Source organism: Prunus persica, chromosome G1 (genome assembly GCF_000346465.2).
Source record: "Prunus persica cultivar Lovell chromosome G1, Prunus_persica_NCBIv2, whole genome shotgun sequence".
In the NCBI taxonomy this organism is placed as follows: Eukaryota; Viridiplantae; Streptophyta; class Magnoliopsida; order Rosales; family Rosaceae; genus Prunus; species Prunus persica.
In genome coordinates, this window is record NC_034009.1 from 26,759,421 (window position 1) to 26,828,447 (window position 69,027).

The 69,027-nt window shown below is 39.0% G+C and overlaps 7 protein-coding genes and 1 pseudogene across 15 annotated transcripts; 5 read left to right on the top strand and 3 right to left on the bottom strand.

Annotated features, from left to right (window-relative positions):
- LOC18793099 lies at nucleotides 5,275-11,665 on the top strand (annotated as a pseudogene).
- LOC18791505 (WAT1-related protein At5g40240) lies at nucleotides 11,710-15,396 on the top strand. 4 transcript variants are annotated; one of them, XM_020570551.1, is made up of 9 exons: nucleotides 11,710-12,347; nucleotides 12,463-12,525; nucleotides 12,682-12,795; nucleotides 13,210-13,444; nucleotides 13,538-13,696; nucleotides 13,800-13,951; nucleotides 14,091-14,297; nucleotides 14,396-14,612; nucleotides 15,078-15,396. In XM_020570551.1, the coding sequence occupies exons 1-7, from the start codon at nucleotides 12,169-12,171 to the stop codon at nucleotides 14,242-14,244; spliced, it is 1,056 nt and encodes a 351-aa protein (XP_020426140.1). In that variant the 5' UTR covers nucleotides 11,710-12,168; the 3' UTR covers nucleotides 14,245-14,297; nucleotides 14,396-14,612; nucleotides 15,078-15,396. The 4 variants fall into 4 exon arrangements, with proteins under 4 accessions (XP_020426140.1, XP_020426148.1, XP_007222235.1 ...); XM_020570559.1 differs by having other exon boundaries at nucleotides 14,396-14,594; XM_007222173.2 differs by having other exon boundaries at nucleotides 14,396-15,396.
- LOC18788744 (WAT1-related protein At1g70260) lies at nucleotides 16,037-19,293 on the top strand. The gene is made up of 8 exons (XM_020555036.1): nucleotides 16,037-16,293; nucleotides 16,402-16,476; nucleotides 17,364-17,480; nucleotides 17,622-17,889; nucleotides 18,040-18,204; nucleotides 18,300-18,451; nucleotides 18,579-18,804; nucleotides 18,899-19,293. The coding sequence occupies exons 1-7, from the start codon at nucleotides 16,097-16,099 to the stop codon at nucleotides 18,736-18,738; spliced, it is 1,134 nt and encodes a 377-aa protein (XP_020410625.1). The 5' UTR covers nucleotides 16,037-16,096; the 3' UTR covers nucleotides 18,739-18,804; nucleotides 18,899-19,293.
- Nucleotides 32,357-33,314, bottom strand: LOC18793751 (MLP-like protein 423). The gene is made up of 2 exons (XM_007227475.2): nucleotides 33,035-33,314; nucleotides 32,357-32,932 (listed from the first exon to the last, which is right to left on the bottom strand). Exons 1-2 carry the CDS (start codon nucleotides 33,222-33,224, stop codon nucleotides 32,661-32,663), a joined length of 462 nt encoding a protein of 153 aa, XP_007227537.1. The 5' UTR covers nucleotides 33,225-33,314; the 3' UTR covers nucleotides 32,357-32,660.
- Nucleotides 47,126-50,014, top strand: LOC18792828 (probable serine/threonine-protein kinase PBL28). 2 transcript variants are annotated; one of them, XM_020554642.1, is made up of 8 exons: nucleotides 47,126-47,382; nucleotides 47,486-47,702; nucleotides 47,804-47,994; nucleotides 48,088-48,286; nucleotides 48,379-48,542; nucleotides 48,653-48,757; nucleotides 49,253-49,375; nucleotides 49,464-50,014. In XM_020554642.1, the coding sequence occupies exons 2-8, from the start codon at nucleotides 47,633-47,635 to the stop codon at nucleotides 49,701-49,703; spliced, it is 1,092 nt and encodes a 363-aa protein (XP_020410231.1). In that variant the 5' UTR covers nucleotides 47,126-47,382; nucleotides 47,486-47,632; the 3' UTR covers nucleotides 49,704-50,014. The 2 variants fall into 2 exon arrangements, with proteins under 2 accessions (XP_020410231.1, XP_007224822.1); XM_007224760.2 differs by having other exon boundaries at nucleotides 47,126-47,702.
- On the bottom strand, nucleotides 49,680-52,623 carry LOC18791227. 5 transcript variants are annotated; one of them, XR_002269652.1, is made up of 4 exons: nucleotides 51,494-52,621; nucleotides 50,828-51,133; nucleotides 50,511-50,649; nucleotides 49,680-49,789 (listed from the first exon to the last, which is right to left on the bottom strand). XR_002269652.1 is itself a non-coding variant. In XM_007227436.2 (3 exons), the coding sequence occupies exons 1-2, from the start codon at nucleotides 52,279-52,281 to the stop codon at nucleotides 50,863-50,865; spliced, it is 1,059 nt and encodes a 352-aa protein (XP_007227498.2). In that variant the 5' UTR covers nucleotides 52,282-52,623; the 3' UTR covers nucleotides 50,319-50,644; nucleotides 50,828-50,862. The 5 variants fall into 5 exon arrangements, 2 of the variants coding, with proteins under 2 accessions (XP_007227498.2, XP_020410232.1); XR_002269653.1 differs by having other exon boundaries at nucleotides 49,686-49,796; nucleotides 50,511-50,644; nucleotides 51,494-52,623; XR_002269651.1 differs by having other exon boundaries at nucleotides 49,686-49,796.
- On the bottom strand, nucleotides 52,862-55,178 carry LOC18793839 (protein ALTERED XYLOGLUCAN 4). The gene is made up of 2 exons (XM_007222101.2): nucleotides 54,562-55,178; nucleotides 52,862-54,424 (listed from the first exon to the last, which is right to left on the bottom strand). The coding sequence occupies exons 1-2, from the start codon at nucleotides 54,794-54,796 to the stop codon at nucleotides 53,325-53,327; spliced, it is 1,335 nt and encodes a 444-aa protein (XP_007222163.1). The 5' UTR covers nucleotides 54,797-55,178; the 3' UTR covers nucleotides 52,862-53,324.
- LOC18788673 (protein LSM12 homolog) lies at nucleotides 57,929-59,815 on the top strand. Its single transcript, XM_020554644.1, has 5 exons — nucleotides 57,929-58,082; nucleotides 58,214-58,373; nucleotides 58,485-58,565; nucleotides 59,070-59,193; nucleotides 59,357-59,815. Exons 1-5 carry the CDS (start codon nucleotides 57,953-57,955, stop codon nucleotides 59,402-59,404), a joined length of 543 nt encoding a protein of 180 aa, XP_020410233.1. The 5' UTR covers nucleotides 57,929-57,952; the 3' UTR covers nucleotides 59,405-59,815.

Genomic DNA, 69,027 nt, shown 5'->3' on the forward strand with positions numbered 1-69,027 from the left:
AAGTCATGATTGTACCGGGTTTGGATGAAAACTTGCTAAGTGTAGGTCAAATGATAAAACATGGGCATTGGCTTGTATTTGGTGATAATGCAGTTGATATCTATGGAGATAGGCAGCTGGAAGATTGCATTGCAAGAGTGCCAATGAAGGGAAACAGATGTTTTCCTTTAAATCTAGATTATGTCAATCCCCCTATGGCAAATAGAGCAACAGTTGGAGAAACATCCTGGCTGTGGCACAGAAGATTTGGGCACCTAAACTATGTTAGTTTGAAGCTGTTACAAGAGAAATATATGGTTCAGGGACTGCCTAATCTGCAAGAGTATGAGAAGGTTTGCTCGGGTTGTGCTGTAAGCAAGAATCACAGAAGCTCATTTGATAAGGAAAGATCTTGGAGAGCCTCTCAACCTCTAGAACTGATTCACTCATATATATGTGGTCCAATGTAGACCATCACTCTTGGAGGGAATAGATATTTCCTCACCTTCATTGATGATCACACTAGAATGTGTTGGGTGTTCTTCTTGCAGCATAAGTCTCAAGCATTCAACATATTCAAAAGGTTCAAAAGCATGGTTGAGCTACAAAGTGGTTATCAAATTAAGAAGCTAAGAAGTGATAGAGGTGGAGAATATACATTTTTGGATTTCTCAAAGTTTTGTGAAGAGATGGGATTAGAAAGGCAACTGATAGTAGCCTACTCTCCACAACAGAATGGAGTTGCAGAGAGAAAGAATCGTACTGTGATGGAAATGGCAAGAGCCATGATGCATGAGAAGAAAATTCCTTTGAAGTTTTGGGCAGAAGCTGTCAATACAGCTGTATATCCACAAAATAGAAGCCCTACAAGTGCACTGGACAATTCCACTCCATTTGAGAAGTTTAGTGGAAGAAAACCAGGAGTGAAGCATTTGAGAATATTTGGTTCTCTATGCTATATTCACATCCCCACACAGAAAAGGCACAAGCTGGAAGAAACAGGTGAGAAGGGAGTATTTGTAGGATATGGAGTATGTGAAAAGGGGTATAGAGTACTCAACTTGAGAACTCAAAAGATTGAGCTGTCTAGGAGTGTCATTTTTGATGAAGAAGCAATGTGGAATTGGGAAACAAATGAGGCATTGCAAATTCCTATGTCTTGGAGTGATGAAGCAAGTTCAACAGTATCAGATTTGGATTCAGAACCAAATCTGTTACAACAACAGATTGTGCAGTCTCCTATGGAAACACAAACAAGTAGTGACTTGCATGCTACTCAAGATTCAGCTCTACTTGAAACTTATGATAACACCCCAAAGAAATGGAAGAGTTTAAGTGATGTGTATGCTCAATGCAAGATGAGCATCATTGAACCTGAAAATTTTGAAGAAGCAGTCAAAGATGAAGCTTGGAGGAAGGCTATGACTGAGGAGATACTTATGATAGAGAAAAACTCTACTTGGGAATTAATTGATAGGCCAAGTAGTAAACCAATTGTGGGAGTGAAGTGGATATTCAAAACTAAGCTCAATCTTGATGGCTCCATTCAAAAACATAAAGCAAGGCTTGTTGCCAAGGGATACACACAAAAACCAGGGATTGATTTCAATGAAACCTTTGCTCCAGTGGCAAGGTTAGACACCATTAGAACCCACATAGCTCTTGCTGCACAGAAAGGCTGGAAACTATGGCAATTGGATGTCAAATCAGCCTTCTTAAATGGTGTCCTTGAAGAAGAAGTTTATGTTGATCAACCAGATGGTTTTGTGGTTAAAGGTGATGAGGATAAAGTGTATAGGTTAAGAAAAGCTCTCTATGGGTTGAAGCAGGCTCCAAGGGCCTGGTATAGTGAAATCGACACCTACTTGAATCAGTGTGGTTTTCACAAAAGTCCAAGTGAAGCAACTCTCTATGTGAGAACCAAGAAAGGTGTGGGAACACTAATAGTGTCAATCTATGTAGATGACATAGTGTATACAGGAAGTAGTGATGAAATGGTGAAAGAATTCAAAGCTGAAATGATGTGCAAGTATGAGATGTCTGACTTGGGTTTACTCCACCATTTTCTTGGTATGGGAGTAACACAAACTGAAGGGAGCATCTTCATTCACCAAAAGAAGTATGCTCTCACTCTCTTGGATAAGTTTGGACTCAAAGACTGCAAGTCAGTAAGCACTCCATTAGTGGCTACTGATAAATTGAAAAGAGAGGATGGAAGTGAAGCTGCAGATGAAAGCTTGTTCAGAAAAATTGTAGGTAGCCTGCTGTATCTCACTGCAACCAGGCCAGATATCATGTTCTCTGCCAGCCTGCTTGCAAGATTCATGCACAACCCTTCTAAGATGCACTATGGGGCAGCTAAAAGGGTTCTAAGGTACATACAAGGTACGATTGATTATGTGACTGGAAAGTCTGCAATCTTAGTAGGTTACTGTGACAGTGACTGGAGTGGCTCTGAGGAAGATATGAAAAGCACTTCTGGATATGCGTTTTCATTTGGAAGTGGTATTTTTTCGTGGGCATCAGTCAAACAACACAGTGTGGCTCTTTCTACTGCAGAGGCAGAGTATGTGAGTGCAACAGAAGCTACATCACAAGCCATTTGGCTCAGGTTTGTTCTTGAAGATTTTGGGGAAGAACAGACCACTCCAACTACTGTGTTTTGTGACAACACTTCAGCCATAGCAATGGCTAAAAATTCAGTTTTTCATCAACGGAGCAAGCACATTAAAAGGAAGTTTCATTTTATTAGAGATGCAATACAAGAAGAAGTGATTGAACTGCTCTACTGCAAGGGAGAAGAGCAGATTGCTGATATCTTCACCAAAGCACTTCCCAAAGACAGGTTCGACTATTTGAGGAGAATGCTTGGAGTGAAATCAGCTAGCACTGTAGAAGGGAGTGTTAAAATGTAAACTGCCTAGCTAATTTCTGATTAGTTAGTAAGCTCTAAGTCAGCTTATATTTAATCTGTTTTTAAGTCCTGTGTTAGCTGAGCACCTTGGCTTATATGCCAGGTGCAATGCTTGAGTCAGTTTCTATTTCCTAGCTGTCCTAAAAGCTGTGTATTGCCATGTGTCATATTCACATTGGCTTACTCTTACAAACGGTTAGATTTTGAATTGGCTGATGTAAGAGAACATGCTATTGTCATGAGGGAATATAGGCTCTGCTGCAACGGTTATGCAGAGTAAGCATTTTGTTATTACAATCTTTGCTTCTCAGCTCTCTCTCTCTCTCTCTCTCAGTACCTTCTTTGCTCCCTCTGAAATCCAAACATTCAACAATTAGGTCCTCTTTGTTGTTATGTAAGAACAAATATGCTTCAGTTGTTTGAAATGGGTGATTGAGGATGGAAAAGGTGCACTGCAGAAGCTCAAGCAGCCAAGCAAAACTTTCTGGAACCATAGTCTCAATCACAGGAGCATTTGTGGTAACATTCTACAAAGGCCTGCCAATCATACTGCTATCATCATCACTCTCCAATTCACCCAATCAACTCCTTTTTCTCATAACAATCACACTGGATTCTGGGAGGGCTTTTTCTTGCAGCTGAAGCCTTCGCAACTTCTTTATGGTACATTATGCAGGTAACTAGGCCTATTATCAACTCAATTACCCTTTCTAGAGCTGAAAGTAAAGAACAAGCAAATGTTTGCAGGCATTTGTCATTAAGAAGTACCCAGCAGTGGTGTTCATAGTCTTTTACGTAACCATATCTGCAGCATTTACATTAGTTGCAGTTAGAGATGCAAGTGCCTGGGGAGCTAAGGCTGGATGTGGGGCTGATTTCTATTTTATATGCCGTAAGCAAATAGTAACCCTGTCATGTTTTGGAGTTGAAAGATTTTTCATAGTTCATAAAGGATACTTGTAGATGCAATTAAATTCTTTTTGCATGATCACCATATATAGGGTATTGTTTCAAGCGTTCTTCGCTACAGTTTGATCACTTGGTGCGTGTGGAAGGCTGGAGCTTTTTTGTTCTTTGTTCAAGCCTCTTGGAATAATTTTTAGTGTGATCATGGGTGTCATCTTTTTGGGAGATTCCGTCTATCTTGGAAGGTATAAATATTGGTCATCTGGTTTGTTTCAACCTTCTCACTTGTGCTTTTCAAGTGTTTATCATATCTCATCATATAGGCAATTGTTTCAACCGTTCTCCGTTACACTTTAACCACCGGTGGGTGTGGAAGGCTGGAGCTCTTTTTTGTTCTATGTTCAAGCCTCTTGGAATTATTTTTGGTGTGATCATCATCATGAGTGCCATCTTTTTGGGAGATCCATTCTATCTTGGAAGGTACGTACAATTGTAATTCGTGTTATTGAAGCATTTGGTTAAACTTATAAATAATCAGAAACGACGACAAGTACATAATCATGTAAGAGAAATGGGGTACCAGGTACCCTCAATTAGCGAGGGCCCAGTACAAGTCTGCACAAGTCTGCAGATTTATGATTAAGAAAGACTTCTTGTTTGGTTGGTGGGGAAGGTCGTTGGGAATCATTAGGCCAAAATAAGGTCCCTCTACTACAAAACAATGTACAAGAGAAGCACGACTGCACAAGTATCTTATGTAAATAACAAGGCAGGTTCTTTGTTGTTTGTGTCATGCTACTAGTCATGTGATTATTAAAATGGTTCTAAACTTTTAATGTAATGAAATGTAAAATAATGCCCAATTTTTAGTTGTAGAAACTCGGAATTCCATATGAAAACACACTTGAAATATCTCGACTCACTAAGTTTAAAGTTTATAATATCGATTTTTTGAACAATTTTTGGACTAGAACGATGCAGCAGACAACTAATTGAAATGCAAAAGGAGTTTCACCATTCAACTTATCATTTGACCACTAACTAATTTTTAGTATAATGAAACTCATCATTTCATCATTAACTAAGTTTTAGTCCAATAATATTTCCTTCATTTTATAAAGAAGATTTTAAGTCCGAATCTCTCTCACAAATAGTAAAAACAGGACCATGCTTGAAAGAAAATTGAAACAATGTTTTTCTTTTATCTTGGAAAGAAAAGAAAAGGTGAAAACAGTGTATTTAAAAAATAGTAAAAACCAAGTGGCGAGCAAAGTTAGACAAACAAACACACACCTAAGCAACGATGAATGAAAAAGTGAGTTGAAATTCTGAATTATTTGACGAGTTTGATAGAAAGTGGTTGTGTAAATTCTGGTTCTGGGATTGAAGAGAAAAACAGAGTCATGGCGAAAGTTGAAGCACTACCTATAGATATAGTAGGGATGATGATGACTGAGTGTGCTCAAGCTGGGGTCATGATACTAAGCTAATTTAATCCTCATTATGTATAGAACTTCTGCACAGGTAATGGGACTTGTTGGTTTAAATTACGCCTCTGCTCCGCTTAACACAGCCATTCTCAATCTCATTCCAGCCTTTACATTCATACTTGCCTTACTATTCAGGTTTCTAATTTCTCAATTTGTAGTTCCTACTTCTTTCTATCAGTCAGGCGTCGCACCAGAAGAGATGACCGGAGTATTTGCATGGATAAATTTCTGCCATTTATTGGAATGGTGGTGGCGATTATGGCTCAGACTGGGAGTATGATGCTGAACAAAGCAGCCATGTCCAAAGGGACCAACAAATACATCTTCGTCGTCTACACCAATGCCCTCTCCGCCCTCATTCTTCTCCCTTACATCCTCATCTTCCACAGGTTACATATAATTCCTCTCTTTCTTTCATTTATATATTTATTTTACAGTATGGTGAATAAAGTGTGACATTATTGTCTTTTCTTTTCTTGTTACTTTGAATTTCTGGTCTATATGCAGATCAGAGCGTCCTCCCCTTACCCTCTCCATACTTTGCAGAATCTTCATGCTTGCCCTGTTTGGGTTGGTAACAAGCAACTCCACTCTTTTAGAGACCTTTTTTTTTTTTTTTTGTTCTTTTGTTCTTATTGATGCACATATTCTGGAGAAATATAGAGGTCATTTGAATTTGTTTTACTTACTCCATGCAGATGTTCATCTCAGATATTTGGAAATATCGGCATAGCATACAGCTCTCCCACGCTTGCCACGGCCATGCTTAACCTCATCCCAGCATTCACTTTCATACTTGCCATCATTTTCAGGTTCTGCATTTTTCTGATAGTAAGAATGGTTTGAACTTGGGGACCACTACTCTGCGAATATGTGCATGACTATGACTAAAGATATTAAACTTTCTGTTTATAGTTGATTTCGTATGAAACCAAGTAGAATGGGATAATCTAATCACAAGAGTTGGTGAGAAATAGGATAATCAATTCTACAGCTTGAGTGGCTACATTTGAAGAAGTGACAAGGACTTTCATATTCAAAGACAAGTTTTGGAAAATGAGTTATGGCGCTGCAGCTTTTATAACCTTCAAAGGGTCAGCTGTCCTCTAGTTTTCTGTCCTCTGGTTTCCACTAATTGGAACAGAGGATGCCAGTGAAATTAAGGGTGAAACTGCTGCAATTAGGTCATCTTTGTTGTTATGTAAAAAGAAATATGCTTCAATTGTTTGAAATGGGTGGTTTTAGGATGGAAAAGGTGAACTGGAGAAGCTCAAGCAGCCAAGCAAAAGTTTGTGGAACCATAGTATCAATCACAGGAGCATTTGTTGTAACACTCTACAAAGGCCTGCCAATCATACAGCAATCAATATCACTTTCCAATTCACCCAATCAACTCCTTTTCTCATCACAATCAAACTGGATTCTGGGAGGGCTTTTTCTTGCAGCTGAAGCCTTCTCAACTTCTTTATGGTACACTATGCAGGTAACTAGGCCTATTACCAATTCCATTACTCTTTCTAGAGCCGAAAGTAAAGAACAAGCAAATGTTTGCAGGGATTTGTCGTTAAGAAGTACCCAGCAGTGGTGTTCATAGTCTTTTACCAATGCTTAATTGCAACTGTTGGTGTCTTTTTCCGCCCGAGGGAGGAGACCGGTCCAACACCGATGCCCCGAGTGCTCTCATGAATCAGCACTGATGGTTCTTGGCGGTGAGTGAGCTTCCAACTAGACCCAATTGAAAGTTGGATCAGGCTTGAATGAGAGAGACCAGCCCGGTCCTCGCTTGGGGGCTGGAAATCGGGCTGGTCTTCTGAATTCTTTGGATTGCATAGGCGTGCCACTATTGAAATCGAGGGTGACCCAATAGAATTGTAATGATTGTATGCTTGTTTGATCGTATACAGGATTTTGCGCTGATCTTGACATCTAATCAAGCCATTGTGCTCCAAGGGGGGTACTAGCTCAAATTAGTTCTTTTCTATGCCTCGATTAAGAGGACTTCAACATTCTTTCATTTGCATATGGATGGTATGATAGATATACGGTACACCTGATCAGAGAAACATAAAGATCATATTATTCTGGTTAGAAAATCCCTTGGACGGGCTTATCAACCTTAATTTAAACACACAAAGGAAAACTTTAGAACAAACTTATTTTAAAATGGGCTTATCAATATTGAAAAAGCCTTAATCACCCTTTATTGGGCAGTATTTATCATTATCGGGCAGGACGAGGCCTTGTAGGGGATAGGTACTATTTATCGGGTAAGAACAAACCCTTGATTGGGCAAATGCAAATCCTTGTACAGGCCAGGTGTTGTTGATCGGGCTTAGCGAAGGCCCTTAAACGGGCTTTCTCTACGAAATAAGCTTGTATGTCCCTAGTATAAGTTAAGATAAATACTGAAATAAATTACTCTACCAACTGAAAGTGAATAGGTACTGGAAATGAAAAACTTTTTTGTCCGATCTTTATTATGATGGCAAGTGAACAGAGATATGAAATGCTACAGGCTTTGAACGTAATACAAACTTCCTAACGCTGAACACTGCAGACGTTCATATCTGAAATGAACACTTTTAGTATAGTATTTGGAAAGGATTAGCAGTGATGCTAATAAATCATACTAAGTGTTTAGCAGAGCAATAATAAAGATGATCGCAGAAGTTGTTGACTGGATAATCTGAGTAGTGAGTTGGTTGTTTTGAAAGCTTTGAGGGTTGTTGTTTTTTTATAGACATTGAGTCTTGTTTGGAGAGAGAATCCCCGATGCCTGCCGTGATGCTCTCTATTTATAAACTGATGGCTTGAATGCTTTGGTGTTGAGTAGACAAAAGGAACGTTGAGATCCCACAACATCATTACAGTTTTTATCTTCTTGCGAATTAAACCTTAGTATAGAGAAAAATGGAAGATAGTTGGGTGAGCACATATCGAAAGTCTCCAATTTGGCCTTGTGGTTGTCCTGTTTTTGCTCCCTGAGTGAAAGATAAAATATTTTATCTTAATTTCTTCTCCCATATCGCGTGCAGCCTCTGCAAGAAAGGTTGTTTCCTTTTGACTCTTTTGCTGGGTCACAGTCTGACTTCAATAATGGACCATGGGCCTTGTTAACCAAATCAATTTCTTGGTCCATTTAAAGGCGTGAATTTCTGAAATAGTGAATGAGGACCACTTTTGGGCTTTTTCCACTATTGATTCAAATATTGCCCCCTAAATCTGATGAACTTTAGACAAAGTTTATTAGATTTGCCCCCTTTTGAATGAAAAAGCCCTTTCGAAAGAAAAGTTGAGCCTCGAAGCATATGAAATACCAAAATACACTTGTTGGAAAATGATTTAAACGCTTCGCACCCTTTCCCTTCATCATCACCGATTTTTCAGTGAACTTGTGAGACCAGTAAAATTCCCTAAAACAAAAACCCTTCTTTGATTTTCGGTATGCGGCAGCAAAATTTCAGCAATGGCTCCAAGAAAACAGAAGTCGAAGAAACAAGTAGCTCCCATGTTAGGCCGAAGGAGTTGAAGGACAAGTTGCGAAATTTCAATTTGTTCTTTGGGCAAAAGAAAGAGAAGGGTGGTGACTGTTTCTTCACTCCATTTCCTCTCTCGATCACTGAAGAGTCGGGGATGCCCATGTTAGGTCCGAGATATTTTGGTGTTAAACCAGCAAGCCTGAGGGCTTTGGATACCAGTATGGTTAGAGCCTTTCACCCCTATAGTCTTTCGGATATAGAATGGAGTTCGTGGGGAAAAAATTCAAGTGTTCTTGGTTCGAATCCTGAAGTGGTTCCTTCTGGCAAATTCAAAACCTTGAGCGAATGGGTTGAAGACTTATGCTCTAAGTTCGGGGCAAAGTGGAAAAATAATGGCATATATGATGCCATTATGCTTTCGAAGAAAAAAATAGCCCTGAATCTGCTTATGCTGAGCGCCACCGTGTGTTATTTGAACAGTACTTCCAATACCTTCGATTTCGGGCTGGGGCCAGTAACTCCTACAATTCTGGACAAGGCGTCACTGTTCGGGTTTCGTCCTCATGAAGTAATCGCGGATGCTCTTGGGGATTAAGAGGTCAGAGGGCAAAGGGACAGGATTTCTCTTGGCGCAAGCCATTCAGCCCCAGACTCGACCGTGATGAACCAGGATGAGGCGGATCAGGGAATGGGGTCAGGTCTGCCTGATCTTGAACCTACTGCTGGTAAGAACAAACTGTTTTTCCTTGGTCACATCACCCCTTGATGATTTTGAGGTGTATTTATCATTATCAGGCAGGACGAGGCCCTGTAGGGGATAGGTACTATTTATCGGGTAAGAACAAACCCGAGCAAATGCAAAGCCCTGGACAAGCCAGATGCTGTTGATCGGGCTTAGCGAAGGCCCTTAAACGGGCTTTCTCTACGAGATAAGCTATGTATGCCCTTAATAAAGTTAAGATAAATACTGAAATAAATTACTCTACGAACTGAAAGTGAATAGGTACTTGGAAGTTGGAAATGAAAAACGTTTTTGTCCGATCTTTATAATGATGGCAGGTGAACAGAGATACGAAATGCTACAAGCTTTGAACATAATACAAACTTCCTAACGCTGAACACTGCAGACGTTCATATAATAAATGAACACTTTTAGTACAGTATCTAGAAAGGATTAGCAATGTGATGCTAATAAATCATACCAAGTGTTTGGCATAGCAATAAAGAAGATGATCGCAGGAGTTGTTGACTGGATAATTTAAGTAGTGAGTTGGCTGTTTTGAAAAGCTTTGAGGGTTGTTTTTTGTTTATAGACGTTGAGTCTTGTTTGGAGAGAGAGTCCTCGATGCCTGCCGTGAGGCTCTCTATTTATATACTGATGGCTTGAATGCGCTAGTGATGAGTAGACAAAAGGAATGTTGGGATCCCACAACATCATTACAAGTTTTTATCTTCTTGCGAATTAAATTGCCTATATCGAAAGTCTCCAAGTTAGCCTTGTGGTTGTCCTGTTTTTGTTCTCTGAGTGAAAGATAAAATATTTTATCATAATTTCTTCACTCATATCGCGTGCATCCTCTGCAAGAAAGGTTGTTCTCCTTTTACTCTTTTGCTGGGTCACAGTCTGACTTCAATAATGGACCATGGCCTTGTTAACCAAATCAAATTCTTGGTCCATTTAAACCCTCAAAAGAAATTCTGCTCAGTGAGTTGGGCCTGGATTTCTGAAATATTGAATGAGGACCAATTTTGGGTTTTTTCCATTATTGGTTCAAACAGCAACCATTCAGTCTGCAGCAGTTACTTTAGTTGCAGTTAGAGATGCAAGTGCCTGGGAGCCAAGGCTGGATATGGGGCTGATTGCTATTTTATACGCTGTAAGAGAATAGCTACCCTATCATGTTTTGAATTTGAAAGATTTTTCATAATTCATCAAGTATACTGGTGGATGCAATTAAATTCTTTTTGCAAGATCACCATATATAATGTAATGTTTCGAGCGTTCTTCGCTACAGTTTGATCACTTGGTGCGTGTGGAAGGCTGGAGCTCTTTTCTGTTCTGTGTTCAAGCCTCTTGGAATAATGTTTAGCGTGATCATGGGTGTCATCTTTTTGGGAGATTCAGTCTATCTTGGAAGGTATAAATATTGTTCATCTCATTTGTTTCAACCTTGTCACTTGTGCTATTCAAGTGTTTGTTGTAACTTGTTGCTGTCATCTTTAGTCTTTATTAATCAAGTTGCAGGTTGTGGAGGGGCAAAAGAATAGTAAACTTCAGGCTGAAGTGAATTCTCATTTTTGTTTGATTGAATAATTGATTGAAGTTAGTGAAGGCTACAGCTGGTTGACAAAGTCTTTGGCCTGTTAAGAGGTCTGGTTCATGATTAAGACAGAATTCTTATTAGCAAATTGTTGAAAATTTTGGAACAATTTTGCAGTTTGATTGGTGCGCTCATATTTGTTATTGGATTTTATGCGATGATGTGGGGGAAGGCCACAGGAGAAGCTGGTCGAATCATTAGGCCAAAATAAGGTCCCTCTGCTACCAAACAATATACAAGAGCAGTAGTGCAGAAGTCTTCTTTGTAGATATCACATCAAACGTACACCGTACAACGACGATGTAGGGGATACATTGCAAATCCAACGGTGATTATTGCTTTATATTCTCAGGGAAAAAGATCCTCAACGGTGGTTGTCACTTTATATCCTAAGCGAACCCGTCACCTCTAATGGTTAAAGGAGGTGCTGATAGTATACATGGTTGTATTATAGAGTTTTCTCAATGCATATCAAAATGTAAACATGAAGGAAAGAAGTGTGAAATTCTAGTGGAACATTTCAAATTATAGAAAGCTACTGAATCTCACAACTTGGGCTCTTGTCCCTTCCTTCAAGTTTTTCTTTCCTTAGACCAAAAAAAAAAAAAAAAAAAAAAACAACGGAAGATTGTAAATGGTTGTATATTGTTGGGCTCTTATGAACCTAGCCAACATTATGCATCAAAGAATTCTTGCACGTGTTTCCTTCCAGCCTATAGTGGCGGCTGTGACTCACGGCAGACATAAAATGATGCAATACAAACGAACCGTGTATATAAAACAATAGTTTTTAGCCTACCGGCTTGAAGATAACAGCAATTGGGCTACCCAAGTGGTGCCATTCAAATCAAATTTAGTCACTTGGAATATTCATCTTCGTTTGTCTTCACTCTTCTTCACATTATTTGACTCCCTCGAGGCTCTAGGCTTCTACCAACTACATGTCTGCATATGGTGGGGCATCGAAGTTTTAACTTCACGATTTAACACTTTCCAAGAGACGAGTTTGAGTCTCTGAATTCTGGCTCTGAGATTGAAGAACCAAAAACAAGAAAAAGAAGAAGAAGAAAAACAGAGTCATGGGGAAGGTTGCAGCACTACCAATAGTTGGGATGGTGTTGGCTGAGAGTGCACAAGCTGGGCTAATTATAGTGAGCAAATTAGCAATGTCTAATGGCATGAGCAACCTCATCTTTCTCTGCTACTCAAACGCTCTTGCAGCCCTTATCCTCCTCCCAATTTCCTTAGCCTTCCACAGGTGATTGAATCTTACTCTTTGTGAACTACCCAGAAACCAAAGATTTTGTTTTTACTATAATTTCCTACTTTGATCACAAAAGTAATTCCTATCTTTGCCCTTATGTTCTTGGTAGATCCGAGCGTCCTCCTCTCACTTTCTCTACCCTCTGTTGGTTCTTCTTGCTTGGTCTAATTGGGTAAGTTACGATTTTCATCTATAATAAAATCCCACATGGGAAATTAAAGGTTGCATTTTGGGGGTGGTATTGTGTGCACATTTGACGCTTTTAATTCGTTGGAGTGTTGTTAGCGGATTCTGTTTAGTGGGTTTGATTGATATTCGCGTTTTGCAGATTCATGGCGCAGTTTTTTGGGTATGCTGGGATTAATTTGAGCTCTCCTACTCTGAGCACGGCTATGCTCAACCTCATTCCAGCTTTTACCTTTATACTGGCAGTCATCTTTAGGTCATGCCCTCCTCTTATTTACTCACACTGCAAATTGTGACCACCCTCTATGATTACCTATTTCACTTTTGCCTTCAATGGGCTTAAGAATCCTTGTTTTTCCTTTATTCTGAACTATGATCTATCATAATTGTCTTATTTTGTTAATGAATCCTGAACCCTAGGTTTTTTTTTCTTGTGATGTATCCATGAGGACCATGACATTGCTTTACCTGTTCTGTTTCTAGAGGTCTCTGTAGAAGAACCATGTAAATAGTTCAATTATCTTGCTTTCTTGTTTCCAATGAGAATTTCAGCTGATGAGCTTTTCTCTCATTCCAGATAAGAGTTGTACAGTGCAATTTTGAGACACTGGTAGAATGGTAATCTTTGACTGTCACCTGTTTCTAAATTCATTCAACTGGGTGATTTCAGAATGGAAAGAATTGATGGGAGAAGCTCCAGTAGCCTTGCTAAAACTTTGGGAACAATAGTTTCAATTTCAGGGGCTTTCATTGTTACTCTTTACAAGGGTCCCCCACTTCTGATGACATCCTCAACTGATATATTGTCTCATAACCAACTTTTCTTGGAACAGTCAAACTGGGTCCTTGGAGGAATGTGCATTGCTCTTAATTGTGTGTTGGCCTCATCTTGGCTTATAGTACAGGTGAAATCTGTAAAATTTAATTAAAACTGTCGTGAAAGTGTGGAGTTTGGTTAGAAAATTAAGACTAGTTACTATTCCTTGTCTATGTTTCAGGCATCAGTTCTAAAGAAATATCCCGCAGAGCTGATTATGGTATTTTATTATTGCTTCTTTGTGGCTATTCAATCTGTAGTAGTCTCTTTGACTGTAGAAAGAGACCTAAGTGCGTGGGAATTGAAGCCTAAAATCCGGTTGATCGCTGTTCTATACTCGGTAATTAGATAACCAAATCCAAACCATGTCTATACCTATTGCATTGAAATATTTTCTCAAACATCAACCTACGATACTCAAACTTTAAATTCTACTCTTGCAGGGAGTCTTTGGCTCAGCATTCCAGGTTGGTGTATCTACTTGGTGCCTTCACAGGACGGGGCCTGTTTTTGTAGCTATTTTCAAGCCTTTGGGGATTGTCATTACAGTTTTCGTTGGTGCCACCTTCTTAGGAGATACTTTCTACCTTGGAAGGTACGGTTTCTATCATTTTTTTTCCCCATAAATACTATATCAAAATGCCGACTTTGGAGCAGCACCAGTTTTGTTCCTGTTGAAAAATCCTAAAGGGCATTAATTCAACATCTTAGTTTACATTTTCTGAATGGTGCAGTTTGATAGGAGCAATTGTTATTGTCATGGGATTTTATTCTGTGATGTGGGGAAAAGCAAAAGAAGAGAAGATGGATGATGATGCAGGGGCAAGGAGTGTGGCATCAAGTAGACAACGGGTCCCTCTATTGCAGAGCCATATTGAAGAAATATAGAAGTTTCTTTGCAGTACATCGCCCTGTGAGGTCTCTCTTGCCAAAAAACATAGGTACTCTCTGTTGCTTTTGTCTTAGTTCTTTTAAAATGCTACACTTTCCATCATTTTTGAAAACTGGGATTGGTTATTGTGGGAGTTGTTTTGCTCAGGCCATGCTTGTTGGGAATTAGTCACCCTAAGTAATGCAGGACAAGGAACAACCATTTGATATTGTCCAAGTCAAGGCAATCATTTGGCACAAAGATTTCTTCTACTCTTTTTTCTTTTTCCGGGGAGATGGTAATCCTGCATACATCCAAAGGCAGTTTGTTGGTGCAAACTGAGCATAGTTGCAAGTTTGCTGTAAAGGTGCAAATACCATGAGAAGTATGTTGTGCTCATTGTTACTACATGTTATGATGCATCTGTTTCATCTTAAATAATGTCCAAGAGAGAGTAGAAATTTCAAAAGACGATTCAAGTTGGATTGGCTGGCACTATCTGGCTCCTCATTGCTCATTGTTACTACATGTTATGAGGAGGCAGTTTTATTGGCTTGCCATTAATGAACCTTTCGAACTACTAAAGCGTTTGTAATTCATTTGTAGAGTTTCTCTGTATTTTATATTGTCAATGCACTTGTAGTTATACTCTTAATTGATGATTATCTTGTCTACTTTCCGATGAGTATATGGAGACTTATGTTTGATGTTTTCCTGCACATATATATTCTTTTTAAGAAACTTTGTTTGTTAGTTTTGGTAGTTTTCATAATATGCCCCCAGACCTGAGGGAAGAATTTTCTGAAAAGTATTAAATAGAAAATAACAGTTTATTTTCCATGTAATGTAGGGTCATGAACATGTGGAGCATGATCAAAGATATCAGCAGCATGAGTTGAATATTGAGTTTGCAGGGTCAAAGCTGCCTCAAGAGCAACATGTCAGTGAGGAGCAGCTCCTTTGCTTGGAAGTGAAATCTACTCTCTCTTTGGTTTTTAGATGTATGATATCCTTCATTACTCGTGGTAAATAAGGTAATAATGTTGGAATTAGGCATTGGGGGGAGAAAATGATGGCAAAGGCCAAAGTTCTTGAAGAACATATTTTCAACTGTGTAATCAAATACAATATAAGAATCTTATAATCATATATCTAGAGCTTTTCATACATCCAATACTGGGTGAGTTAAAATTGAAATGAAGGGTCATTTGGCCAGATGAACATATTCACTGAAACAGGAATTTCATCCTGGAAATATGCTAATAGTAACAAAAGCTGGCATGAAATTCCATCCAAAGCGGCACAAATACTTGTAGCTATGAAGTAATAATATAAACTGGTAAGGTAGTTGAAGATGTTACTGGAAAATCCCAAGTAAGACACAGCTTTCATTTTCAGCCTGTGGTTCTAAATTATTTAACTGCAAACATAATTTAGAGCTTTGAAAAAAAGTCATAAGCCCACAAACAACATATTAGTAATAGAGTTGCTCAGTTGGGGAGCACTAAAAACAAATATTAGAGTGAGGGACGAACGAATGGCAAACATGTAGCCAAGGTTAGGCCAAAAACGAAAGCAGTATGTCCGAGAAACCTTTGCCCCACAAAGGTCAGCCTCCTTAGCTGCCATTATGAAATGTATAATATATCCGAGTAGCTACTTCTCCTTTTCAAGTAGCTGCTTCATTTCCCCAAGGGTTGCCCTCCCTCTCCCTTTTTTATTGTTGCTCCATAAATATATAGAGAAAGAGAATCAAAACATAGACAGAGTCTGCTTCTGCTGCTGCTGCTGCTTGTTCTTGTTCTTCATTTCTTCTTACATATTATGTACATACATGCAAATTAAGAGAAGCGATCACAAGTGAGGTGGATGAGAAGTGTTCAGCTATGGGAAGCGGTGCCGTTTTCAGTTATGGTGACAATGGAAGGTTGTACCATAATATTAACCATTTGGGCAAAAACTGTCATGACAGTTGATGGCATGAGCCCTTTTGTATTTGTCGTCTACACCCACGCCCTTTCCTCTCTCATCCTCCTCCTCTATTCTTTCATCTTTCACTGCCCCAGGTTCTCTTTCTTTCTACCTCTCTCTCTTTCTCCCTCTCTCTCACAAACACACACAAACACATACTTGGTTTGTAACTTGTTCTTCTTTTTCTCATGAATTTACTGCAGAAACAGAGGCGGAAGAGAACAGTCACTCTTCAGCTTGAATCTGTTCGTGCGATGCTTCTTCTTGGGTTTAACAGGGTCGGTTTGTACTTCTCATTTCATCTCATCTCATAGGCTTTTACGTTACATAAACTTTAAACACCTATGTCTCCTCCCTCTCCCTTTCCCAATGGAAAAGGATACCATTCACCCTGAATCCATCCATGGATTCTCGAGTTGACCCCAACAACAAGCCTCAGAATATTCTGCTACAGTATGGTGGTGGGCCTAGTTTTTCTGTTAGTTGAAGGGCAACATTGTAAATTGTCAATACATTCATTAATTTTTGGGTTATATAATATTAAACAAATATTTCATTTTAAGTATTTTATTTTTTTATAAATTGATATTCTAAACTACTCTAATATAATAAGAGGGGAATCAAGTTTTGGTATAAAATGAAATACACACGCCTTAACTAAGTGGCCTAAACACCCCAATATCATCATTAATACCAATTTTAGCCTAGTTTCAAAATAAATAAATAAATTCTCAAATTTTTGTCTACTCTTCTTTTGTTCTTCTTCTTCTTCTTTTTTTTTTTTTTTTTTTTTTACTCAATCCCCATTTACTCATTTTTTTAAATAAAAATAAATTTCCTCCCCTGAATCTCCTGGCCTAGAAAACAAAGAGGTCAATTAAATTCGAAGTTTCAAACCCACAGTAAATTGCCTATCATACCCATCATTTTGTTTCTCTAACTCTATCCAAGCCCAAAGTACCAAGTCTTTGTTGGGCTTCTTCTTTGATTAGTCCCAGGCATTAAGCTTTTTGGATGCTCCTTCTAATTTAGGAAAATAGTCCTAATGCAAAGATGTTCATCCATATTCTCAACCTCTTCAAGTAATGTTGCAATAAAAATATAAATATTAAAATATTAAAAAAATGTTCTTGTAGCAATACTTACTTTAATTCTCTCTTTGTAGGATAACAATATCTCAGAACCTTGGATTCCTAGGCCTAAGTTACAGTTCTCCAATTCTTGTGTGTGCCATGGGCCTGATGATCCCAACTTTTTCCTTCCTGCTCTCCGTCATTCTCAGGTTAATTCTTCCCTCAACTCAACTTGTTCCTTTCATTTCATGTAATGTTTTAACTTTTTTTACCATTAAAATAAAGTTCAACTGATATCATTAAAAAGAGAGAAATGTGCTGCTTTAAATTAACCCAAATTATCTCTACAGAAGGACAAGGCTAGATTGGAGAAGCTCAAGCTTCCAGGCCAAAGTAAGTGGGACAATAATATCAATCATTGGGGCAGTAGCGGTTGAACTCTACAAGGGTGCATATATAAGAACATCTTCAGTTTCTTCTTCACCTGGGAAGCAACTTCAAGTCTTAGCACAGAAAGCACTTTTGGTCTTCTCCTCAGAACCAACAGAACATTGGGTTGTGGGTGGCATTTTGCTGGCATCTGCTTCTTTATCTGTCTCAGTATGGAACATCATTCAGGTAATTAATTAAGGGCTCATATGGGAGTGATTATGGATAGACAAATAATCACTTTTATAGAGAATCACTTCTCCATATAATCACTTTAATCTCCCATACTTGGTTTTTTGCCTCTTGTTTTACTTGTTCAATCTCTAACTGGTTACTTAGCTGGGAACCATGAAACTATATCCAGAAGTGGAAGCAATGGAAGTGGTAACTTTTTATAGCTTGCTTGGGACAATACAGAGCGCAATATTATCCTTGTTCTTAGAGAGAAACCCAAGTGCTTGGAGATTAAAACTCAACATGGAGCCCCTTCTCATTATTTTAACAGTAAGTAATTAATTAGCACATAACATAGCTATTAATTAAGTTGATCAACTTCGCTGTATGTCATCACAAGACTTTGCATATATGCTGTGTTGTAGGCAATTTTTGGGGGTCTAGTTCGAAGCCGGGTTCACAATTGGTGCATGAGCATAAAGGGTCCATACTATGTACCGCTGTTCAAGCCATTTGGGATTGTTTTTGCTACAATTTTTGGTGTCAGCTTATCTGCAAATAGTCTGCATTATGGAAGGTAATTTATTAGAAATTTGTCTTCCAATCTATTTATTCTAGACATATAAGAACTTAAGGCAGAGCTCAAGGGCTAAAAGCTGACCAAATTAAACACATTGGTTTCCTTTTTATTTTTGTTTTTGCAGTGTGATAGGATCAGTAGTAATTGGAATGGGGTATTTTGTAATATCATGTGGACAAATCAGAGAAGATGAAGGGCAGCAAGACCAACAATGTGTTGATGAGAGGCTGGAATCTAATTCTGAGAGGAAAGTCCCTCTCTTGCAAGAAGAAAATAATGGATAGATTAATCTCAAACAGAAGGGAAAGCTTGAGCCTTGAGAAGAAAGAAGGCTCCTAGCATTCTCACTTGTAAGTCTCAAACTCAAATTGCATATCAGATCATTTTGTACATATTCATTGCCTTTACCTTTCGTCTGATACATTGTAGCATATATATGTGCAGGGTTTCGAGATCATTTCATCAAGCTTTATATCTGATAATTACAAGGGAACATGCATCATTCTTTTTTCTTTTTCTTTTTTTGTGAATATGGTGATGATGGTGGTATGGTCTATATTTTGTACCTGAATGTTGTTAGATAATGTGAGTGTATGGAAACAAAAGCAATGAAATTATTGCAAAGGGTGTCTTAAATTCATCCTTTTTCTGTCTTCTTAGTGTTATGATTTGTTTGAACGTAATTAACTGATGTTAGAGTTTCGACAAAAACCGTTTTACAGAAAGTGATGATTGTCTTGACAAAAATGATTTGTACGATGATGGGTTTCTTATGAGTGATTTTCAGGTTCAACATTTGATCCACATTGGATGTCATGAATCTTGAGCATCATAAATATCATATCATATCATATCAGACCCAGGGTTCTGTTGTGCGGAAACACTCTAAGACATTGTCATTGATAGATTATGTGACAACACACACATAAACCCCTTTTGAGAATAAAACACACGCACAACGAAGAGAAAAAACAAACACACAATAACACAAAGATTTATAGAGATTCAGCCTCGTGCCTATGTTCTCTTAGTGATCCACCTGAGAAATTCACTAGTATGTAAGAACAACTTTGGCTACAACTTAAACCTTCTTAGCTCTCACAAGAACCCTAGCTCTTTTTTCTCTCACCCTTCGTCAAATTCTTGATGCCCTTGAAAACACCCTAGAATTCCCTCTTGAATTCTCTTGTGTCTCTCTCTCTTATAAATTAACCTAGCCCTAAAAGTCATATTTATAATGCATAGGACTTTTGCTACAAGTTAACTAGGAGTAGGAAACTAAAACCCTATTAAATTAGGCTAGAAAACCCCAAAATCATAGGAGAACCCTGTCAAAACAAGCCAAAACATCAAACATACGCTCGACACTATTCACGAGGCGACTGGTCTCCAAGAATGAGCGACCCGTCATTGGAGACAGAGATGCCAACTCCAGCATTGGCCAAAACCAACCGATCACATGGCCAAAGCGACTGGTTGCTTGCTGTGCTGTTGCCTTATTGCGACTTCTTCTCCTTCCTTGCTGCTCCATCCTTGCATCCCTTTGTTTCCTCATCCTCATCTCGCATCTATGGTGAGCCAAAATACAATAATCTCCACCTTGGAGAACCATTAATCACCCATGAAAACCCTAGAACCTCTTCAACCTCTTGGAAACCGTTCTAGTAATTTTCAGGAGCTCCACCATGACAAGAAACCTCTTGTCTCAACGCACCTTAGATGAGAAGGTGCTTTCATGAAACAAGAGTAAAGTTGGTGGCTTCGTGGGGATTTATAAAACAAGGGTTGGTACGCGGTTTGCATATCAAGGCATGTCAAGAATTCAAGGTTCCAAGAAGGTGAGGCGTAAGGAGTTCGGCCTGGGGGATCTCTCTTCTACACAAGAGGTCTGGGTGGCCCAAATTTTTCACACAATTGTTTTTCGGTGGAGGGTGAAGACCTTATTGACCGATTGAATGAAAGAAGAGGAATTGAAATAGGTTCGACCAGCAAGAAAAGAAAGAAGAGTACTATGTCAAACTCCACCCCCTTTGGAGTCCCTTCCATCACCACCTAGGTAAGAAGTAGCTTTTCAGTTGCTACCGGCCCAACAACATTCTTCCCATCATTCCTTGTCCTGACTTCACCTTTATGGACCTTGTCCTCCGACTCTGCCACCGCCACCTTTACTCCTTTGAAATCAAGCACATTTGAGTATAAACTTTTAATCATACAACCTTAATTAACCTTCCTTACTCAACTAGTCTTAAACGAACCCGTAGCTTCATTCTGTTGCACCGGCTCTCTGACAGTAACATCCCTTGCTTGCTTTTCTTTTGTACAAAACACTTCCTTGGTAGAATTTTCTTCTCAACCTGCCATTGTACTCCCTCCCACCAAAAAAAAGCTAATAAACTTTGTTAGATTGAATCTCCCCCTCATCATCACCACCGAACCTTGTGTGATTAAGAGCTTTCCTCCTTTGGCCTTGTAAGAATACCCTTCTCTATCACCAAGGGAAATAAGATTCAATCTTAGTGCCAGTACATGCCTTACCTCACTAAGGCTCCTAACTACACCATCTTGCATCTTGATCTTCATTATTCCCACGCCCAATACATCACAATTTGTTTTGTCTCCCAACGAAATCTTGCTACCCTTTCTTCCTTCATATATATCAAACTCCATCCTATTTCAACACACATGAAATGAACAAGTGGAATCTAGAATCCAAACTGAAGTAGAAAACTTACCAGAAGAATTTGCCATGACTTCCTTGTTACGCTCCTCATCTGTAACTGTCACAACTAGTTGACACATTTGTTGTGCCCGAACTATGAGACCTTGAAAATTCCAGAATATTTTTACGCGTACAGTAAAAATTGCACGGGCCATTTTGAGGTAAGTGGCTTTTCATTTTTTTATTTTTTTATTTTTTTTCCAAGTAAACATTGCCATTATGTTTGAGAATAACTTAATTCCAAAAATATGAAGTTATAATTTTGATGTTCTAACTTAATGGAAAATTAGTAGACGTTGCTACGAGCTTGTGGTATTTTTCAGAAAATTTTGCAAAACTTGGAAGTATTTTTAGTGAATTTTCAAAGTTGGAACGTAGGAAAAGAAAATATATTTGACACATGGAATTTTCTGATTGGTTGGAACACATCACCATGCCACATGTCAATACTTGATTGGTTGGACGAAAAGGAAGACTTTTACTCATACTACTATTCGTAAATTGACTAGGGTGTAGGGTATTATTCCATGAATTTATCTCATCTAAGCCAGTGATCCAATTTTAGATCAGATCTGGACCGTAGATCAAAATCAAAGATTTTTGGCTTGATCCAGCCTTTGGATTGGTTATTGGGAATGCATCTGGGCCATCCATCTTAAAGCTATCATGTACCTTCCTACACTTGATCAAAAACTCATATTTTAATTTGGGCCTTCGAAGTAAATATTCAAATCAATCTGAGCCGTCGAGGAATTCTATAAATTCCCCTCCCATCTCTCATTTTCCTTCATTCCAAAAATTCATATTTTCTGTGCAAAGGACTACTAGTGTAGTGGTTTGGAGTATTCACTCCCTCATGCAAGGTCCTGGGTTCGAGTCCTAGCATCCGTGTTGTGTGTGTGAGTTTAATATGCTATCGCCCCTTTCAATAGGAAAGGTACTCCAAAAATAAAAAAAAATAAATCATATTTTCTTTCTTGCTCTCATTCTCCTCCATTAGAGTTACTATTCCGACATTCTTCGAAGTTACTATTCATCCCAAACACTATTAATCTACTATTCACTTCCCGTACGTAGTATCAGCCGTTTCCCATCCATTCCGGGAATTCACTATTCACATCAGATTTCACTATTCATTGTTACTCCGACCAATTTCAATTTGTCAAATACTCAATTCGTGTTATTAATTGGGTAATTTTCAAGTGATTCCTAAAATTTACTCCATATGTCATTACGGTAAAGTTAAAGTCTAAATACTACTTTGTTGGTCATACACATGGACTAGAGGAATAGGTATAATTTGGTTCAAGAATTTTAGTGAAAGGAAAATGACAAAAAAATTATCCAATTTGATTAGATTTCAAATGTTCCGCCACTGTGGGGAAGTCGCTGTGCCCCCTTCACTCTCAGATCGTCGAGGATAATGCCCACACAAGTATACCCTCAAAAACTTTGGAAATCCAAAGCAAAGTAGGCGAAACTTACCTTAAAAAATCAACGGTACGAGTAAATTTTATTTATAAAAATAAAAAGATACACCTAGTTAGGAGGGACGTAATGAGCCTTACCCTCAAATATGCATATCTATACATAACTAAAAGCTTAACAAAAAAACAAGAAGTAAATGCAATGCAACACAAAACTAAACTATTTTAATCTAAAACTGTACCCTACGGGGCTTAGAAATCTTAAATTCCTCAATTATCTCTTCATTATCGATATTATTAGCAAACTCTCTTTAAATGTGGAGAATCATTAAATCAGCAAGGAATTCATCAGCTATGGTGCTTCGAAGTCTATTCTTAATAATTCTCATACATGAAAAAGCTCGTTCCGTTGTTGCTGTAGATTTAGGAAGAGTCAACACCAACTGAATCAACCTATAAAGAAAATGGTAGTCTTTTGCCAAAGTTGTTTCCACCAATTGTTGACATAACTGAGGAAGAGTGGTGAGGTCCTTAAAGCAGGGAAGGCGATGCATATCATTTTGAAAATACCTCAACTCAATTTCCAAAGCTTTCAAGTCACTTAGACTGAAATCAGCAGGATAGAATTTCTCAGCAAGTTTACATAGATGCCCAATATTGAATGATTTGAAGGAATTATGAGGATCTAATGCTGAGCTAAGAATAAGAAGTTCAACTGTTTGCTCTGGAAATTTGTCATTTAACTCCCTCAACATGCAATCTATCACATCATTAAATACATCAACGCGATAGTAATGTTCAATTGTAATAAATCTTTTTGTTAACAAGAATGACGTATGCCCATCATATAATTAGAACTCATATCATGAACATCAATACCATGTTGTTCACAAAATGATACCACACTCATGAATAAATCATCCTAGCCATGTCCCCTTATATCTTGGAACTATGATTTTGTGTTTTCAACAAAGTTTAAAGCACTTCCAATATCTTGAGTTTTCTCTGAAACACTTGACAAAGAAAGTTGGTCAATCCCATAATTTTATCCATCAAAAGCAATGCAAACACAAACTCAAAAGACATCATAGCAACATACTTACTCTCTGCATCACCATGAAATTGTTGGTTAGGTCCATAATCACTGATTTCCTGAAGAAGTATTTTAGTCTCTTTAAATAAACTCATTAAACTTGTCATAGAGGCAAAGTGAGATCCCCAACGAGTGGCTCCAGCTCGTTTCAAACTACAACATTGATTAAGTCCTCTACCTATCTCAAGTTCCCCAGAAACCAACAACTCTTTGAGTTTAGCTTTTCGAATTAAATTTAACTTATTACGGCGCTTAGCAGAAACACTAACAAAATTCACAATGTTAGTCAACATTGAAAAAAATCTCCATACAACCTTTACATCTTTAGCCGCACCATTTAATGCTAATTGCAAGCAATGAGCAAAGCAATGCACATAATATGCATATGGACAATCTTGAAGAAACAATGCTTGTAATCCATTCCATGAACCACTCATATTACTAGCTCCATCATACCCTTGGCCACGCATGTTTTTCACTAGAATTCTGTTATTATGAAGTACTTTTCATATCTCTTGTTTAAGAGACAAGGCATTAGTGTCTACGACACTCACAATATCGAAAAAGCGTTCATGAATAAATCTATCACAATCAACAAATCTTAGAATAATAGCCATTTGTTCCTTACTTGATTCATCAAGTGATTCATCAACAAGAATACAATATTTGTTCTTCCCAAGTTCGCTACAAATTTTCTTCTTCACCTTGGTAGCAAAAATATGCAAGATCTATTTTTGTATATCATGGGCAATATACTGAGCATTATGAGGAGCCTTATCTAGAACAACTTTCTCAACTTCTATATTCATTCTTACAAAAGACTTTAAGATTTCAATGAAATTGCTCCGGTTAGATGAGTCAACGGATTCTTCGCGACCTCGAAAAGCCAATGTTTGATTTGCTAGATACCTAATGCCCTCTATTGTGGTTGTAAGTCACAATCGATTGTCCATCACTTGTTGCTTTGATTGCTTATCTACCACATTTTCAATATGAAGAGATGAGTTTTTTAAGCTAACCCACTTTTGCATAGCAAGATGATGTGGAGAATTTTGCTTGCCTACATGACTTTGAAATACACATTGATTGCCACCAATTCTCTTCCACTTTTGAAATCCATGAATAGTAAAGGTTGAATGTGAATGATTCACGTCAAATAAGAAGCAAGGAAAACAAAATGTCAAATCTTTAGCAATTGAATACTCAAGCCAAGGGAATTTACCAAACCACAATTTATTAAATCGATGTAAGTCTCGCCCTTCTAAATGGATTGGATAGTCTTCTAACTCTAGTTGACAAGGTCCTAAAATAATATAGGCTTTTCGCACATTATCTTGTTTATTCACTGAATATTGGCATATAAGCCAGTGAACTCCCAAAAGGCCTCGTGCTAGATGGATGCGGGTGTGCACATATAAGGCACATCACCCCCTCTCCGTTGGTCGATGTGGGATCTTACAATCCACCCCCCTTAAGGGCCCGACATCCTCGTCGGCACACTCGCACCACACGGCAGAGTGGCTCTGATACCAAATTGTCACATCCCGGGATCGGCTCCGCCTTAGCACGATATTGTCCGCTTTGGGCCCCCCTCTCTGCCCTCACGGTTTTGTTTCTGGGAGCTCACGAGCAACTTCCCAGTGGGTTACCCATCCTGGGATTGCTCTAGCCCCCAACTCGCTTAACTTCGGAGTTCCTACGACTCCGAAGCCAGTGAGCTCCCAAAAGGCCTCGTGCTAGATGGATGCGGGTGTGCACATATAAGGCACATCACCCCCTCTCCGTTGGTCGATGTGGGATCTTACAATCGACTTTTTGGGTCTCAACTCTTTCAACTTGAGGCTTGACAATGGGAGAGTCGAGAAGATTTTGCTCATCACAAATGGGAGGCATTCTAGAAGATGATGACCCATCATTCTTTTTCTTAAAAAAAGAGGACAAATTCTTTGTTTTCTTGGGATTTTGATTGTGATCCGACAAAATAAAATATAACCTAATTTAATCAAACATCCCAACAAAAAATCAAACAATTTGTCATAATAGCATCAATGAATTTAATCAAACATTAACATACCAATAGCAAATCAAACATCTCAACAATACCAACATCAAATCAAACATCTCAACAAAATTCTTAAAATTAAAGACCTAATTAATTTCAACAAAATTTTCAAATTATATTTCATTCCTAATTAAACCCTAGATGACTCAATTTCAAATTAAAATTAAAACTAAGATGCATACATTTATTTTAGGAACAACCCAATAGAAGAAGATAATTAAATAGAAGAGAATAAGAAGAATACTTGTTTCCTCATATATGAGAGGAGAAGGGGCTGTCGACAATTGCACAGCTTGACTATTGCACAGCCAAGACTATTGAGTTGAGAAGAAGCTGCTGACTATCTGGAATTGCACAGCCAAAAGCTATTTGGCTGCTTATAAGTTATATTCCCCCTTTTTTAAAAGTTTGACTGGGCCATTCCATAACATAAGAGTGTGGGTTGGTTATAATTTTTTCTCTTTTTTTAAAAGTTTGAGTGGGCTTTAATGGGCTGGGTAGGCATGGGTTTACACCATCACATGTGATGGGTAGCAATAACTTTGGGGTAGGCTGCCCTGGTTGTAGGACCACCACTGGTTCCATGGGTTTCGATTCCCTAACTTCCAAAGGGGTTACGTGGACAGACTTTACCAATACCCTTGTGTGAGGTTTAGTTGATGAGGTGTAGCTGATAAATGGATATTCTCGCTACCGTACCAGATAAGTTGGTTATATTTTTATTTCTCATAAGGGTAGTTGGCCTTTAAGGATTGGTCGTCAGACAAGCATATTTGGGCGCCCGAAAAACATTTGTGAAAGTTGCGTGAGCATGCCAACTGTTTTGGATCCTATATTTATATGAAAAATGGTTTATGTTATGCATATTATTTTCATTGTTTTTCCTTAACACTATTATGTTATTTCGCTGTCTATTTTCAAACTTGGTCAGGAGCCCCCAACTGAGAAGATGAATGTATGTAATGCTTACCCCTACTTTTCCATATAGATTACAATCCTTAAGAGTCACTTGGTGTTATTCCTGGACGTGTTAACACTTTGGTTCTTGTACCTCATCATCTCTGACAGGTCATGATTTCCTTTCCTAAGAGGTAAGGGTGCTTCTTGTTCATTTCCTACCTCTGTATAAATTTTGGATGGGTTAGTGTGTATTTAATCTTTATGGTTTGTAAAATAACTTTATGAGGTTACTAGTACTCTTCCTTGACCTCTAGGGTTAGTTTCTAATCAATAAAGTTTGTATAATGTTTTATTCATTTTTCTGTTGTTATTAACAACTTTGATCCAACCCATTTTATTTAATTAAAACAGCTTAGTGTATTTTTGGGAATCTTGGGAGTGTAACCCTCAAACATAGGTGTTATATTTTCGGGATCCTCAAGGTATGTGATGCTGTCACGTGTCTCGATTTTGAGGTGTGACATGAACTTTCGGCCTTAGACCCACACTCGAATCCCCTTCATTGTCCCTATATCTAAAATTTTCATCATTGCTTGACTTGCCCCCGCGCTTACTTGAACGACCCCTCCCTCCGATCCTTGCCACAAGACCTTCACTTTGAGAGCATTCTTCGAAACGTTGAACCATTCGGTGATGCGTCAGGATTTCTTCCATCACTTCTTCATTCTTTAGAGTTCTCTTACCGAACATCAGCGTAGTGCAGAAGTGCTTATAAGACGGAGGCACGGATGTCAACAACATCACGGCCTTGTCTTCCGACTTATAAACTTCATCCAACCTTTGCAAATCTTCAATACACCTATTAAAGGAGCTAAGATGCTTCATCATGTTTGCGTCCTTCTCTATCTTTAGAGAGTGAAGCTCATCCTTTAAGAAAAGCTTGTTGGACAACGATTTTAAAGCAAACTCCTCTTCAATTTTCTCCCAAGTCTACTTCACGATGTCTTCCATCGAATTACACAACATGTTATCTGTGAGATGATGTTCGATGAATCTTTTAGCAAGCTCGTCTAAGTTTTCCCACTCCGCATTTATTATGGTTTCCGACTTTTTTTCTTTGCTTGCCAAGACTACGCTAAGTCCTTGCTGCTTAAGGACGTATTTCATTCTTTTTTACCAAAATGTGAAGTTCTCCTTGCAAGTAAACGGCTTCAACTCGACCTTCACACTAGCCACCGGTTGTGGAGTCTTCATGTCGCCCTCCATCATCGACACACCTCCACTCTTAAAATTGTAAAAGCACTTGAGCAAAACCAATACATGATGCCGACCTAGGCTATTAATACCACTTGTTGTACCAACAAGCCCAATAGGAGTCCACTACCTATTCAAACCATGCACTAACATTGTCCCCACCTTAACCCGCTTATTCACAACACCTGCACTTTTCAAGAGTGAGCCCCCGCAACTCCACCTCTTCCGAAAAGGCTTTTCTTGAGCCTTGCTAAGAGGGCTTACTCCACCTACACCTAGGATTGTCTTGATCCTTGCTCCACTAGCATACTCCACCTTTCTCTGCCAGTCCAAGAATTTTTTACTTGAGTCGCCTTCTTGAACTTGTCAATGGATCCACCTTGAACAAAGTGTGTCTTAGCCAAACCAAGTTCTAATAACAATTGTTGTACTAATAGGCCCGATAAGAGTCTACTGCCCGTCTAAACCACGCACTCATATTGTCCCCACCTTAACCACCTGGATCCAATCCTTAGGTTGGGTTAGGCCCAATGGACCTCTAGGTATGGGGGTTTATCACAAAAGACCTCAGTGCAATTAAGAGTGGACTAGCTATATTTAAACTGTAGATTATTGTTGTATTGTCAGTCATTTTTATACATGATTTATTATGTGATTCACCCAATATTTTGAGTTAGTTCTTAATATTTTATTATTTTTTACTTCCTTTTTGTGTTTTTATAGATTTTACTTTGATTGAAATGAATGTGAGCTAAAAGTGCGTTATTGAATATAAAATATGTTTTTACTCATTTTCGTAGGCCAATTTCTTGATCGTGGATCATCATGATCTAGTGCTTGGATGCAGTGAAGTTCTTCTTAAAACTTGTTCCAATAGGTATCGACCATAACATATATGAAATTTAGCTCCATTGAACAAGTATAACCTCCCCAACTGATCCAGTATTGATGTTAACTCTGGAAATTTGTTTTGGGCCAGTTTTACCTTCACTTGATGTCATCTTATTTTTACTTGTTACCATACCATTTGGTAACAATAATTTACCTTGTTGAAATGGGATTTGCGGAGACAAAAGGGAGCCTCTTAATGAATTTAAAAATCAAATCCCATGATGGCAAGAAGACAAGGAGGAGACAATAGTCAAAGACTTTAGGTAAAAGGTGTATCTTTATATGCAAATGTGAGTTGACAAGGATTGAAGACAACAACACATGGAGGTAGAAAGGAAAATCAATGGAAGTCAGCCACACCAAAAGAGAGGAAGAAGCGTCGAACATACAATAAGAAAGGAAAAGAAGATGATAAAGAAATGCATTGGTGGGCTACTTGCTTGATTATTTTAAGATTGATTGATCCCTTCCTTTTGCTATAATAGGGCAAGCACGGTAGATGGAAGGGTGTGCAATTCTTAGGCACCAAAGAGAGTAGAGGTGTTAGGCACCAAATAGGGGAGAATGGCATGATAATTGGAGAGAACCTTGGGGAGCCATGAGGCAAGGATCCAAGGGGTTGATAATGCAATTCTGTTTCTCCTCCTTGTTTTTGTTTCTTTCATTTGATTTTTTTTCTTGTATTTTTTTAGTTTCAATTTAACTTCTTCTTTTTCTAGGGCTTAGGTTGAAGCCCTAAATATAATTACTCTTGTTTTGATGCTTTGAGTTTTTGAATTTCTAGATTTTTTTTTATGAATTCCCTTTCACTAAATTAATCATATGCTATGTGTTTGCTTTCTTTGATTGCTCACCTTAGGTTGTATGCATCTAGCTATAGTTGAGAAGTTGTGTAAGATACCCAAGAACACATATTCAAATTAGCTACAAGTGATTGAATCATTTTTAAGTGATCTTTATGTGAATTAGTTTCTTGAATGACTAAGGTAAACACCATGTTATTAGGGTTCTTGTGATATTCATATTCTCTTCAATCTCAATGGGTTTCCTGATATGGTTGAATCAAAGTACTAATCACACCTATATCAAGTGTATGGGAAGCATGAGTATTGTAGCACTAGACATGCACCTTACTTATTTTAGAGAGAATCAATGCGCCTAAAGCCACTAAACCTGGTCTTGATTGCGAACATCGTCATCAATGTGTATAGAGTTCTTTTGCTTTGTGTTCACCCGTTTTGATTTTTATCATGTGATGGTAGGGTAAAGTTCCCTATTGGCTTATCAACCATTAGTGGTCAACAAGTCAACTTTCTTTTGTGTGTGAGCGTGTCACTACTAGCAGTTCAAAACCCTAGCAGACTTCTTAAACATAGATAACTTGCGCCCCAAGTTATTTAACTTCTAAATAAGCAATTGTGAATTTGGGTAAGGAATATCTCCCAAGTAAGTTCTTTTCTTTGCCTCAGAATTGTGAGGACTTTATAATTTTTCACAGTCTGGAGAGGGCAAAAGTGGTTGGATTAATGATCACTAAGCTGGAGCTGCGCTATGGTGCCTGTTCTGCTTGACCAATGCTCTTTTTTTAATTTGTTGAGGTTTTCATATTTGTGAAAAACCCTGACTCTACTTGACTTGGCTTTATGCTGAACCAAATTTGTAACGAGAGAAATTTCGCTTTGTAGAACTATTTCTCTGAACTGAACTGAAATCAGAAATTTTGTATTATAGCTGACTTATTTCTTGTGGCTCAATAAGCTTTGGTTGGTTCAGTGTTTGAAGGCTTGTGAGATCAAATGATCATTTTGAGTTTGTCAATTGTGACATTGAGAGTTTTGTTCTTGATTGATTTTATTGGTTGTCCTTTGATCTGTTCACCTCCTCTCATATTTATAGAAAATACTGGAGTGGGGCTTCTAATCTTTTAATAATGTGCGGCATATTTTCCAAAAGAAAGATCTTTTTATTTTTAAATGCCAAGAAAGGGGAAGTTTATATGTTCTAGCAGAAAAAGCCATCAACATTCAGTTCTTATGGTGATCACTTCTCTGCTTTTCCTAAAAGAAAACCTAATCCCTTTTTAACTTTTAACTGCCATTTGTAAGAGTGCAATCCTACCGTGATGGTTAGTTTGCTTTTCCTGATGAACAACTCCCTACTCCCCACTTATCTCTTTAGAAAATGTAGTCTGCTTATCCCTTGGAAATGACACCTGCTCTGATGTAGAATTTTTTTGTATATAGAAAAGGGATTTTGATCTTTTGGCTGCAAAGATTTTCATAGAAGTCTTTCTTTTATACCTGCCTTCGTTAACTCCCTATCAACTCTTCTGAGATAGTTGAACTTTTTTACTTTTCAAAGACAGGTAGTCACGTGAGGGTTTTTTTTTAAGAAAAGATCTGCTAACTTGTCTTTTTGGGGTAGAGATCAAAGTGGTGTGAAAAAGAGTTGTGCTAGCTTCTTTTATTCTCTGTAGATAAAGAGCCCAAAATGTTTTGTTCATGGGCCTTTATGATAAAAATGGGCTGGGCGTGTTGAGAATTGGCCCAAACTAAAGGTAAACTTCAGTGGCTGCCAAAAATTGACATGGGCTTTTTGATTTTGTTTTTCATGTTTGTTAATCTTCTTAGTTAGCATTTCTTTTCATAGGTGTCTCTAGAATTTAGTTTTTCAATTCAAACCCCTCATTTGTGTTGTTTGTTTAAAGTGTGATTTTAGCCTTAGAGTTGTGTGACTTTGTAATTGTGTTTTTCTTTCTATTTCTTTTCTAATTTCAACTAGGAAATCGAATGGAATTAAGAGATCCAATATATGTGGCATCAACCTCGCACTTACATAAGCTTACTACTAATGGTTCGTGCACTTACAGGTATAATGTGTATTCGAAATAATCTATATTTTGTAGGTTGTCTAAAACATCACAACATATATTTTTTGATGTGGAACTTACACATTATGGCTTGTATCGAGCCATCTACACTAACAGGCCCCACATAAAAAAAATTCATATTGATGATGAGTGACAATGCTAATGCAGAAATTAGAACAATATACCTCCTCACAACTAGTTCTTCAATATTTATTGGTAAATAATTAGAACAATATGCCTCGTCTCAACTAGTTCTTCATTATTTATTGGTAAATAATGTAGACGTTCTTGCTTTTCTTAGCCTATTTTAATATCAATTATTTATTGGAAATATTTTGATTATGTACGAGGAGGGAGTCAAATCATGGACCTATGCTAACTTTGACATTTTTCATTATTTACTGGCGAAGAATGTAGTTGTTCTTGTTTTTCCGAGCCTATAAAGCCCACTATTTATTGGAATTTCTTTTGGTTTATGTAGGGGAGCTGAATCCTAGACCTATGCTAATCTTGACCCTAAACCCATTTTTAATTTAAAATTAAATACTAACTAGTACAGGAGTCAATACAAGTATTACAAAAATTGGTCATGATGAACTTTGCACTAAGGTTGGTTTTAATATTGTACTTGCCAATAAATGTGAGCCAACTTGTTTGGTACGACTGACTATTGGGAATTGGTTATTAGGTCCAAAGAGTTTATTTTTCGTTTTTGCTACTTTAAAATCGTACTCTTTGTTAGCCCTCAAGGCATAAAACAAGGGGCATTACCGCAAGCACAGAAACAAAACAAAAACAAAAAAAAAACATTTATTTTGAAACATACGGTACGTGCACAAGCTGCTTACAAACTAGACATGGATCAAACCAGCTCGGCATGCAAACATACGACTTCAACTCGTCTTATTTATTCGGCCACCAGATTATGACTCATAATTAAGGAAAACTCCAATCTCCAATGCTTAAGCTTTCTGACTAACTAATTAACTAATTAATTAGCCAGAACATAGGCATCGAGCTCCTGGAAGTTCTGGACAGCAAAATCCTTGATGAGACTTGGATCGGGAATCTGTTCGTGGGCTTTCTCAAACACAGATGACCATTTCACCAAGCTCCCGTCTCCCTTGGGAGTCACGGTTAGGATGCACTTGAAGCTCTTGTAGTACTTGAGCAGATCTCCGTCGATCACCTTGTAAGCAACTGACTTGTTTGCTTCATCCACCGCATCGATCGTCTCTTTCGATACTTTCACAATTGGAGAACCTACGTAATAAAAATTAAAAAATACGTCATTTATAGGAAAATGTTTAGGTATAAGTAACATAAGTCTGACGAGAGAACATTACACATTAATTTTAATGTTACCTTCCGAATAAGTTATGAGGCGAACAGAGCCAACAGCTTTTCCATCGCCTTCAAGGACATCAATGCTTTTGTAGTCATGAGGGAATGCCTTGGGGAAGATAGTGGTGGAGTCCCTAAGGCCTTCCCAAAACTTCTGTGAAGGAGATTTCACCTCAATTTCGACCTCAAGCTTTCCACCGTTTGAAGCCATTGTCGCAAAATGTTGTAGCTAATAAGCACGCAGAGTATAACAAAAGAGAAATTGACTAATTGTGTTAGAGAATTGCTTGAGATGTTTGAGAACTAGGCAGGCATTATTTATAGTAGTTTCAGAGCTTTGCTGGTCTTAAATTCAGTAGGAATAAGCTCAACTACCACTTTATTAGCCTCACTCAGCGACACCACGAAAATTGATACCTTTCACATGCATCATATCGTGCACTGCCTGGGATGGCCGGCGGGCCCAATTACATTTATTGGTGTTGTTCTTTGGTGTTGCAAGACTTAGGCCCGTTTGGAATTTCTTTTTTTTACCAAAAATTTGCTTCACTTTAAAGTTAAGCAGTTTAAGATGTTTGATAAAAATAAAATATCTTGATTATTTTAAAAGCAGTGGCCTTTTGACAGCAGTTTTTAAAAGCAGGCTTTGAGTTGCTTTTCAGAGCTGCTTTGAAAAGAAACAGAGATGAGCCTTTAATGAATTTTTTTAATTCCTAAAATACCGTCATTCATTTTAAAAAATGACACCATCTCTATTTCCACATCCAACTCCACCACCACATCCTCCTCCTCCTCCACCTCCTCCTCCTCATCCTCCGATGCCACCACCACAACCACCTCCTCCACCACCACCTCTACCACGCTTCCATCACCCCCACCCCCACCCCCACCCCACCACCACATGATTAGCACATAACACTTTCAATATCATGTATATTTTAGTCATTATTCACAGTTACAACATTTTTATATTAAAATTTACCAAAAGGTTTTGGCAATGCTTTTTATACTAACACTTTTAAAATATTATTTACCAAACATGCCGATACTTTATTTTACACCTAATTATTTTTAAAGCACAGTAGAACCAACTTTTTTAAAAAGTGACAGCAATCCCAAATTGGACCTTAAACCTATCTACGAGTTTTTTTAGAGTGATGCTATTTCAACCCCCTTGTCCTATTTCCTCACCCACCTTATTCCCACCCACTATATAAATTTGAAAAAAAAATAAAATCTTATCTATCCATCCACCATTATTCCTAAAATACCCTTAAATTATTAAAGTAAATTAATAATAAAATAAATTTTAAAAAAAATAAAAAACAAAAACAAAAATCTCTCTCCCTCCTTCCCGACGCAGACCCATCCCTCAACAACACTACACTAGCCATCGGCCCCTCCCCCACCTCTTCACCCTCCTCCACCATGGCTTGAGCAAAATCCTCAAAAAAAAAAAAACTTAGTTATTTGTGCAGAGCATCTTCAATCTCTGCGCAAAATTGGGGTTGAGGGCTGGGAGCTACAAGATGAAGCATAATTAATACCAAAAAAATGTGAATTCACCTCTACACAAAACTCTTGTGAATTCACTTGCACCCACCTTACGAATTCACCTCTAGTCTAATATCAATAAAATACTAATTCACCACAAATTCAGAAGAGAAAAAAACATAAACAAAAATCTAGAAAGAAAAAATATTAAAGAAGCAGAGAGAGAGGCTTTAATCTCATGCACCAAGTGAGTTTTTTTTTTTAATAAAGATAAACGATTGTATTAAAAGGGTGGATAAGGCATCCACAGCACTTGATTTTATAAATAAAAAAAATTTCAACCACAACCAACAAAAAAAGAGACCACACAAAAGAATCGAAAAAAAAAAAACAAAAAGAGACCACACAAAAGAATCGAAAAAAAACAGAGGAAACGAGGAACACAGATTCATTAAATTGTTGTCACCAAATACAACATAATGAAATAAAGAGAGCTCCTCCGGCAACATCACCGCCAGGAGCTATGAGTTCATGAACATCGTCAGCGCCCAATCGAGCACGTCCACATGGAAAATCTGGTACTTCTCTTGACTTCGCAGCCGAGTTCAAAATTGCTCCGCCGACGAGCCAGTACTCGCGGCTGTTGCAGTTGCTACCGAGAGACTTCTTCGGCAGCCCAAAGGACCTGGTCAGGAAGGGGGAGAGAGGACAGAGAGTTTTTGTTTTAAAAAATGTTGTTTTATTTTTATTTGAAATGCCTTAAAAAAGTTTTTAACTTAGGTCCTTAGAAGTCATTTTACAAAAGGATAAATTTATTTTAAAAAATTTAAAAATAAGGTAGGTAGGAAAATAAGACAGGTGGGTGGAAATAGCAGCACTCTTTTTTTATATACCAATGCTTTACTATATGAAAAGATTATAAATAACAAATACTAAAGAATCACATTTTTAAATCGTTTTATACGGAATGAATCACATTATGTGATAGATAATGTGTTAATCTTATTAACACGTTAAAGATAATTCATATAATAAGTGAATGCTACTTTCGTACATTAATAATGGGATTTGTTCCCTCTGCACGATTATTTACTTGTTTTATAAAGGCCAAACTACAGTAAACTCCTCAATCTATAGGGTCATTTATGAGTTCATACCCGATTTTGGGGACCTTTACGAATACATACTCAACATCGCGGAAAACTTATAATTTGCTCTCTCCGTTAGCCAAACTGTTAGTAAATCTATTAAATGCTAACGTGGCGAATGAGGGTTCTATTTTTTTAATGAGGTGAACTTACAGGTGGACAAATAAATACTAAAAAAATTCTATATCATTTAAAAATAATTATAAACAAGTAAATAATATTATTCAATTAAATTAAAAATCAAAAATCAAAAGCAAACAATTTCTCCTCGTCTCTTTCTCTTCCCAGTCCCACCCCACCCAAACTGACTGGCTCTTCCCACACCCCCATCGACCCACCCTCCCTCCGTAAACACTGTGGGAACCAAATTAAATCAGAACCCTAGATCAAATAATTCCTTCTATTTGGGGATTATTTGACCTCATTGGGAATTATTCGACCTAATTGGGAGTTACTCAATTTAATTGAGGATTACCCAATTAAATGGAATGTTACCTAATTAGGTTGAGAATTGATTTGATTCATACCAAAATTCCCAATTAAATGATGAGTTACCTAATTAAAATATGAATTGATTTGATACCTATCATAATTAGGGATTTGATTTACCCTTCCAAATCGGGGAGGAATAATTCCTTTCCATTTACGGAATCATTCTTCTGAAACCCTAGCCTCCGAGACCACTATAAAAGGATGGTCACGCACAAGGGTCAAGGTACGTCTGAATTCATACTGGAATTCTGCAGGTCTCTCTCTCTCTCTCTCTCTCTCTCTCTCTCTCTCTCTCTCTCTCTCTCTCTCTTTTTTATATAAGGCTCCGGCCGCCCGGTTTACACGTTAAACACATCTTCGTACCCTAGTTAACTAGTGTTTTTCTTACAAACTCTTGAACTAATTTAGGCATCGGATGGCCTTTGGCCAACACTCTCCGGGTGTGGTCCTCTTATTTGTTCTATTTTGCAGGGAGAAAGAGGCGGCAAAGAAGGAAGGGAAATCTTTCCAATCGAATATTCTCGGGGAAAAATTTCCTCCCACAAACTGATGCTTTCATTAAGAGTACGAGATATACTCAAAGTGTGCTCCAAACTTATTTTCCAATCCACCGAAGCCTTCCAACAATCATGGTTGGAAGCAAGAAGACGATAGGCGAAACCGCCGCGATGGCTAAATCTGCGACGGCCCAAAGCTACTCCACCCATGATCCTGCGATATACATGGTGGCGCCACCACCTCTCACCACCGTGCCACCTACCAGACTTGTAGTTGAGACCACTGCAACGGCCACCGCCGCCGAACATGATGGAACCTCCCATCAAGATGGGCTTATTACCACCGTCGACTTGGGCCCGATCTTGAAGCAACTACAGCCGTTCCCTCCATTGTCTCCACGCTTGACACACGCTCCTGCGTACACCTCCAATGAAACCCTAGCCCGTGGGCAATTAGGCTCCACACACTTCTCTCCTCCCGATCCACGAAGTCAAGCAAACCTTAATCTTAGAGTTGACCAGCTAGCTCAGAGAATGGACGACCAGAGCAATCTAATGAGGCAGCACCTCAATCAAATAAGCTTGGCTCAAAACCTTGGCCTTGGACAACCAGGCGAGGAGAGAATGATGGACGAACGCACCGGTAGACAACTCGATGGGTACCATGCAGGTCGAGCAAGAGTGAGCAGACAAGGTTAGGGAGGACAACGTGATCGGCCTGCCGATACGTCGCAAGCATTTGCGAGCCACACTCAGAGCAGATTAAGTTTAAGGAACAAAGTGCGTTAAAGGCTAGGCCCATGACTTGACATTCGCGCCAGCCTAGTCCTGCAGGGAAACGTAAATCAAAGGCTAGGCCCTCAGGGAGGTCAGCCAGACAACCATCACAATGAGAATCGTGAAGAAATACGTTCAGATGTCCAATTGCAGAGAAGCATTCACGAAATGCTAGGCCCTTAGGGAGGTCAACTGGATAACCCTCACAATAAGGACCATGAGGAAAGGTGCTCCGCTGCTTACTCTCGAAGAGTTGATTCTCGTCGACAAGCTACAGAAAATCCTTCCCAAGCGCAATCCACCAAGACGCCGCCTAGACAGCGCAAGCAAGTCGACCCTCGCAAATCAACGAGGAAGTCAATCAGCGTCACCCACATTGCGAAGGTCGCCAACGTGATCGACCAACAATGTGTGAAAAATTTAATTCTTCTTTGTTGAGTAATAACTTAATTCTTCAATAAAATACTTATTGTAGAAATATCAATAACCCGTTTATTTCACGTACGAAAAAAATTCTATAATTAATTAATTCATGAATTATGACACAAATTCTATATCTATTAATATGTATCTGGGAAATAAAAAAGGTATTTTTTTTATTTTTTTATTGGAATTGGATTTCTTTCTCTTTTTTTCGTTCCTATTCTTCTTTCTATTTCTGAGAAAAAAGGGGGCTTACAAAATAAAGTAAAGGATTATTTCGTTCCCAATAGTTATTTATTTAATCGGTGGATAGGAGCATACTCTGGATTGGAATCGTGTCGTGGGGAGTATTTGAGAAGCTTGTGAATGATCGACTTCAAGACTTGAATACCAGTGGGAACTTCGAAGACGCACTACGTAAGGAGATGGATTAGGCGAACTCAACGCATTTCACCCCTAAAATCGAGCAGGCTGCTCCCCCGAAGAGATTCTCAACGCCTTCGTTTACACACTTCAAAGGGGATTCCGATCCCGAGAGCCATCTAAAACACTTCAAAAGTGTCATGATCCTCCACAAAGTAGATGACGCCCTGATATGCAAGGTGTTTGCAATAACCTTTCGATGAGCAGCCTAAGACTAGTTTCACACCCTACCATCCGAGTCGATCAGTAGCTTCAAGGAGCTGGCTTACGTCTTTACCAAGAATACACAACTTACCGGACAATCAAGAAGAACCCTGACCACCTGTACAATCTGTGCAAGAAATCCGACGAATTCCTTCGAGATTATATCAAGAGATTCAAAGCAGAAAATGCCAACATTGTAGGATGTGATGACCAAATCGCGTCCTCTGCTTTCAAGAAAAGCCTTCCAATTGAACACGACTTGTACCGCGAGCTGACTATCACTCCCAGCCAGACTCTGACAGAGGTATTTCCCCACCGATGAATGCTAGGCACTCTGGGATGATAATCGAATCGCCGCGAAGAAGTCTACTAAGCAAGAAGATCAGCCGACTAAGCGGGCAAGCCAAAGAAGCGACGAGCTTAGCAACAGGAACAAGGACAAATGCTAGTCCCACCCACAAGAGGACGTTACGACAGGAGAGAACTACACCAAGTTCACCATTCCTATACATCAAATATTAGCCCAAGTGAAAGACAAACCTTGGGTAAGAAGACCGCTACCTTTGAAAGGAGATCCGAACAAGAGGGATACTAGCAAATATTGTGCCTTCCATAGGACGCACAGGCACACTACGAACAACTGCTTCACTTAGAAAGCGCATCTTAAAGAACTTGTAAGAGAAGGTCACTGTACGAAATTCATTACAAAGCAGGCCATCAAGCGGATTGAAGATCGTGACACCGCCAAAAAGCCCTCTCAAAAAGTCATAAGGATTAACACAATCCTAGCCGACTCCGAGAAGTCTGGGCTAACCAGCAAAAAAAAGAAGAGGAAGATCAAACAGGCCACTGTGATCTCCCAAATCTCGACTGACCTTCAACTAGTATAAGACGATCCTGTAATCGACTTCTAGAAGAAAGATCTGATCGGCCTCGACATGCCACATAACGACGTCCTTGTCATCAACATTCAAATCGCTCAGGCCATGGTCGACCGAACCCATGTAGACGAGGGCAGCGCAGCCAATATCTTGCAACTAACAGTCATCCAGAAGATGGGCTTGGAGACAAAGATCAACAAATTAGCCAGATCACTGATTGGCTTTAATGGTGCAACAACGATAACCGCAGGCGTGATAAACCTCGACGTTTATTCCCCACCTATAGTCAACTCGCAAACATTCATAGTCATTAATGAGGTCTCACCTACAACGGCATTCTGGGCAGACCATGGATAGACAAGAGCAACGCCATCACCTCCGCAACACATCAAAAAATTCGGTACTCAATCCCTTGGGGTGGTGCCGGCCAAATCAACAGCGACCAGGCAATGGCGAGGAAATGCTCTGCCCAATGGCTAAAGAAAAGCAAACAAGCGCAGTTCTTCCCTGTGAGTAAGACAAATCTGAAAGAGGTTGAACAACCGAATCTTGCTCCTTTATAGCAATCAAAGTGTCAGGACCAAACCGAGGAAATTTGTCTAGAGGTCTCTCCTAAAGAAGGATGGAAACCTGAAGAGGACATAGAGCTAATACCCTTGGATCGGCTCACACCTAAGCTCAGATGAGAAGGTGGAGCTGACCACCTTCCTCTAGAACAACAAAGACATGTTTTCATGGTCGCCATCAGACATGCCTGACATCGACAGAAAAATCATCTGTCATCGACTCCACGTCAAGCCTGCCAGCAAGCCAGTGGCACAGAAAAGATGCAACTTCGCTCCCGAGCGGGTCGCTATCATTGAAGCTGAGATGGACAAACTCCTAGCTGTCGACTTCATCGAAGAGGTCTCCTACTCGGAGTGGCTGGCCAACGTTGTTCTGGCGGCGAAACAAGAAAATGGCAAATGGAGAATCTGCGTCGATTACACTAACCTCAATAAAGCTTGCCCTAAAGACAACTTCCCATTGTCTAGAATCGATCAACTCGTGGATTCTACTTCTGGCAATCAGCTGCTCAACTTCATAGACACCTACTCCAGTTATAACCAAATCCTAATGCACGAGAATGACAAGGCAAAAACTTCTTTCATTATCGAGAGAGAGACCTACTGCTACAAGGTCATGCCCTTTGGGTGAAGAATGCTAGAGCAACCTACCAAAGGCTCGTAAATAAAATCTTCACTAAGCAGATCGGCAAAACTATGGAAGTCTACTTGGATGACATGCTGGTCAAGGCCCAAAAATGTGCAGATCACATCAAAAAGCACATTTGGTGTATCGTCCGGCCAATTCCTAGGATACCTAGTCACACAATGAGCTATCGAGGCACACCCACGCCAAATCAAAGTCATTCTCCAAATAAAGTCACCTTCCACAGTGAAGGAAATACAAAGTTTAACAGGCAGAGCAGCGACCCTGAACCGATTCCTCTCGAGATCTACCAACAAGTGCAAACCATTCTTCAAAGCTTTGAAGAAAGGACAAAGAAACAAATGGGATGAGGAGTGTACCGGGTCTCAAAGCCAGTTCCTGGTAAAGACTTGTTCATGTACTTGGCAGTGTCCAACTTGGCCTTCAGCTCAGCTCTTATCCGAGAAGAACTAAGGGCCCAACATCCAGTATTCTACACGTAAAAAGCTCTCCTCGATGCAGAGACTCGCTACCTGAAATTGGAAAAGCTCATTTTAGCCCTTGTAGTCTCAATAAGAAAGCTGTAACCCTAGTACTAAGCTCACCGAGTCATCGTCATGACCGACTTTCCTTTGAGATCAATCCTCCACAGCCCTGACGCTTCTCAACGACTCATGAAGTGGGCTATAGAGCTAAGCCAATATAACCTCTTCTACCAACCAAAAACTACAATAAAAGCCCAAGCTTTGCAGACTTTGTCTCAGAATTCACCCCATTAGCCAAAGAAGAGTAGCTGGCCAACAAAAAGAAGGAAAGTTCAAAAGTATACGGGACCTCCGCTGAACCTAGCCAACCCAGAGACATGTGGCAGTTGCACGTAGACGGAGTGTCGAACCAAAAGGGAGCTGGAGCAGAGGTCGTCATCACCACCCCAGATGGAATCCTGTTGGAACAAGCTATCACGCTTGGCTTTCCGGCCTCGAACAACGAGGTAGAATACGAGGCATTGCTTGTCGGCCTGCACTTGGCAAAGGAGCTCGCAATCAAGAAGCTAGCCATCTACTCAGATTCCCAGTTGATCACGAATCAAGCGTCAAGTGAATACATGGCGAAGCACCTAAGCATAATCTTGTACCTTGACAAATTTCCAGAGCTGTTGAAGGCGTTTCCTACATTCACCATCCAACAAGTGCCTCGGGTCAGCGCTGGACACCTAGTTCAGATGCTCCATCTCGTTCGAACACCTTGACCGGTCAAGCATTGAAGAAATAGAGCCAATCGACACAATGCAGATTGACGAGGACCCAAGCTGGCAAGACCCCATTGTCGACTACTTGATGAATGGAAACTTGCCAACGGACAAGTCCGAAACTAGGAAGGTCCAGCAAAAGGCCACGAGATGCTACATGTACGACAACAAGCTCATCTGCAGATCATATTCCGGCCCTCATCTCACCTGCATAAAGTACCTTCAAACACTTGAGGTTCTTTGCAAAATTCACGACGGCAAGTGTGGCAACCACTTCTAGCCTACCATGCGGCACGACTCCACCAAATATGTCAAGAAATGTGATCGCTACTAGCAATACAAGTCGATCCCTAACCTGCCTGCTGAAGTTTACCATTCGCAAAACAATCAATGGCCATTCATGCAATGGGTCATTGACCAAGTGGGTCCCTTGCCACTAGTGCCCGGCAAGAAGAACATGATGATCGTCGCCACCGACTACTTTACTAAAAGGATCGGGGTCGAAACTCTATCATCTACTAAAGAAGTCGATGTGAAGCGATTCATCTGGAGAAACATCATCTGCAGGTTTGGCTGCCCACAGTCGCTAGTTACCGACAATGGCTTACAGTTCATTAGCAAGCAGATCACCGCAAAACAGTCGCCCATAAAGAGCGTCCTAAGAGAGACGCAGGGTGACGACTAGAAGAGCTATTTGGGAGACGCAGCCGGCTAAGAAGCGTCTTTAGGGAGACATAGGATGCGCCAGAAATTTCCTAAGGGATGTATCCCGGTTCTTTTTCGTTTTCTAAGGAAGGCATGATAGTCACACAGTTGCCTATAGGGAGCGTCCTAAGGGAGACTCAGGGCGACAACTAGAAGTATCATTAGGGAGACGCAGCCGGCAAATAAGTGTCCTAAGGGAGACGCAGGGTGCGCCGTAAATTTTTCAAAAGGAGGTCTTCATGCTTTATAATGGAGATATCTAGGTTCCTATCTGTTTCCTAAAGGGGGCAGGATAATCATACAGTTGCCCATAAGCAGTGTTTTTTGGGAGATGCAGGGCAACGACTAAAGCATCCTACGGGATATGCAGAACACGCCCGGAGTCCCTCAAGGGGGACCCAGGCACTCGCTAACTTCCTAAGGAAAAACATCCTACGGGATATAGAAAACAAGCTCGGAGTCCCTCATGGGGGGACCCTGGCTCTTATAAATCTCCCAAAAGAGATACATGATCAAGATACTGGCTGGTTATTAAAGTAGTTCACAAGTCAATATGTAAATTGAAGTTGAAAAAATAACTGAAATCTCCATAACAAGTTGACCAACAGGCCACGTTCAACAAAAAGAAGATGGTCAAATAATACCAATTATTCTAAACAAGAAAGCATACTGCAAAAGCTAAAAATAAATAAAAGAGTCTCCATATACTTCGAGACGCCAGCAAGAGATCCCTGATCTACAGCCTCTTCGGCGTCCGCCTAATCAGCCACATTCTCAGCAGCTCCACCTGCCTGATCCGAGATGTCTACCGCTACCTCATCTACTGTATCCTCCTCTGTTTCATCCTCTTCAGCTACCACCTCTTTGACCGCCTACTCTTTAGCTCCTTCCATGTTCACAACATTAACCTGCTCACTTTGCATAGGGAGCAAGTCATAACAGAGCATCTCGATGTCTCCATCTCCAATGGCATAGAAGGGATCATTTCCATTTGAGCAGTCCAAGTAGCTCAGCTTGTACGCATTCATGGTAGCTTCGAACTTGGACTTTTCAGCAAACTTGTTATAGGTGCTAAATCTAGCCAGAAGCTTGTCATAACTAAAGGAAACGCCAGCATTCTTGTGCTCAAGACTAAATTAGGCATTTTTTCGACTAATCAAGTTAGCAACAGAAGAGAGAACAACAACAGACGAGTTTCAAATAGTTTCAGCAACAAGAACTACTCATTTTTTAAGCAGATGAAATGTTGCTTCCCTTTATCTTTTCAAGGAAAGACTTGAGACTGTCTCAAGATAAACCAGCTTGAAGCAAGTAAACGGGCTTGACAGGAGATTCGTCTTCAGCAGATCAGACACGCCTGCTTCCCCTGCAGGGCTGGACTTGTCCACATTGGGATCAGCCGCTGACGTTGTAGAAGAACACTTCACTCGGACAGATGACTCTCTTGCCTTCTCAAACCGCCGCCATCCTCACCTCCAAAGGAGTCAACGATGCTGAATCAACTCCACGCTTGACTGCTCATGACTCAACAGTTGGATTGCGATAGTTGGGCGGATGAGCATACCTCCCAGTTCGATCTTCATCCCTTGATTGGTGCAAACGACTCAAACTTCGGAGAAGAATACCAACATCTATTTGCTTCTCAGCAGGTGAAATAGTTTGCAAGCGGACAACTTCAAGGAGTATATCACGGTTTCCAAGCTTATCAGCAGGAGGTTTGAGCGAAACGGCTCAAGTGTCTCGCATAGCACCAACCTTCTTGTTGTCTGCGCCCATGATGTGCTTAACCTTAGTAGATGAAAGAGAAGCAACTTCTACTTATTTCTTCCTCAACAGAAATACATCTTTCGCCCGCGAAGTCGAAACTTCGTTTCTTGAAGATTTGACAACAACCTACTTTTTTTATGAGAGTCTGGCAGAACACTCCTCCTGCCCAATTAGCAGATCATCAGAATCTGGAACCATTCTACTCCCATCTCTCAACATCTTGAGCAGGGGGCAGACCACCAACTTCCTCCACTCAGGAGCCCAAGTCACAGAAAGAAGCCTAATTATAGTTGGACAGCCCAATAGTTGATTCACATCTCCTACATGCCACCAAGCGCCATGCAGAAGCTGGGGGCATTTGTAGGAACCGAATTAAATCAGAACCCTATGTCAAATAATTCCTTTCATTTGGGGATTATTTGACCTGATTGGGAATTATTCAACCTAATTGGGAGTTACTCAATTTAATTGGGGATTACTCAATTAAATAGAATGTTACCTAATTAGGTTGAGAATTGATTTAATTCATACCACAATTCACAATTAAATGATGAGTTACCAAATTAAAATATGATTTGATTTGATACCTCCCACAATTAGGGATTTGATTTACCCTAATAAATCAAATTCCTAATTAATCAAATCAATTCCAAATCGGGGAGGAAAAATTCCTTTCCATCTACGGAATTATTCCTCTGAAACCCTAGCCTCCGAGACCACTATAAAAGGATGGCCACGAACAAGAGTCAAGGTACGTCTGAATTCATACTGGAATCTGTAAAAAATTCCTCTCAAACCCTAGCCACCTCTTCTCTCTCTCTTTCTCTCTCTCTCTTTTACATAAGGCTCTGGCCGCCCGGTTTAGATGTTAAACATATCTTCGTACCCTAGTTAGCTAGTGTTTTTCTTACAGACTCTTGAACTAATTTAGACATCGGAGGGCCTTTGGCCAACACACCAGAGAGTGGTCCTCTTATTTGTTCTATTTTGCAGGGAGAAAGAGGAGGCGAAGAAGGAAGATGAATCTTTGCAATTGAATATTCTCATGGGAAAATTTCCTCCCATATACATTGCCTTCAAAGTCATCGCCACTGACCTCGCTGTGGTTGGATAGAACCAAGGGCAAGATCTCTATCCTCATCAACTGCCTCTTCCTCTTGCTTTCCTCGGAGACCTCTCTCTGCGTTGCTGGGCACACAAACAGCCTATATGAGGGATTCAAAGGAGATGAAATTGCACTTTCTGGATATGAGTTTGATGAATTCGAAGAAGATCAAATTGACCCATGGTTCAATTTTGCTTTTTTACCTTTTTCCCGTTCTGAGGGATTCAAAGGAGATGAGACAAACCCAGATCCTGATTTGAATTCGGAACCCATTTTATCATTTGGGCTCTGTTTGGAAGGTGAGGAAATCGTAGAGTCTTCATCCCTCAAACCACCATCCTTCCCAGCAGCTCCCCAGCACCACAATCAATAAACAATAAAAAGCATATTAGGAAGTTCGTTGATACCGGCACCACCATTGCCATCTTCTCTCTCCAGAAAAGTGATCAAGACACCGGCCACCCCTCCCCTCACTCCCTAACAGATCTTTTCCCTCACACCTCGAGCATAGGTAATCACATAAGAAAAGAAATTAAAGAGACCCTTCGTAAATGTCTCTGAACTTGGGTTTCATCTTTTTGGAAGAATCAAAGAGACCTCGGCTTCCCTCCTGGATTTTCAAGATTTCATATGGCGACCTACCTGAAGGAATAGTAGGACAGTTAGAGTCACCCTTAGCAATCCTATTATACAAACTGGGACAAAAACTGCCTAAAGCAACCGTTGTTGCAATAAATTCTTTTGAAGAAGTAGACCCTGAAGTTGTAAATGTGCTCAAGTCAAGATTCCAGAAGTTCCTCAACGTTGGACCCTTTAGATTCACAAAATTTGGTTTGCACAATAACGGAACAGAGGGATTATAAGCAATTGGGCAAGATGATGGCTGCGATAGAGAAAAGGGTGGGGCAAAGACGGAGAGGGGGCTGGGAAGGGGTGGGCAAGGTCGTTGTGGTGGTTGGCTAGGTTGGAGGAGAGATGAGGATTTTTTTTAAAAAAAAAATTCATTTTTTAATGATTTAAAAATTATATAAAAATTATTTTTAACATGTACATAATTTTTTATTAGTTTTTTTGTCCACATAGGAGTCCACATCATCAAAAAATGGGTCCCATTTTTGACACGTCAGCATTTAACAGACTCACTAACAGTTGGGCTAACGGAGAGGGCAAATTGTAAGTTTTCCGCGACATTGAGTATGTACTCGTATATGTCCCCAAAATCGGGTATGAACTCGTAAATGACCCTATAAGTTAGGGAATTTACTGTAGTTTGTCCTTTTATAAATATTTTTGATATTAAGAAAGTAGGTAAATTCACCTAAATTGGAGGCGAGTTGCTCCACAATGCAGGTAGGTGAACTTGGACCAAGATTTCATTTGGGTCATGATCCCCAATGAATAGAGAAAAACCTTGCTAAGCTAACCGTACCAGCACTCATTCATGTATATGTTTGTAGCAACAACCACTCGTACCCTCCTCTTTTCATACAACCATAAAGAATTGTGCTTGTGCGATCTTGCAGAGCCTTTTTACTTTTTAGCACCCCCGATGGATATGTGATGCTTTTCAAAAATGATATGAAGGAAGTAACTTGAAAATGGAAGATTGGAATAATATCAAGCTTGGGTCCCATATTGACCGTCTCATTACATTGTCCATTTCAACTACAGAAAAATGGTCACAAATCAGACAACTAAAAAATGATCACATAAACAGATGAAAACTCCCTCCCAACGGCAACCTCCTTTTTTTTTTTTTTTTTTTTTTTTGTGGCTTTGAGAAATTGAAAAAATGTAACTAAGAAGAGAGAGAGAGAGATGTAGCAGCAGCTTCCATTTCCTTATCAAACAACTTCCCATCCAATGTTAAGCAAGCAATACCAACTTTTTTTCCTTTTTCTCTCTTTTTCTTTTTCTTTTTCTTCAAGTAGCTCTTTTCTGTGAGAAAACTACTGTTTAGGTTGTTGGCAGATGATTTGTTGGGTACTCTCCTAATCTAACTTCACTTGCTCTGTACGTACACTCTTGAGACAATTCTCATACCATCCAATCTCAGTTTCAACTTAATATAATCATTTTTTTGGTTCTTTTTTGTCTGTATTTCTTATTTGATCAGCACCACGCTAGCACATTATGGGAAATTTTCTTTTCTTTTCTGCTCTGCCATGCATTCTGTGATGAGTGTCGTGGATGAATGGAACCAATTCACTTTCTCCATCCAATTATCTGAAAACAGAGAACCACACCAAATTTAAGAACCATTATGCCTTTCAATTTAGTCTCAGCATGGAACAAGCGCCGGAGGTCCAAGTCACATGACCACACAGACCCTTGTATGTTCTTTGTTCTTCTTCTTCTTCTTCTTCTTCTTCTTCTCTTTCTCTGCAACTTCGTTTTGCAGGGTGGTGCTCACCAACTTTTTCACACCTTTCAGGGATTTATAAACCGGTGGAGTATTGGCAACTTGATGATCAAGCCCCACAACCCCCAAAAAGACACCATCATGTTTCATCAATTTTCACACTCAAAGAAATGGAAGAGGCAACATGTTCATTCAGTGAAGAGAATTTGCTCGGAAAAGGAGGATTTGGTCGCGTATACCGGGGAACTTTGCGATCAGGGGAGGTATATTTCGTTCTATAATTATCTTTGAAACATTATGAAGAATCCAGTTTCCCAGCACATTCTGATGCATACCCTGTCTCTGGGAATTTGCAGGTTGTAGCAATCAAAAAAATGGAGCTGCCACCTTTTAAAGCAGCCGAGGGGGAACGAGAATTTCGAGTAGAAGTAGATATCTTGAGCAGACTTGATCACCCAAATCTGGTTTCTTTGATAGGCTACTGTGCTGATGGGAAGCAACGGTTTCTAGTGTATGAATATATGCAGAAAGGGAACCTACAAGATCACCTAAATGGTTGGATTTCAACTCAATATGCATAAAGTAATTCCAGTGTAAAATAATCAGTTTGCTACTCTTCAAATTAATCTTTAATGGTATAATAATAGGGATTGGGGAAGGAAAAATGGATTGGCCTCAAAGGCTCAAAGTGGCACTTGGAGCGGCAAGGGGCCTAGCATACCTCCATTCCAGTTCTGATGTTGGGATACCTATTGTTCACAGAGATTTCAAATCCACCAACATTCTTTTAAGTGCCAACTTTGAAGCAAAGGTAAGAGTTAAACAAGCTTACTTTCACTGAAATTTTGTCTCCTGCTTTTGAACTCTGAGCAAAACGTATAAATTTATACATAGCTGAAACTTGAGCACTATTCTGTATAGGTATCCGATTTTGGGCTTGCCAAGATGATGCCAGAGGGCCAGGAAATATATGTGACTGCTAAAGTACTTGGTACATTCGGCTATTTTGATCCCGAGTATACATCGGTACGCATATTTGAACATCAATGGTTTTCATTGTTGTACATTTACATATGTCTCACCAGTAAATATGGATGCATTGAAATTTTCTTTCTAATTTGGATATATAATCTATCAAAACTCATGCATTCTCCAAATTCTCTTTGCTTGGTACTGTTAAAAACTATGAAAGTAATATATGTCTCACCAGTAAATATGGCTGCATTGAAATTTTCTTTCTTATTTGGATATATAATCTATCAAAACTCATGCATTCTCCAACTTCTCTTTGTTTGGTCCTGTTAAAAACTAAGAAAATAGGGGAATAAAAACAACACATTAGCAAATGAGTATTTCTAGATATTTCATGTGATGTATGTCATGCTGCTTCCTGTAATCTACACTTTTATCATCTAACTCACCACAACCCGTCTCAAATGAATATTTTTGAGATACTTTGATCTTACTATTAAATACTAAACAATATCACACTCATATAACAAGAAGTGTATTTGGAAACAGACTGGAAAACTCACTTTACAAAGTGATGTTTATGCATTTGGGGTGGTTCTTCTTGAACTTCTGACTGGACGTCAAGCTGTTGACATTAACCTGGGACCAAACGATCAAAACCTAGTGGTACAGGTAGGACATATCCTTTCTCCTTCCTACTTATTCTACTGGTTAAGTACATTAGGTCGTTATAAATATGACCCAAGTTCATATGTTTCAGGTAAGGCACATACTGAATGATCGGAAGAAATTGCGTAAGGTGATAGATTCTGAGCTGGGTCGAAGTTCATACACCATGGAATCTATAGCTATGTTCGCAAACCTGGCATCACGATGTGTACGTCGTGAGAGCAGTGAGAGACCCTCCATGGCAGAATGTGTTAAAGAGCTCCAGCTGATTATCTATACAAATGCGAAAGGCTTGGGAGCGGCCACAACTCCTAATAAAGCCATGTTCTAGTCGGAGGGTGAAGACTATGTACAACAAAATAGAGATCCCTTACTTCTTCTAATAAAAGAGTTGTAGAATCTTCAAAGCTTGTGGACCTATGATCTTAGAAACAAGACCCAAAAAGAGCACTTGATAAGGATTGAGAAGAACAGAAATGCAATGAGTGAATATATCAGATAAAAACATCATCCCAAAAAATGATCAAATTGAAGTTGATTTTCTTGTATCATTCTGTTAATTCAGGGAATCTAAATTATACACTGTTAATTCCGGGAATACATAACTTTTAGTATATATATATTTCCGTTTTTGAGTTTACAAGGCAGAAAGGGCCATATTATAGTTCATACATCTCTACAGTTCCTTAATCTATTTCCGCTAGAATTCTTTAAGAAAAAAAGCAAATACTGATACAACAAACGCCAAGGCCAGACAAGGAAAGGGCGGGAGGGGTTTATTTGGAGCAAATTATATATATAAACTCTTTGATGACTGTATTCTAGTTTGAATCTTCCAACACAACTGGTGATATACAGGAAGAAAAGAAGTTCCCATTTTTCAGCAATAAATGATATCTTTTGACCTCTTATACGACTTATAAGTTAAAAAACAGAGTTGATAATATGCTACCACAATTCTAGAATTCTTTATTAGGAAAATAATTCTTTATATAATAACTTCAGGATAAAAAATATCCAATATCTAAATCACATGTATCAAAACTGGAGTTGATCTGGTCATTACGTTTGCAAATTGCAATAACATTAGGAGTCTAGGACTACATATACAAGAAATGCAAATGCCTGATGAGTTTACCTGCAACAAAGCAAGTCTCTACCATACACATAACAAAATGCAGGCAACAGTTGCTGGCACATAGGATCAAGCATTCTAGGCAAATTTCAACCCAGCTGGATAATCTTCACAACCTCAAAGGTCTCTCTAATCATCTATCCTGAACGGAAAAAAACAAAAACAAAAACAAAAAAGGATTTGAGGAACAAGGAAACAGAATGAGATTTGACTGCAACAACTTAAAAAAAAGATCATTGACAAATAAAATAGAGAGAGAGAGAATTAAAGACAGTAACAGAAAAGGATGAAGTACTCTGTGTAGCAGTAACTGCATGTACCTCATAAACACGTATTTTGATTTTCACATATACATTCATGATGTTAATTCCTCTTCAGAACAGAATGTATCTGATTCTGAAAAGCTGGTTAAGACTGGAAGTTTCTTGCACATTAAGTGCTTGCGCCTCTGCAACAGCAACATAACCAAAATGTTATCCGTCTTTACAATGTCGTAACCTGCTTTTTTGTACATGTTGAATGGAGCTGTATCAATCATTCTGCAATGCAAATACGCCTCTCTTGTGGAACTCATCTGAGATATAAGTTCCTCGCTTGCTTTCAAAAGATGCCAGCCGATGCCCCTCCTGAAAATTGAAAAACCCATAATCTTATATCCGGTCTCATTCGAGACATTATGAAGAAATCCTCTATCTTTTGAATCTAGTGATATATGCTGATAAGTTTTGTGATCAGTCATAGTTCGTAAAAGAGTGTCAATTATGAATAACCACATTCAATCTACCCATCAAAACAAGAATACATTATGACAAGCTCACAAGTACCCAAATTTGCCAATTACAAGCTATAAGCTAACATGCCCAAGATTTATAGTCCTAAGTAACATTTAACAGACAAGTATATAAGCAGAACAAACAGTTGATAAAGAAATAAAAGCATTGGTGGTTCTGAGTAAGAAAAGCCTTAATTGGAAAAGCAAAACGAACCTCCTAAGCGACTTCTTCACCGCCATGTTGCTTATATAAGGCGAGTTCTTGGGAGGAATGGGTGTAGGAGGAGAAGCGTTGGCACCCTTTTTGTCAAAGCAAACTTCCACAGTCCCCGCCAAAAATTCAACTTCATCCACTTCTTCTTCATCTTCTGTGTTTTTTTCTTGTTGTTCTTCACCCTCTTCTTTACGTCTTCTGTAAAACCCAATAAGCGTGGCAGTGTGTGGCGATAGCTCCATCCGCTCAAACAAGTATTGCTTGACCAAGTAGCCCAACACAGAGACATATCCAGAAGGCAAAAGCATCGACTCTGCAAACGACTCAGCCAGCAACCCAACAGTGATGTCCATTTCCTCCGGCCTCATCACCCGAACCCACATCGACCCAGATTCCAATTCCTGATAATACCTGAAATTCTCAAGCAATTTGAGTTGCTCGAGCTCTTCACTGCTCAGAAATCGACCTGTTCTAAGTGGGTATTCAAGAAATGACGAAGATGTTGTGGTTGTGCTTGTAGTTGTAGCAGTATCAGTAGCAGTTGTATCAGAAGCAGTTGTTGTTGTTGTTGTTGTCGTTGTTGAAGAATGAGATGGAGAGGAGGAAGATTTGAAAGAGGAAGGGTGTGATTTATGGAAAATAGCAAGTGGGTATTTGGGGAAAAGAGTTGAGGTTGGGGCAGAGAAGGGAAGAAGGGGAGTTTGGTGAGGCTTGAAGTGGGTTGTGTTGGGAAAGAGATGGTGGTGCTGTGGATCTAAGGAAAAAGAGAGTGAAACTGTTGCAGCCATAGAACTCTCAACACTTTGATTGATTGCAGTGAGTGAGCGGATGAGAACACAACAGTTACTCTCTACTTTGTTAATTGGTTTGGTTCCAAATATCTTTTCCTTTCTGTTTTCTATTGATTCTTCTCCCCCTATCTTGTTGACACTTGTCCTGACGACCCCCCTGAGTTTTGCTAATAAACTTCATAGAAGAGAAAGAGCTTCTTCCATATGGGTTCATGGAGCTTTGAGAAACTCTGGTGTTTTTGTGAGAATGAGGAACAGAGGCCCAAATCATGGCCCAACAACTAGGGATGGCCCAGGTGGGCAAGAAAAGAATAGAAAAATATTTATGGATCTTGGTAATATTTTGATGTCTATATGTCAATTAGTATGTAAAGGGAGTTTCTTTTATTGAATTTGGAGACAGTTTCACAAACCACAAACTTGTTTATTGATCCTTCTTGGAATGTAAGCATCATGTGTATGCATGAGAATGGAAGCTAATCCATGTTGAGTTCAGAAATTTCCACAACTGCTAATCACAGATTAGAAATTTCCATCCTCCTAAGAAATTAGATTCTCGTCTCACTGAAATTTATGACCAAAGGATCAAAATTGAAGCAAAGATATAACAAAGACACAAATTTGCATCCACACAAATTCCTGAAAAGGATATTTGAAGGCTGGAAAAATTGTAGGCAACGTGGCAAGGTTTACATTATGGATTCTGAGAAACCCACAGGAACTGCCATTGATCTTTTAAGAATTCTACACCACTTCTTCCAAATGAATTCATTTGTACAATATACAGACCAAAATGGAACTACATTCCAAAACATATAGATTATAATATGTGTCATTGATCTTTTAAATCTTCTTGTTTTCTTCCATTGCAGGAGAGAGAGTCCAAACGAAACCACTCAACTCAATACTTGTTTGTCTTCCTCTTCTTTTGGCTTTCTCTCAGAGCTATTAACCACCACCACCCAAATTGAGAATAAGTTTGAAAGAAACAGACCCACCAATCTGATATACTGCAATAACTCATTTTGCTCATCCTTAATTCACTGACCCTGATTATTCCATTTGTTCAGAACCTCTAGCATTATCTCATTCCATGTGTCTATAGGCCCTGGCAAGCACCAATGAACACAATCATTTTGGACCCTCTCTTGAACCCCATCAGCAAATGGAAATGGATTCATATAAGGCCCTGGATGACCATCTGGCCTCATCAGTGATAATTTGGTCACATCCAATGCTTGCAGCCTAAACCCTGCAAATTTTTTACCATTTGCCTTAGCAGCTTCTACTTCTTCAACCTCAAGTTGCCTCATCTCAGCATCCATTCCTTCAAGCTGCTTCTCTCCCTCCATGTAAGGCTTGGTCTTGGGGCAAGCCCCTGCCTTGTCCCACTCACCTTCAAAATGTGCAGGTGAAAATGTTGTCACAATTACATTAACCCCATTGCCATTAGCATTAGCAACTCTCCTTTCAGTTATGGTCTTGAGGGTAGTCTTTATGGCTTTTCTCAGCACATCATAGAAACCAATCTCACTGTGATTAAGACCAGGGCAGTAATGGCAGCCAAGAACTGAATCACCCTCAAAATACACTGCTGGATGTAAAAACCAATGCCCAACAGACAACACAATCTTGTCCATTTGACCCAAATCTGCTGCCCACCTTTCATCTACTTGATCCAAATACAACTTGTTGTAATTTGGACCATGTTGTGATTTCTCAATACCTTTCACAAGAAATGGTGACCAATAAACTGACACACTGACATTGTGAGAAGAAAAATGCCATCTTCTAAACTTGTTATCCTCACCATCAGTATAAACAAGGTTGGGAGGAGAAACAGTGGCAAGCATGCAAAGAAGAGACTCCAATTGGTTCCTGGCCATGGAGTCACCCACAAATGCTATGTGTTTGTTGCTAAGGATTTGGAGAAAAGTGTTGGGTTCAAACCTTGGTATGTGGCATTGCTTGGGTTTCCACCTCCAAAAGAGATAGCCCAAATCAGGTCTCCCATGGGTGATGCAATTCTGTCCTTTCTTGATTGTACCACAGGTGGTGCCATTGTACAAAGGGCCCAGCTTGTCTTGGACCCAATCCCCACTGGTGTAGTCACATGGAGTTTCTTTATCTCTTTCTACTTCTGCACAAATCACCGACATACAAAATCCTTGTTAGCTATGAGAAATTACCAAGTTCAAGTACCTAAAAAAAAACCCAAGTGAGCAAATTAAAGAAATCTATGACAGAGAGAGCATATATGTATGTAGTTATGAGTACCTTGAGAAGAAGGAAAAGGAGGCAGTGAGGAAGGAGAAGAAGAAGACGATGAGGTGGTGCTGATGGTAATGGCAGTGGAATGAGGGAGCTGATCTGTGGATTGAGGGAGAGAGGGAGTGTACAAGTATAAGCGAATGACAGCTATGGGGAGGATGACATAAATGGCATAAGGTAAGAGCTTTCTGGCAAGAGAGTGATGAGATGGGTCTTTGAATGGGGTTGTTATTGTACCCATCTCAAAACCTTCTTTCTTTCTTCTTTTCTCCACACTGTTTCCTTCTTCTGTATGCTATCTGATGGGAAAGCTAAGAGGAAGAAAGTGTTGTTTTCTTGGGTTGGCTTAAGCTTCTACAGGGAGAGAGAAGGGGAGAGAGAGAGAGAGAGAGAGAGAGAGAGAGAGAGAGAGATGCTTGTTTGTGGGGTGATTCAGTCAAAGAAGCATTGAAAATCCCATTTATCTCTCTGGTTTGCCAACTAATTCCAAACCTTTGGCGTTGTTGTTGTTGTTGTTGTTGTCTTCTCGGCTGTGGGAAACATGTGGTACTCTGCTTGTGCTTTTCCTTTCTTTTTCAGATAAACTTTCTTTTGGTACGTCTCCTCTTCTTTGGTATTTTTGTACATTTTTTATTTGGGTTGGCTTTCTTGTCTTTCACATGGGTAGAAGAGAGAACAATTATTTGCTCCTTTTTTTTTTTTTGTCTAGGCTGTGATCAGGCCGGTCTTAAGATTTTGGAGGCTCTATGCAACTTTAAACTGGAGCTTCAAATAAGCTAACACAAACTTACACTATTACATAATGCCATATAATAAATGTCTTTTTTTTCTTAAAGTAAAACTCATCATCAATTAGCATGCAAATTACAAATTAAATCATCTTTCATTATATAACCAATCAACATGATAATGAAGTATCTGGAAAAAAAAATGATAATGAAGTAAGTCATTTAGTATATATAAATTGAAATTTAGAAACATACTTGAATTTGAATTCAGATTTAAATTTGACTATTTGCTTTTGAGTGACATTTATCAATTTTTTTGTTCGATTTTTTGTGTTGAAATCCTTGAAATTGAAAAAAATAAATTGTCAAAAGATTAAAAAAGAGAGCCAAGGAGAGATATTGGTGATGATTATTACTTACAGAAAATAACGTGTTTGCCTTTTTAATTATTATGATTATTAATTGTTGTTACCAAAAAAGAACTAAAACTATGATCTACACAAGCGGATTTTGAAGTTGTGCCCTGAATGGAAGTTGAGGCCCTACAAACCAACACAATAGAAATGTTTTTGTGTCAAAAATTTGCTCGCCCAGTATATGTATAACATTTATTAATACATACATATATTATACACATAAAAAAATTCGAGGGCCCTGTGCAGTGACACCACTTGCACACCCTCAGGGCCACCCCTGACTGTGACATGGTCGCCACCTACATAGTTGGTAAAGTTCCTGTAATGTAACTCAAACAGTAAATACCTCAAATTGCCCTTGTAGTAGGTTGGGGGAAGGATGTGATTGTCTTTGATCATTGCAATTATAGATGTGTTTGAGGAATTATAAATTTTATTGCCCTTGTAGTCTAACAAATTGGTATTTGGTAATGATGATGACAAAAGTGGTACCTACTTCCACATGCTTTAAAACAAGTTTCATTTTGTTGCCACGTACATCATACTATCAACACCATTTTTGTTATTTGTGTTCCTGTCAATTTTGAAAGAGAGCTTTACAGTTTGCCATGTCTCCCCCAACCACTTGGGTTGGGCAAAACCATCACTGCTTTTATGCCCCCTGCCTTGCTTAAGCTTCTTTTTCTACATCTTTCATGGAGCTAACTCCATGATATCGACTCTTGGCGAGTTGAGTTAAGTTGCCATAATTATATATTAATTGAGTGAAATGCATACAGATGTACAAGATGACTCCCCCAACCCCAACTACTTATAAAAAGGCAAGTTGTTGCATCGTGTACAGTAATAAAACAAAAACCACTCATAATAATAATGTGAAACAACAACAAAAAAGGTTGTATCATTGTTTTCATATCAAGTCATTGGAGTCGGTGGAGTAGTTTATTTTTTCTTATTTAGAATTACAAGTAGAGAGCAATAAGCTTGTAACGGAAAATAGTGCGAAAGATTCAGATCCAATCTAGGCAACGCAGGTAAGTTCCAGAATAAAACACGTGTATATAGGGTTAGGAATATTAAGAACGAGTTTGGTTTTGAAATTTGAAATCGTACACATATAAAATGCTCCTGCTCGTTAATCGTGCCAACCACAATTGACTTTCAGCTCACTTTGTTTGTGGGGAGAGTCGGGTCTGCAACAATGATTAAATTAATGACACCTTTCAATCTAAAGCATGTGAGATGCGAGTGGCTATGTATTAGCGCATCATATACAATATATATTAGTATGTAACCAAATATTTATATATACGTACGTATATAGAACTGAAGTGAAATATTGAATTGTATAACATAGAAACAAAAAATATATATAAAAAATATGTAAACACATATACACATGGATGCATGTTGTGGTACGACGAAGGAGAAAAGAAACATTGTATTGGCATCTATCAATCATAGTCACTGTGAACTGCAAGAGTACATCAATCATGTTACTTACTTAATGCACGTTGTGCTACATTACCTATTTAATTGGTAGATAATGACTTATATATACGAAATTGTAAAAATATTCATAACACACTTTTAAAATTAATAAATTTTTGGACAAAATTGATGACAATGGCCAAAATAGGTCATCAAACCACGGTCAAATAAGATAAATGAGCCACTTTAAATTTAAAAGGCAATGTAAAATTTAATCCTAATTTTAATTTTAAGAAGTATTAGTGTAAATAAGTCAAAATATTATATACTATATAGTCTAATACAATGAATGAAAATTTAAACATTTAAACGCCATGCCCGGATACAGAGTGGTGGCCAGCTCACCTCCCACGATGGGGAAAAGAAAATGACAACATGATGTTCTGTGGGCCCCACAGTCTGAACAAAAAATCTGGAAGAATAGAAGAAGAAGAAGAAGGACCACTGTGCTGTCCACAGACTCATGCCCAGAAGAGTATGACAAGACAAGACAAGAACATATTTTGCTTCAAATCAAAACAAACCCAAAAATTAATGGGTTTCTTGGTGAACAAGTAGAGAAGTTTAATTTGGGTTAAGGACACTGGCCCAAAGTAAAAAAAGAAGAAAGAAACAATAAGGGCAAAGGCTTGCTTGGATTATTAAGATTTGGGCCAATTCCAAGTAAGCCCACTAGCACATCAGCTGCAGCGAAAATAACTAGGGCTTTGTATCACAAATCAGAACACTCCAATTTGGGGAAAAACTAAAAAAATAAGGGGCATGGCCATGGATGGCAGCAACGCGGAGGAGTTGGCCATTGGGTGCTTCGTCTCCATCAAGACCACCTTGAGTGACGAGTTTCAGGGGCAAGTCATCACCTTCGATCGCCCCTCCAACATCGTCGTCATTCATATCCTTCACTGATCGCTATTATCAGTTGATTTAATCGTTTTTCCATTCATTTTTACTAACCCTAGAGAAATTGAAGAGAAAAAAAAAATGTGATCTTCCAATTTATTTTTCTTTAACTTTTGAGATTACAAGAGGGTTCGAAAGGAGGGTCTCGGCGGAACATAAGGCTGCTGAAGGCGAACTATATAAAGGAGTTGTCGTATTTGGGTCAAGCCGAAGACCCACTTGATGTCAAAAACTGTTACCTTGATCTCAATAGTCTCCGCGCCAGAGAGGAATTGGCCATTAGGTAATTCATGAGCTACCCAATTGGAATTTTGTTGAATAGTTGTTAATTAAGTGTTTTTTTTTTCTTTGAAAAAGAATTAATGAAGTGTTTGGTTGCGTTTGATGATTGCAGACAAGCAGAGGCAGAGTCCGAGAGGATTGGTGTTGGGGTCACCAGCCAGGCCCAGAACATTTTCGACGCCTTGTCTAAGACGTGAGTGCTTTATCCAATTATTGCTTGCTAATCTAGTTCGTAGTTGAAAAACGATGAGGATAACTGAATCTGCATCATGGTTATCCGCAAAGGCAGCCCATTTCCCTGTAAAATGAAAATGTTGTTTCATGAAGCCGATTGTACTGAATTTCTTAATTAGAAGTGGACTTTAAAATTTGTTGAGATAGAATAACTTAACTCTACAAGACTTGTTCTTTTGAAGTAGCTTAAAGATTTGAAATTTATGAGATTTTAGGTCTGCATGTGTATGCATGAGGAGAAACCGAACATTTTTTTGTTGTTGATATTTTCACTGGTTGGAGAGCTTTTGAATTTGATAGATTGATGATTCTTACATGAACACAGATGCAAAATGTAAAATTTCAAGACTTTAGTTACCATGTAGATCATTCCATGTTTGGGACTTGTGGAAAGTTTATAATTTTCAAGTTTGGAAAGTTTACATTTCCTGGACTGAGTGTAATTGGTGATGATGATGATCAGGCTTCCAGTGCGCTGGGACAAGACTGTAATAGTTGTGATGAATGCGGTGCGTGTAAGTAGTCCATATACTCCGGAGTCTGTCAGTGGAGGAACACCTGCTGCCAATGAGCGGGTGAAGAAAGTGGTAAGATACTTAAAGGATCACACTATTTATTTTGGGCTGATTTTTATCAGGGAAACTTAAACCACAAACGCACAAACAAAATCTAAGCACATGAGATGCGATTGGCCAAGCCAACTGCATACATATATATACATATGCTAACATATTCAAAATTTGCTTTTAGCTTGAGCTTGAGAGGAAAAGGTTGCAAACTCGTGGCAGTGGTCAATGATGGATTCAGGTTTGCACCTGATTGGCCAATAGGAAAAGACTTTTCCCTCGAGGGATAAATCATGATGGGTATGTAGGTACACTCAACCTTCTCTAAGGGGAACATGTTATCTATTCTCTTGAGACATTTGAACGCCTGAATCAAAGAATCAATCCAATACTTGCATATCATTCGATCTGTAGTTCTTTGGTCTTGCCAACAATTGGCTCATCTGTTGTGTTTGCTATTGCTCTTGACTTGAGTTTGGGACGGTTTGTATGCTATTAAGAGATTGAGTTTTACACCATTGCTATACCCCTGTTGAATATTTGGGGAATTGCTAATTAATTGTGCATTTCTCGCCGTTGTCACACCAGGGGCAAGTAATCTGATAAGACTTCGAAAAGTTAATGATTCTGAATTTGTTTGGCATTTATGTTGTATGCTGCATTCGATACCAGAGTACAGTTAAATTTGAAGTTATGGACTTTCCACACTTCTTCAAGATTAGCACGATAGGTTAACAATTTTACTTCAAAATTGATTTTGAAATGAAAAGAATAGTCAATTTGATCTATTCCGGTAGACTGACCTGGCTTCTAAGGTTGAATATGAGGAGATGTCAATTTATTTTTGGTTTAGAGATAGGGTAGACAGTTGAGGGAAAATTGCATTTGTCCTGTGTTGGCTAGTTATGGTTCTCTCGAGTGTTGGTCAAACAGCATCCTTGTTCATATGAAAGTAGCAAAATGTTTGTGGGTCGGTGTGCTTTATCCCGTGGTGTGTAGAGACAGATTGAGGTGGTGGGGAGGAAATGGTGAGGACAGAGGAGTGTTAAGGCGTAGGATCTGTTTACTTAAAGAGTCTAAAGTGAAATAAAGTTGCTCCTTTTGAGGGAGGTTTTTCTAGGTATCTGGATTCTCGATGAACCCAAGAAGACCAATTTTCCAATGCATCATTTGAATTTGGAGATTTCATGTTTGAATTCGTACAAATATATAGGTAAAAGAAACCATGGATATACACGGTTTTGAATTCTAACAAGTTAAGAAGGATTTAAAATTAAAAATGTAAAATGGTGCGTGATTTGTAAGCAATGAAATTAACTAGGGCCACAATTAACAATTTGAAACAGGCGAGCATTCGTTGAGCAATTTTAACACATAACCGTAACCGTCATAGAAAGGACATGATTAACCAGGCCCCATCCAACTGTGGCGACTCCATTCCATTTTGAATGAATTTACTTCCGACCAGAAAAAAAAACAAAAACAAAAACAAATAATGGTAAATGGGTTTTCGTAAAATGACATTTACCAACTAGCCAGACAAGGAAAAGTAAAAAGAAAGGGAAAGAACACATGTTCCAATTGATATTCCACATGAGACAGGCAAGGTAAGAGTAGGGGTTATCTTAATTGGCTAATAATCTCCACCTGGTAGATTTGATGGTTAATCTTAGAGTTCTTATATTAAAAGGAAACATTAACATATGATTTTGCCAGTACGGGGATTCACTCAAATCATTCATGAAGTGGCCCTCATCGACCAACATTGCCACCAATATGGTTGGTTCTAAGAGTAAGAAGATTACTATGCAAATGAAAACTTGTTTAGACAGTGGCCACCGATGTGAAAGGTCAAAGAAGAAATGATTATTTTCAAAATTACCTGTAGCCGAAAGACTTTATAGAGTGTCTTTAGCAAAAGATTGAAGTATGTTAGCCAACAGATTACAGCCTTTAAGCACAAAAAGGGAGAAGAACTTACATATAACGGGAATGTCATCGTGGTGCTATTCTAAACATATTACGCATTATCATATCAGAAAGTCAAAACACATAGCAATAGATGATTGATTCGGGATAGCACTATAATGATATTCCCGGTATAAGTAAGTTTTTCTCCACAAGAAGAGTCATTCAGACCATTATTTTCTTGGGAGACTTTAAAAAAGGCTAAAGGAGAGAGAAATTTTTTAAAAGAAGCCAAAATGGACAAAAATGCCCTTAATTATTTTTGGATTTCCTAAGAAATCATTTACATTTGCATATATTTGGTTTGAAAGTTGAGAGGTTTTTCTGTCTTTTTTTGAAAAAGCTTCGGCCTTTTTCATAAGTGAAAGTTTTTTTGTGACTAAAACCTAAATTTAGGTATTTTCTTATAACCAGAGGATCTTAGAAGTATGATGGGAAATTAACTAAGCAGCGTTTGCAATCATACTACTTAAACTATGAATATGATCAGTCAAATTCTATTAGTTGGCAGAGTGATAGGGCACTCAATTACATGAGAATCAATTGCCTCCCTCCCTTTTGCATATCTGATTAAGCTTTCTATAGTTTATAGCTATTTCTCTTTCTTCTTTTCTTTTATAAAGTTGGTTACTTGATTTATTTATATAATGTTTTCGGGGGTTAGGGAAAAGAAGGTAAGGTTGGGGGGGGGGGTTCTTTTGTGGGGGCATGGAATAAACCTTTTGATGTTTACTTCATTTACTTGGAAGGAAGGTCAGAATCATGGAAAGTTCTAGTTAAGTACTTAGTCATCAATTAATGAAGTGACACCAACCACACTCAAAACTTGATATAAAGACAATTTCAATCTTTTATCCCAATGGAAATAACGTCAAGTTCCAACCCAAAAGAAGTCATTTTTATATACAATGCAACAAGTAACTACGAATAAAGCATCTTCTTTGGCATCTTGTTCTTAAAACTTGGTCATTGTTCAACGAAAATTACCAGCATCCTTCACTCCCCTGACCCACTTGGGGCCAAAGTTGATACGTTAAGAGCAATTCCACCTAATTGTCTTTTGCTATGGCAGTAGGGGAGGAGGGGAAAGCGGGGCAGGATTAGGACAGTTACTAGTAGCTGCCCTTGTAAAAAGCAAAGTGTGTTTTCTCCCATTGCCATGACAACCACTATTTATATAAGATATGAGGAGTGGAATTTGTATAGAGTTTTGGTACGGGAAGTGAAAAATATGACTAAGTATTTATTTTTTTAAAAAATTCTGAAAATTTTAGTTTTGTTTTCTTTTTTTCCTTTTTTTGGTTGCTGACGTCATCGCTGACGTCAGCAACCCCAGGCTTGTGCAAAGGTTGGTTTTGCCTGAGGGCCAGCCTAGGCTTGTAGGCCCCACACCTAGCCCGGGCAAAAGTGGCTCGCTGGAACGCCATTTTTTGTCTTGGGCCTCCTCTTGCCCCAACCCGAGCACAACGGTGAAGTTGCTCTAACAAGAGTCTCACAGTTCAAAAGTAGCACCCTCATAGTACCATTTCTTGAAGATGGTTAAATCTTTAAGCTTAATCAAATTTACAAGTCTTAAATGTTCGTTTACAATTTTGATAAAAAGACAAACTTGATAAACAAAAAAAAATCATGGTTTTGGTATTGGATTTTGAAAAGTAATATTTGTTTTGAGTTTATCTGTGAGAGAGGAAGATGGTAGAGGCAAGCTTTGAGAATTTGATATTTGACTAGAATGATCTTTTCATTAATAGGTACAATTGATTTATACAAGAGTATATTAATGTATAAGGAAATTAATCCTTTAATCTAGGAAACCAATTAGAAAGCAAAATCCTAATTACAACAGGATTGATACTAATGGATATTATACAAATTGATTTCTTAACACTTCCTCTCAAGTTGGAGAGTAGATATCAAAAACTCTCAACTTGTGCACAAGATTGTTGAATTCTTCTTTTCCCAATGCTTTGGTAAGAATATTGGCCAACTGAGAGGACGAACTTACATGTTGTGTAGCAATCAAACCTTCCTGAATTTTATCCTGAATAAAATGGCAATCCATTTCAATATGTCTTGTTCTCTCATGAAATATTGGGTTAGCGGCAATATGTAAAGCTGCCTTGTTGTCACAATATAACAAAGCAAATTGGCAATGAAGGATGCGCAAATCCTTGAGAAGAGATCAAAACCAAGACAACTCACAACATGCCGTTGCCATATATCTATATTCGGTTTTCTGCTGAAGACAAAGATATGATTCGCTTCGACTTCATGAAATGAAAGAAGATCCCAGAAACACACAATATCCTGTAGTAGATCTTCTAGTATTAGGATAGCTTGCCCAATCAGAATCACAGAATGTAGACAAAGTCAAGTCACTCTGAGAAGACAACAATATCCCTTGACCTGGCATGTTCTTCAAATAACGAAGAATGCAAAGTGTGGCCTCCATGTGAGGTTTACGTGGGGCATGCATAAACATGCTTAAGACATGAACATAATAAGTAACATATGGCCTCATGATGATCAGATAAATCAAACGACCAAGAAGTCTTCTATAATGAGCTAGGTCTTTAAGAAATTCCCCTTATTAGAAATCTTAAGACCTTTTTCCATAGGAAAATCAATAGGTGTGGCACATAGGAGATTTGCATCCTTTAAAATTTCCAACGCATACTTGCGTGGGATAAGAAAATACCTTTCTTTGATCTTGATACCTCAATCCCCAGAAAATATTTCAAATCTCCAAGATCTTTAATACCAAAATGATTGTGCAAAAAATCCTTGAGTGCCGAGATAGATGTAGGGTCATTGCCTGTAATTACAATGTCATCAACATAAATCAATAATGAATAGTTAGTTTTAGACTTAATGTAACCAGTGGAATAAAGGGCCTGAGAAAACTTAGCAATCCATTGACGAGAAGCTTGCTTTAAACCATAAAGAGATTTATGAAGACGACATACCAAGCTCTCCCCCTGTCGCCGAAGACTAGGAGGAGGGCTTATGTAGATTTCCTCATGGAGATTGTGGGAGCGATTTTCGTCCCCAAAGAATATTCGTCTGAAGACCCTCCGATGCCTAAGTTAGGTAAAGTGTTTGTAGGAAAAACAATAGCTAACAAAAGGGTATAGAGATGTATCTATGGTGAGAATTGGGTGGTCGGAGCCGTGTGTGGTGACCGAGCCTGGTGTGAGGGAGAAAGAAAGAGTATGGCAGCTAGGGTTTATGAGAGAGGATTTCTCCAGAGTTTTAGACAAGGCTTAATTATTTGACTTAGGATTTGTAGATATTTAGTTCCATAGAGATCACCATGAAGAAAGGCATTGTTGACGTCAAGCTGATGGAGGGGCCAATGACTGGCGACGACAAGAATAAGTAAACAGCGAACTGTAGGCATCTTGTCAGTAGGAGAAAAAGTGTCATGATAATCGACACCTTCCATATGAGTAAAACCTTTAGCAACCAAACGGGCTTTATACCATTCAACGGACCCATCGGATTTGAGCTTAATTTTATACACCCATCGACAACCAATTGGCTTCTTTCCAGTAGGTAACGCAGTAAGACTCCAAGTGTAATTACAGGACAAGGCCTATAATTCAGATTGCATGGCTTCGTGCCAATGAGAGTGGGAAGCGGCTTCCACATAAAAATTGAGTTCAACCATTTTATTGACTTGTGCAATGAAAGATATGTGAATCGGGGAATAATGATGATAAGAGAGGTAGTTGCAAAGCGAAAAACGTGTACCTTTAGTATGACCAGGCAATAAAGAAGACAATTGATCCGGGATGGGCAACATGACATGATTGCAGATGTAGTCACGTAAGCAAGGGACAACATAGAGAAACGGTCAAATTGGTGAAGATGGGATGGTTGTCGGTGCAGGTGGACTGGTTGTGGGTAAACTGGGTGCAGGTTCGGCCGATGGAGATAATGAGATGGAGTCAGGCGCATCAAGCCTTACTGTTTGAGCGGATGGGGATGAAGGCATCGGGCCAGAAGTAGGTTCAAAGGTAGAAGCAGGTTCAATGATGGAGGGTGGTGAGATTAGGCTGGTAGGGGATGACCTAGGTGGAGTAGCGGCTAGATAAGAAAAAAATTGGTCTAAGTCAAATAAGGAAGAAGCAACTGGAAACGAAGAGGAGACTGAAATTGGAGAGAGAGAGAAGATAAATGTTGATAAGGAAAAATATTTTCATGGAATATAACATCACGGCTTGCGAAAATTTTGTGAGACTTAAGATCATAAAGTTTGAAGGCTTTTTTACTAAGGGGATAAACAAGAAAAATAGAGGGACTAGCACGAGGAGCAAATTTATGTGCCACATGAACATTGGTTGCATAGACAAGACAACCAAAAACATGAAGATGAGAGAAAAAGGGTTGTTGTTGTTGTTGTTGTTGTTGTTGTAATAAAGACGTTCAAAATGAGTGTTAATAGAAAGAAGAAGAGTAGGAAAACGATTTATGAGATGGATTGCAGTTAAAACACATCCCCCCCCAAAATTTGGAAGGAAGATGGACTTGAATTTTTAAAGCACGAGCTGTTTCAAGAATATATCGATGCTTGCGTTCTACGACCCCATTTTGTTGAGGCGTATGGACGCAAGAGTGTTGAAAAATTACGTCATGTTCATGAAAAAACTTTTGGATAGAGAAATTCCCCTCCATTGTTGGCACGGAGTTGCTTAATTTTGGAATTAAATTGAGTACCAACAAAGGAAAATAGTTTTTTAAAAGGATTTTGTGTCTCATGTTTATGGCGCATTAAAAATACCCAAGTAAATCGGGAATAATCATCAACTATGATAAGAAAATAATGAGCACCAGAAATTGACGAATGCTTATAAGGGCTCTAAATATCACAATGGATTAAATCAAATGATGTGATGGAGGAAATTGAACTTGTTCCAACTAAAAAGGCGACGACTCTGCTTTGCCAAGTGACAAACATGGCAAGGATTATTAGATACAAAAGGGCAATCTATTAAATGCTTAGGCATAAAATTTAATCTAGATGAAGAAACATGGCCAAGACGACGATGCCAAAGATCGGTTGAGGTGACAGTAAGATTGCATGATGGACAGTGAGGGGTAAAGTGGTTGGTTGTGTTTTAGGGTTTCTCCACCAATAGTGCCACCAAATAATAAAGCCCGTCATGTTGCTTACCTCAACCAATCGTCGTCCTCGTAATAAGGTTCTACAAAATACACCAATACAAGAAAAAGTCACTCAACAATTCAAATATTTTGTAACTCCACTCACAGACATTAAATCTATTGTGAAAGTAGGTACATATAGCACATCACATAAAGTATAAGTAAAATTGAAAGGAAATGATCATGTGGTGGTAATTGAGGATTTTTCCTCATTGGCATACGCACCAATTGCAGAGGATGATCAACATTATGATGAACTAACAATTTGGGAGACAAAACAATGTAATCTATTGTGCCACTATCAATAATCCATTGTTGATTTGGACAAACCTTTATTGGTGGCGGCGGCGTTGACTTGGGATTTCTTGTCAGTCACTCATTTTTCATTCATGGTAGCCAACATTTGCTGAAATTGAAGATCCAAAAGGCTGGACATACAGACTACATCTCATCCTTGGTTGGGCTTTCCGAAACATAATTTGAAGATGGACCACCACGATTTTTCTTCAGTTTGTGGTGTGGATGACCTTCTGGATACTCATGAAGCTTCCAACAAGTATCAATGTGATGATAATCGTTATCATAGAGAGTGCAATGAGGTCGTTTTTTGGAAGATCCGGCTCGACGGTCATCACGGTTGGAGGTCTGGGAACGGTTTTGGTCTGACCGATCAATGTGATGATCATCGCGGCTAGTGGACCGATTCTGATTCGGTTGTCCAGTTCTAACAACCATGGTTGCAGCATCGGAGGTTCCAACGGCTCGTAAGGCTCCAAGCATGTGTTGCTTCTCTTCTTGGTTGACAGAAGCGTATGCTTGGCGAACATACGGTAAGGGATTCATCAAGAGAATTTGACCACGAACAACACTGTAAGACTCAATTAATCCCATAAGGAATTGTATGAGTTTGTTGCAATTGCCATGGACTACACAAGTGCATGCAGAAGAATCGGTGCAGGAAGCTAGTTCATCCCATAAGCTTTTCAACTTGGTGTAATAGGCAGCAACTGACAATTGATCTTGTGTCAAAGATGAAATCTCCCATTGAAGTTGGAAGATACGAGGATTCTTGCTTTGAGAGAACCATTCACAAAGATCTTTACAAATTTCTCAGGTTGTGGTGCAGTAAATTACACTATCGCTGATTTCGGGATCAAGTGTGTTGACAATCCAGGAGAAGACCATATCATTACAAAGCATCCATGTTGCGTGTTCATCAAGCTTGGATTTCGATTATGGCACTTTGAGGGTTCCGTAAACAAAACTCAATTAATTTTTGGCGTTCAATGAAGCTGTCATGAATCTATACCACGTCGCATAATTATCTCTATTCAAAGGCTTTGGCACAATTACCAAACCTGAATGATCCGATTTATTGAGGTAATAAGGGCTTGAAGGTTCAAGCTTCAATGCATAGGAGGAATCACCCATGGTGTCTGGCCGTGAAGGGTCTAAGGCACGAGAAGATAGGATGCGGCAGAAAAACATTAAGAGCTAGGGTTTAATTGCCCTGCTCAGATACCATGTGAATCTGATATTTGACCATAATGATCTTTTCATTTATAGGTACACTTGATTTATACAAGAGTATATTAATGTACAAGGAAACTAATCCTGAATCTACGAAACCAACTAGGAAAGCAAAATCCTAATTACAATAGGATTGATATTAAGAAAAAAAAAAACCTAGCCACACCCTGGTCCCCTTTCTCCTTGCCGACAACCAACCGCAAGGAAGCTAAATGGGGAGGTGGCCACTCCCCCTCCTCCCCTCCGCCCATTTTCCCCTTCCTCTCCTCATCTCCCCCTTTTTTCTACCATCTTTTCCCTTCCTCTTATCCCCTATTCTCCTCCTCTTTCCTTCCCTAAATAGTCTAGATCTGTTTGGATCTAGGTTTGTTTGTCTGTTTGTTTTGTTTTGTTGTTTTTATAGTGTTCTATGTGGCTAGTGTTGTCTTTGTCTCAGCCGAGGCGATAGTAGAGATGCTGGATTGTGTCTTTCCTCGGGAGAGTTGTGATACATGCCGGTTGATGTTTTGTCTCTATTTTAACAGTTGGGGCAGCAGCGATGCAGGTGGTAGTTGTTGGGATGTTGTGCTCTTTTCTACTCTGCGCCGACCGAAGAACTATGCTTGGTCATATGAGGTTTTCTTTGTCAGGTTCTGAGTTGAAATGGAGTGCTTCTCAGAGGTCCTTTTACTGTTGTTTTTGTGTTCCTCATCTGTGTTCTCTCCTGATTTTTGCTATGGTATGCCTTGCGATTTGTGTGGGTGTCAAAGGACTATGATTTTGCTCATAGAAGGCTTTTTTTGACAATTGGGATGTTCTGCGGTCCTCTCATGTGAGTTTACTATTTGGGGTTTCTGCGGTTCTTTCATGTGGGTCTACTGTGTTGGTCTCTAGTTGCAGTTCTCGTCGGAGGTCTTTGTGTTAGTTTTCGTTTTTGAATTGTTCTTTTTTATAATGATCCAAAGTGACCTGAATCAGACTTTATTGTTAGTCCATGATATGTGTGGTAATCTTTCCTCTCATGGAGTTTATCCTATAAAATTGTCCTAAGAAGCTTTTAACGATGCCACTGTATTATGTCGCTCTTTGTACATATTCAGTTCTATGAATGAATTCTTTTTCTAAAAACAATTAGATTGATATTTATTAATATTATACAAATTGTTTTCTTAACAAGCTTTGTTTAGGAAGTGGCCCCACTTTCCCTCTGAC

What these genes read in the sequence shown, in the direction of transcription:
- LOC18791505 (XM_007222173.2), top strand. Translation starts at nt 12,169, where the DNA reads ATGGGGAAGGTTGCAGCACTACCAATAGTTGGGATGGTGTTGGCTGAG. An exon ending in ATACTGGCAGTCATCTTTAG is followed by an intron (nt 12,796 to 13,209) that starts GTCATGCCCTCC and finishes GGGTGATTTCAG; the next exon opens with AATGGAAAGAATTGATGGGA. An exon ending in CATCTTGGCTTATAGTACAG is followed by an intron (nt 13,445 to 13,537) that starts GTGAAATCTGTA and finishes TCTATGTTTCAG; the next exon opens with GCATCAGTTCTAAAGAAATA.
- LOC18791227 (XM_007227436.2), bottom strand. Translation starts at nt 52,281, where the DNA reads ATGGCTGCAACAGTTTCACTCTCTTTTTCCTTAGATCCACAGCACCAC. An exon ending in GTGAAGAAGTCGCTTAGGAG is followed by an intron (nt 51,134 to 51,493) that starts GTTCGTTTTGCT and finishes TTCAATTTTCAG; the next exon opens with GAGGGGCATCGGCTGGCATC.
- LOC18793839 (XM_007222101.2), bottom strand. Translation starts at nt 54,796, where the DNA reads ATGGGTACAATAACAACCCCATTCAAAGACCCATCTCATCACTCTCTT. An exon ending in TCCTTTTCCTTCTTCTCAAG is followed by an intron (nt 54,425 to 54,561) that starts GTACTCATAACT and finishes TGATTTGTGCAG; the next exon opens with AAGTAGAAAGAGATAAAGAA.
- LOC18792828 (XM_007224760.2), top strand. Translation starts at nt 47,633, where the DNA reads ATGCCTTTCAATTTAGTCTCAGCATGGAACAAGCGCCGGAGGTCCAAG. An exon ending in GTGCCAACTTTGAAGCAAAG is followed by an intron (nt 48,543 to 48,652) that starts GTAAGAGTTAAA and finishes TATTCTGTATAG; the next exon opens with GTATCCGATTTTGGGCTTGC. An exon ending in TTGATCCCGAGTATACATCG is followed by an intron (nt 48,758 to 49,252) that starts GTACGCATATTT and finishes ATTTGGAAACAG; the next exon opens with ACTGGAAAACTCACTTTACA.
- LOC18793751 (XM_007227475.2), bottom strand. Translation starts at nt 33,224, where the DNA reads ATGGCTTCAAACGGTGGAAAGCTTGAGGTCGAAATTGAGGTGAAATCT. An exon ending in CCTCATAACTTATTCGGAAG is followed by an intron (nt 32,933 to 33,034) that starts GTAACATTAAAA and finishes TTTATTACGTAG; the next exon opens with GTTCTCCAATTGTGAAAGTA.
- LOC18788744 (XM_020555036.1), top strand. Translation starts at nt 16,097, where the DNA reads ATGAGAAGTGTTCAGCTATGGGAAGCGGTGCCGTTTTCAGTTATGGTG. An exon ending in CTGCTCTCCGTCATTCTCAG is followed by an intron (nt 17,481 to 17,621) that starts GTTAATTCTTCC and finishes TTATCTCTACAG; the next exon opens with AAGGACAAGGCTAGATTGGA. An exon ending in CCCTTCTCATTATTTTAACA is followed by an intron (nt 18,205 to 18,299) that starts GTAAGTAATTAA and finishes GCTGTGTTGTAG; the next exon opens with GCAATTTTTGGGGGTCTAGT.
- LOC18788673 (XM_020554644.1), top strand. Translation starts at nt 57,953, where the DNA reads ATGGCCATGGATGGCAGCAACGCGGAGGAGTTGGCCATTGGGTGCTTC. An exon ending in TTCGACGCCTTGTCTAAGAC is followed by an intron (nt 58,566 to 59,069) that starts GTGAGTGCTTTA and finishes GATGATGATCAG; the next exon opens with GCTTCCAGTGCGCTGGGACA. An exon ending in ATGAGCGGGTGAAGAAAGTG is followed by an intron (nt 59,194 to 59,356) that starts GTAAGATACTTA and finishes ATTTGCTTTTAG; the next exon opens with CTTGAGCTTGAGAGGAAAAG.